General features: G+C 39.1%; 1 protein-coding gene across 1 annotated transcript; it reads right to left on the bottom strand.

Moving 5' to 3' along the window:
* Positions 1–21815: 21815 nt before the first annotated feature.
* TRUB1 (TruB pseudouridine synthase family member 1) lies at positions 21816–59993 on the bottom strand. Its single transcript, XM_047073491.1, has 8 exons — positions 59711–59993; positions 56451–56549; positions 49052–49107; positions 40336–40417; positions 28817–28889; positions 27314–27453; positions 25185–25241; positions 21816–24425 (listed from the first exon to the last, which is right to left on the bottom strand). The coding sequence occupies exons 1-8, from the start codon at positions 59991–59993 to the stop codon at positions 24166–24168; spliced, it is 1050 nt and encodes a 349-aa protein (XP_046929447.1). The 3' UTR covers positions 21816–24165.
* Between the last annotated feature and the right edge of the window lie 12096 nt (positions 59994–72089).

The raw sequence follows: 72089 nt of genomic DNA, 5'->3' as shown, positions 1-72089 counted from the left end.
TACAACTTGAGTCCTTTCTTCATCCTATGCCCAAAACAGAAGAGGAAACCAGATCTGGTTGTTCCGACATCACATTCTGCTATAATTTTTGTTTTCATATTTGATCTTCTCTCCCTGCATGTAGTATTCTCCGCTTAATCTACTGAATTAATTTGTACTCAAAAACAAAAAAATACTGCCTGCCTCAGAGGTTGCTATGAGGGGTAAAAGAGGTAATATATGTAAAGTGCTTAGGACAGGTACTTGGTAAGAGCTCAGCAAATGTTAACCATTAACTTGTGATATTTTGTGGATTAGTCTTATGCTTTGCTTTATGTGTTTCCCAGCCCTCATTTTGCCTGTGCCCCAATGTCCCCATTTATTTACTCTTCATTCCCTTTATTCTATCCTTTTGTATATATTTCACTAGGCCTCTTTGAGTCTTTAACCATGTTAATCTTCCCTCAGTTAATTGATCATCGATTGTGGAACTATTGATACTTTGCTCATTAGTGATTTTTACCCAGTATTTTCATTCAGGTAAAATAGACATGACATAAAATGTGCTTAATCACTTTCATCTGTACAGCTCAGTGGTCATGAGTCCATTCATACTGCTGTGCAATCAATGCCATTTCTAGAAGGCATTCAGCCGTAAAGCTGCAACTCATACCTGATAAATAACACCCTATTCTCCTCTCCCCTTGGCCCCTAGCAACCACCATTCTACTTTCTGTCTCTGATTTTGACTATTCTAAGTTCCTCAAGTAAGTAGAATCCCACAGTATTTGTCTTTTGTGACTGGCTGATTTCACTGGCTCACGCCATCAAGTTTCGGTCATGTCAAATGTCAGAATGGTCTTATTTTTGAAGGCTGAATAGTATTCCATTTAAAGTATAACCACATTTCCTTCATCTCTTCATCTGTCAGTGGGCCCTTGGATTGCTTTCACGTTTTAGCTACTGTGAATAATGGTGCTACAAATGTGGGTATGCAGATGCGTATAATAGTTCTATTTTCAGTTTTGGGGGCAAATACTGTACTGTTTTCCATAGCAGCTCTACCATTTTACATTCCCATCGATAGTGAAGAGCTCGGATTCCTTTTTTCTTCACTTTTTTAATTTAATTTTTCAAATATAAATTTTTGTCAAACTGGCTAACATACAGTGTGCTCTTGGTTTTGGGGGTAAATTCCTGTGATTCATTGCTTCCATACAACACCCAGTCCTCATCCCAACAAGTGTCCTCCTCCATGCCCATCACCCATTTGCCCTCCTTCCCCCCTCTCCCCCCCACCGGAAGTTTGTTCTCTGCACTTCAGAGTCTCCTATGGTTTGCCTCCCTCCCTCTCTGTTTGTAACTTTTCTCCTTCCCCTCCCCCATGGTCTTCTGTTAAGTTTCTCAAGTTCCACATATGAGTGAGGACATGAAATCTGTCTTTCTCCGACAAGAGAACCAATTTCTGCATGTCCTCACCCACACTTATTTTCTGCTTTTGCTTTTTCTTATAGTATACATCCTAATGTACGTGATTAGTATCTCATTGCAGTTATGATTCGCTTTTCCCGGATGAGGAGTCCTGGTGAGCATCACGTCATATGCATACTGACCATTTGTATGCCTTCTTTGGAGAAATGTCTGGTCCTTCCTTTACTCATTTTTGAATTGGGTTACTTGGTTTTTTGTTGTTGACTTTTAGGAGTTCTCTATATATTCTAGATGTTAATCCCTTATTAAACACCTGATTTGCAAACATTTTCTCTCATTCTGTGGGCTGACTTCTTAATCTGTTGATAGTCTTTTGAGGCACAAAACTTTTAAATTCTCATGAAGTCCAGTTTTTCTCTTGTTGCCTGTGCCTGTGTTGTCATGTCTAAGAAATCATTATCAAATTACTGGTAGTAATTTTTTTGAGGTTTTATTTTTAAGTAATCTCTACACCCAACGTGGGGCTCAAACTCACAACCCTGAGATCCAGAGTTGCACATGTCACCGACTGAGCCAGCCAGGTGCCTCTAAATAGCAATTTTTGAAACCCAAAAGTACAACTGTTACATATATGACTGGTGTTAGGATATAGTCTTGTGCCTTGACATTTAGGACTGAATTCTAATATAACTTGAAAATGTGTATGTACATGTTTTTTTCTAAGAAACTAACATCAGTCTGTTGAATAAAATAGTTGACTTCAATCAAAATTCCCAGTATAAACCACATCTGTTGGTTCAATAAATAAGTTTATTCACAAAAGTCTCCAAGAAGGTGTACTTCTACTAACTTTACTCTGTGCTCATGAGGCCAGAGTTGGCTCAACTTTAACTGTGACTGCTATGCAAAGAACTACCAATCTCTTGATGCTTTAGGTGTAAGGTTTAGTTTTCATGGACCAAAAGGACAGGTCCGCTTACTTTTTTTTGAAATCTGAAGGGCTCCTACATTGAATGGAAGGGTTGAGTTAATCATTTGATAAGCCAGGTCCCAAAGCAATGCTTCAGGGAGTCCATGCAGAATGTATTAAAAATAAAATTACTTAAAAAATATGCTGTGGAAAAGTGGGTCTGTTTGACAGTTCTGCATCTTATTTTTTAAGTTTATTTTGAGAGAAAGAGCGTGCATGCAAGGGAGGGGGGAAGGGGGGTGTGGAGAGAGAATCCCAAGCAGGCTTCATGTAGTCAGTGCAGAGCCCGAGTCGGGATTCAAACCCATGAACCGTGAGACCATAACCTGAGCCAAAATTAAGAGTCAAATGCTTAACCAAATGAACCACCCAAGCATCTTGACAGTTTTGCATCTTTATTTGGTTAGTGGCATGGTTGATTCCAGCAAATATTCTAAAAAATTGTTTTCAATATATTTAGTAAAATCAGAAATCTTTTATCCATCTCTACTTAGTATAAGAACTGAGGCAGGGAATAAGCTTATTTCCCAGTGACCAGCCAATTATCTCAATACCAATTAGTGCATGATCAATTTTCCCCCACTGGGTTTGCCATGTTACCTTTATTTTACATTAAATTACTTTATGCATATGAGTCTGTTCCTGGACTTGATGTCTGCCTCACTGGTCTGTTGGCATACTTCACCAGTTTTGATTTAATTACTGTTGCTTCATAATATGCTTTAATATTTTGTATTTTCCATGACAGAAATTTGATTTAATGTTTCTTAGGATTTGGGTCCTTTGGTGTATAACACTGGGAAGGATTTAGAAGGGTGGAGAAGGTTCAGGAATACATTTTAAACTTATTATTTTTTTAATTTTTAATGTTTATTTTCGAGAGACACAGGATGTGAGCAGGAGAGGGGCAGAGAGACAGAGGGAGACACAGGATCTGAAGCAGGCTTCAGGCTCTGAGTTGTCAACCCAGAGCCCAACGTGGGGCTCCAACTCACAAACCAAGAGATCGTGACCTGAGTTGGTCAGACACTTAACCAAATGAGCCCCCCAGATGCCCCCATTTTAAACTTCTTATAGCACAAAGCATCTCTTTAATAGTGGCTTTATTCTTTTTTTTTTTTTTAATAAGACCGTGTGATTTTGGAGAATAAGTGGTAAGAAATCCTGAGTGTTCTACCAGTGAACTGCCTGCTTGCTCTTTTTCTATTTCTGTCTTCATAGTGTCTTGATTATATTAAAGTTGAACCTAAAACTCTTAATACTTTGGAGGAGATGGGCAGCCACTCCAGGTGGGTTCAGCACCTGCCCTGGTTTTATGTATCTTTGAATCTCCCCTTAACTGTATTCACAGCTCTGATTAGTCAGAAAGGATCAGAGAAGATCTCTCTGTAAATTTTATTCCATATAAATATACATGAATACAAACAATACCTATTTTCTCTGATGCTGCTTTTCAAAAAATGTCATCTACATATTGTTTCCTTCTTTCCTCTTTTCCCCCCTTTATTCTCCCTGTCCGTTTTTAATTAAGAACTAGGTATCTTGGGGCACCTGGGTGGCTCAGTCGGTTAAGCGTCCAACTCTTGCTTTCAGCTCAGGTCATGATCTCATGGTTTGTGAGATCGAACCCTGTGTTGGGCTCTGTGCTGACCACGTACAGCCTGCTTGAGATTCTCTCACCCCCCTCCCCTCTTTCTCTGTCCTTCCCCACTCATGCTTGTGTGTGCGCGGCTCTCTCTCTCTCTCTCTCTCTCTCTCTCGCTCTCTCTCTCAAAATAAACTTAAAAAAAAAAAGAACCTAGGTATCTTTTCATTGCTGTTAGTATCTACCTAATTTCATTAATTTTTATGATCAATTTTTAGCTTTTACTTCATACAGTAAAAGGTAAGTGGTTTCCATGACTTTCCTTTTCTGACAGAGAAGAGGGAGAGTCAGAAATCCTAGCATAATCAAGATAGGCTCTGAAGGTACAGACCCCAAAAAGAGGGGAGGGAGAGAGGGAGGGAAGGAAGGAATGAAAGAAGGAAAGTATGTACTTATGCCTTTCCTGTTAAGCTGGTTGCCAGGAGAGGTGTCAAATCGTTTCAGGTGTCAGAGTCTATCTGCTGCAGAAAGAAGACGAATTTTCCATCTGCTGTCTCCCTTTTGCTAGGAAAGATCTTTGTCTTAAGGATGACTTTCCAGTATACTTCGTGCTCCAAACTGTGATTGTAAGAAAGAGAAGGAGAAAAGCAGGCTGGCAAAGATGGAAATATCCATGGGCCCCTGGAGTCAGAAGGCCTTCTCAAGAAAACTGTCCTGTTGTAGCCCATGGGTCCTTCCAATGATCCAGTCTCTGAGTAGGTGATGGTGACAGTCCTTTCCTAGGAGCCCAGTTCCATGTTGGTGTAACTGCTCTGCAGAGAAGATCTGACAACTGTAGGTCACTAAAGGGGGTGAGGCTGCAATGTCAATGAGCGGATGGGGAAGAGCTGCTTAGAGAACCAGAGGATCTCACCTAGGGTTTTTCCATCAGCTGGTAGCTCAAAGACCGCTTTCTACAGGAAGGTTCCTCCATCCCCATGTGCATCAAGCTTCAGCAGGCACGTCTTCTCCATCTGTCCTGTGTTTCATGGGCACGGCTATGTCTGTTTCACCTCAGGACCTTTTGGAACCTGGATCCAGTGACTTTCTGATTCCGTTTCTCAGGTCCACTGGGGCCCCTTTCCCATCCAAGTACTAACCACACCTGACCCTGCTTAGCTTCCAAGATCAGACGAAGTCTGGCATGCTCAGGGTGGTGTGGCCAGAGACCGGGGCCTCTCTAATTTTTGCTGGTTGGGTACATGCTATCTTACTGCACCGTATACAGTGCATTGCCTTCAGCAAGAGAGGAGTAGTCAGCCTGCAGTGTAAAGTATTATAAAAGATCAAAACAGTTAACAGTTCGTTACTGGCATGCAGCCAAAAGAGAAGACCTATTAGAAAAAGAATCCGTTAGAAGCGCTTTATTAGACCAGCCAATTAGACCTACAAGGTGAGAAGAGACCAGAAGCTTGATGACAAGAAGTGAAGACTAGTCGATACGAATTAAACATTCTAAATCCTGAGTTAGAAAAGTGAATAATTTGAAAGAAACACAATACCGGCTGTACTGAATGTTTTTTGCAGAAATAAAGGAACCAGAGAATGTTCCAAAGATAGGCCATTGTTGAAAATCTTACTTAACTGTACTACTTGGAAAATGAATAAATAGAAATGGAGGCTTGAGACACAAAATTAGAAGATCTGAGAAATCCTATTCCAATGCTTCTCTAAAGGAAATGTCAACACCGAAGCAAAACAAAAACAAAAAACTCTCCTTGTAATGGGTCTTGGAACGTGTTCATGGAGTATGATTTAGGAGTTTCACTGGCTACAGTACTATGAGTGCAACTGTTGACAAAAAAAAATTCTAAAAGGAACAAGAGCAGATTTACTCTACCAGATTCCTGCAGGCATAGAGACACACAGGCCAGCCTGTATCCACACAGGATAGAAAAGGAATCAACGTTTGCATATTTGTGACCCATTGAGCTCCCAGCCTCTCTGGTTTGGTTAGGCAGCGCTCGCTGACACAGCCCAGCGTCTCTCCATCCCCCCTGGGCCACTGAAGATGTGGCTTCTGCCCTGAAACTCAGTTTCTCTAAATTCCTGTTGGAACCAGGAAGCTGGGGCCTGGGCGGAGCACACAATGTTCAAGAGGCACCAAAGCCACACTTGGTCTTCCAGAAAATTTCGCTTCCAAGAGAAGGGACCTAGATGCCCACTGCCGTGGAACTCCCTGGTCTTTGGGTACTAGCTGATTGCAAAGAATCATTTGCTCTTTGACCCAAAGGAGCATGACTGAACAAAGACAAAGATCTATAACCGCACTATTATGTAGATAATACAAGTTTACACAATTCATAAGACTACGTGGAAATAAATAAATACACAAGTGTTGGACCAGTTACCTGGCGGGGGACAAAGTGGCAAGGGGAACAGACAGTGGGAGGACAGGAATGAGGAATAAACGCATGAAACCAGACCAGGGACTGGAAAACCTAACGATGTAAAACGTGCCATGAACCGAGGAGTGCAATTAACTTCCTGCATCTGAGGTTAAAAATAAAAAGATAATAATAGTTATTAATACTCCTAGATCTTCCACATCCTTTCAACTGTGAAATATTGGAATACCCTTCAGATGGCACCCTTCTTGAACTTGCTCAGGCAGGGGAGCATTTCCCTCTGGCTTTCTGGGCGATTTAACACATCGGGGAACGAGTAGATCAAAAGGCACGGTGCTCTCCTGTGTAGCCATTCTGGACTTCAGAGCTAAATTGCGAAGTCGGTTCTGCACATGTGATTTCATCTATGAAATTAGGGCAAGGTGGGAAACTGACACAGAAAAATGATTTATTATATTGTTACTATCCCTCATGAGTAGAGGGTCACGTGCCTCTTTTTTTTGCCTATTACAATCAACTTAACATGGCTATTATCACATCCCTTCAAAAGCCCCCCCTCTGGTCCAGGGTCTGTGGGAGCCGCGCACCTCGCCCACCTGCAGGGACGGCGTGAGCGACCGTGGCATCTTGACGCTGCAAACTTTTGCAGTTAGCTAGCTCCGTGCTGACACAGCAGAAGGCCATGGATCGAGAAATGTTTGGATTTCAAAGGTAACGGAAAGAGGCTGGAAAACAACTACTGGCCAAGCCTGAGAGGTTTGGTGGAGGCGGGTGCTGAGCTCCACTTTTCTGCTGCCAGCTGAAAATGAGCCTGCCTTCAGGGCAGCGTTCTCTCTTCCTTCCTCAAGGTTACCTGCATGTCTAACGATGGGCTCTCTCGGGAAAGCAAGAAAATGGATACGGGGGTTTAGGTGCGTTGTTGTTCCATCATGCGTTGTGGGACTGAAAATGTATCCCGCCGCCACCACCACCACCACCAAGTTTTCTGGTTGTAAGTTTTCCTGGCACTGCGCCAGACCCTCTGGTACTGGTAGGGAGCTGAACAGGCACTTGGCAGCTCCCGGAGGGATCCTGTTCTGCTGCATCTGACACGAGGGCCGCGCTCTCCTTGGACCAGACCTCTCCCCTCCAGCGCTTTGCCTACAAAGCCCTGTCCCCATTTGTCTCTCTCCGTCTCTGCCAGCCGCTGCCTTTAACAGCTCATTCTGTTCAGCTTTCTCCTCCTATTGGCCGCATCACAGATACTCGTGTGTGTGTGTGTGTGTGTGTGTGTGTGTGGTCAGTCTGTGTATACAGACATGTCAGAATCTGAGAGAGGGCGTACAATTTGAAACCAAAGCAGCGCTTTGTCCCATGGCCTTGATTTCAGTCACAATATTTAATGACTTAGATTAGAAAGAACATTCAAGGGAGGATATAAAGTCTTGTGCTCATCAAAGGGGATGCAAATTTTTAAGAAAGTCTAAGAAACCTGTGTCTAATCTGTATATAATAATTGTAAGGGTTTAGCCCCCCACCAGGAATAAGCTCCCCGCCTCTGCTATTGGTGTTTCTCCGTGTCTCCTGCACTCTTCCTTTCTGATTTCACCTGCTCGGACTGCTTTCATTTTTACTTCCATGTGAACACATCCTAATTCTCTGGTCCAGACGTGTGCACACGCTCTCTGCTGGCGGATGCCATGGTCTTCTGTGAGCATTGGTCTCCTAATTAAGAGCATGGGCTCTGGAGTCACGCGGTGTGGGGTTTGAATCGTAGCTCTGCACTAGTCAGCTGGTGTAACCTTAGGCAAACGGCTCCATTTCTGGGCCTCAGTGTCCTCATCTGTAAGATGGGGACGATGGTACTGAACTTACAGGGTTTCTCTGAAACTTAAATGGGAGTAACACTGTGCCAGACATGTAGGAACTGCCCACTAAGGATTTGTTGGTTTTCTCTTTTTTTTTTTTTTAACTTAATGTTTTATTTGAGAGCGTGTCTGTGTGCACAAGTGGGGGAGGGGGGCCGAGAAAATCTCAAGCAGCCTCCATGCTTACCATGGAGCTGGACACAGGGCTCGATCCCACAACTCTAGGATCACGACCTGAGCCCAAAATCAAGAGTTGGATGCTCAACTGACTGAGCCACCCAGGTGCCCCAGATTTGTTGGTTTTCTGGTCTCTTTTGTGCACACCCAACAAATATTGCAAATAACTTTGGGGGTTTTCAAGATTACTAACAAACTCCAGCTCTCCAGGACGAAGGACTGCCTCTCTGCTGGTCTTACTCATTCCCTCAGCAGCACTGACCGGTCCCTCCTTGAAGTACTTTACCCCTCAATCCTTGAGATCCCATGGTCGCTGGGCTTTCCTCCTACTACATTGGACTGACGTGGAATGACTAAGGACTCCAAAGCTGTCTAGCTTCTCCATCTATGCATGGAGATGACCTAGATGCTGACCTGATCCCATCCCTTGGTTGTAAACACCTGTCATACACAAGAATCTCAGCGCTTCCACCCCCATATCTCTCTTGACAGGAGTCAGAAGAGTCTGACTATCAAGTCGTGAATATCTAATGCTTCACTTCTCAAGCAAGCATATGCACAACAGTGTCTCACTCTCCTCTGCACTTTCACGCCTGTTTCTCCCCCAGTCCCTCCTCTGCCAGTTGTGCAGAGAACAGACTTGTGCGAGAGAGAGAAGGGAACCCACGGCACGCGTGCAGTCAAGACAGGTGTGGAGCTTGGACTGAGTTGTGCCATGGAAAGATGACCAACAGGAATGTCCCCAGATCGTCCCAGCAGGTGACGGAGCCAGCAGGAAGGTCGCCCTGGAGCCAGGTGCCAAAACTCAATGCCCGTGACACAGGCAAGGGTAAGAGAGAAAGGCAGAGCACATGAAAGACTGTTAAGACAAAATAGGGAAGGTCCTGGGCATCCAAAAGAACATGTGTTTGGCTGCCTACCGTTGAATAGGTGTGTGAGAAAGCAGTCTCTTTTCATAAGGAGATTTTAGAGAAGCCACGTTACAGTGAAAGTGAATAGAATATAGCAGGAAAAGTCGTCCTCACAGATCCTTACAGCCAGATGTGATTTCCCACATCTCTAAACTCCATGGTACCCCATACATACAGATCCCTCTTAAGATGTTTCTTTTTTTTCTTTCATTTCTTTCCTTGTAGTAATCTCTATACCCAACATGGGGCTTGAACTCAAGAGATTGACTCACATTCTCTTCCAAATGAGTCAAGCAGGTGTCCGCAAAATGTCTTGAAATTAAAAGATATTTCAAACATGCAGAAAGTTATTGTAGACTAATGTTATAAATATGTTTATTCCTACACCCGCCTTTAATGTATGTCCTTTGTTAATGGTACGTTCTACGTCCTAATCGTGTTTTTCTTTATTCACCTTATTTCCTTGTATTCTAGAAAAAATACTGTGAGGGAAGGGGTCACTCTCCCCTTTGTATCTTAGAAGCATCTTACATCGTGACTTACAGTAGGTCCCCTTAATATTTGCTGAACTGAAAGATTCCATGTGTTCTGGCAAGATCTCAGAAACCTTCAGGAAAAAGGAACGTGTGGCAAGCAGCATATCCCATTCTTACGGATTTGAGGAGCTGCAGCTATTTTAAGGTATATTAATTCAGAAGGAATTACTGTAAGTGAAAACGGGACAGGAGCTGTGTCTCGTGGCAAAGAACAGTGAAAACCTACTTCATTTGCGGACATCCTTGGCTAATGTTTCTGACTCTGGAATCAAGGCCATAGGCAACCCAAATCCCAGCTCTCCCAGTGGGCAGTCAATTTCTGTGCCCTCGTACATACTAAGTGCATTTTATTTATTAAGAAAGATGTTTAGCCGATAACCATAATCTACCATCAGCTGGAGCAGGTTTCTCAGACAATGTTTACACCCTCTATTAAGTCCCAGTTGCTTTGTCTTCTGTCCTAACGTGCCTCTTACCTGCCACAAATCCAGAAAGCATAGCATTTGCCTGATGTATTAGAATTCCCACCAGATCAGAGGCTCCTGGGTCGTTCAGTCCGTTAAGCATCTGACTTTAGCTCAGGTCATGATCTCACAGCTTGTGAGTTCAAGCCCCACGTCAGGCTCTGTGCTGACGGCTCAGAGCCTGGAGCCTGCTTGGGATTCTGTGTCTCCGTCTCTCTCTCTGCCTCTCTCTCTCTCTCTCTCTCTCTCTCTCTCTCTCTCTCTCTCTCAAAAATAAACGTGAAGAAATTTTTAACTAAAAAATATATAAAAATAAAGAATTCCTACCATATCAGTCTTTGAAACAGAGCTACATCAATGACTTACCAGAACTTAGGATTCCCAAAAGAATTTGCTATAGATTATGGTAAATGAGACTTTTAATGGTAGTGGTGAACTTCCCAGTTAGGGTGACAATGGCATCCAGTTTGTCCTGGATGGTCCCAGTTTATGCCTGTTGTAGATCAAGTAACATCTCCTAATTATCTAGCGTTCCCCTCTCAATCTCTGGGTTTAGATGATAAGGTATACGGTCACCCTATTAATCTCCCCACCTAAATTTTTCACATCACCTGACTGCCCCATGTGGATGGACTTCCTTTTTTTTTTTTTTCATTTATCCAATGTCCTGACGAATGGATTAAATAAAATCCTTTGCTTTGTTATAGAGAGCCACACTAGACCTCACAAACAAGTCTCTGTTTTTGACAAGCTTTCTGAACATAACACGAACTAAAATAAATCCATTCACCCAGCTGTTACCATCCCAAATTGTGCTGATAACACAGCTGCCTTTCCATGGGGAGAGAGTAAACCGTCAAAAACAATAGGAACTAAAACTTAAATTACATAGTAAAAATGTTCAACATTTAAAGTCAAGGACTCTGCTTACTGCATTTAAGTCAAAACCAGCTTAAATTTTAAAAACAACAAAAATCCAGGATGGCTTTTTATTAGACACAAGCTCTCTCCCTCTTATTTTATTGGCATCAGTTCCGAAAAAGGAAAAAGGATGATACAACATTAGAATAACACGTAGTTATAACTATATCTTCAGCCCAGCGATTTCAGTCCAATTTCCAGCAGTAATGTTCATTAGAATCAAACATTTCCTAGATGGTTTAAAAACACAATGAATATCTGGCACTTTGGGAGCTTATGTGAATACAGCTTTAACTTACTTTCAAAGAAAAATGAGATTTAACATTAAGAAAAAAAAAAAAATAAAGCAATGTCCCCAAAGCTTCTTTAAAAAAAAAAAATAAAAGGAAACTCAACTTGCTGTACACATTAAATAATTCAAATCAATGATCCTTTTAAGCCCTTAGCAATGCATGAACCAATGGGGGCAAGCAATCTAATACTTCATGCATTTAGGGGATTGCATTAGAAAGACTTTTAGTCTGTCTCTGCTTTTATAAATGCAAATGTATGCAGAGCAGACAGACGGGGATCTGTACAATTTAGCAATGATCAAAACTTGTAATTTTTGAAAATGGGACAGATGTCCAGACTAGTTTTATTAAGATGCTTCTTATTGAAGAAGAAACCAAACAAACAATCCAATTCCGCCGCCTCCTTAAAAAGGAGACAAACAAACGATGCTACCACAAATTAGAATAAGTTACATATCATCTTGTTTCTTTCATACTACAGACAGGAAAGCAGCCTGCATAAGAAGTAAACAGTCAGTATATATGTGCTGAATAAATAAATGCCTCTTTATTCACTCAAACTTGTTGAGTGCCCACCATCTTCTCCTATGTGGAACATACTAGCTCCCAAGGTTTATCTGATGATAATGAGCACCTAGACTGTATCAGGCACTGGAGAAATAGAGATGAAAACATAGCATGTGCTCTCAAAAGGCCCACTTGGGGCTGGGGGGACAGGAAAATGTATGATTAAAATGGGGTGCTAAGTATAGTAATGAACGTATATAGAAGGTGCCATGGGAACCGAGATGCGGATCGGTTAATTCGGACTGGATGGTCAAAAAAGACTTCATTACGATAAACTCTAACTTGAGTCTTAAAAAATTGCTGGGTGGACAAGGGAAATAGCCATGTTCTGGGCAGAATTTAAGTACAAAGACACGGAGAGGCGACTGGGAGAGGGGGAGGCGTTGAGGCTGCCGGCATTTAATCAGCTCTTCATCGAAGAATGTCTACAGGCCAGGCAAGGTATGCAGTACCTGGGAAATAGTAAAAAAATAAAATAAAATAAGATACAGTCCTTGTCCTGCTTTATTCTGTGAGTGCTAAGAGTTTAAACAGAGGAATAACCCAATCAGCTGTGTTTCAGAATCACCACTCTGGGGGGAAGGTGGAGGATAAAGGCATAAGAGACTGGAGCTGAGGAAACCCAATGATAGCTACTTCAATAGCTCCAGGAAGAAATGATAAGGGCCCCGGCCAAGATAATGACCCTGGGATGCAGAAAGGACGTCTGGTCATGGGATAGACTCTACCAAATACGTCTGCCATTCAGCCTCTGCTTCATTTTCAGACAGCCCCAGTGGTTACAGGGTCCCTGTTCACACCGAGCTGGAATCAGCCTCACTCCAACTGCCATTTGTTGGCCTACTTGTGCACTCTGGAAAAATTCAGACATGACAGGTCCTCAAATACTGGGTCTGTGTTCATGCTTGATTGCCACCAGTGAAATTCAGATAAAATATTTATATTCCTCGACAAACAAAAGAGCAGAGTGAGGGCACACATTCCAAAAGCATCCTAAATCTCTGGCCCTAAACATTCATATCTGCCTAGAGAAGCCACAGGAGAGAAGATGGTTTTTTTAAATCTTTTTTTTTTTTTATTTCCATTTCATAGATGATTGGTTTTGAAATCTTTCACTTTACCTTATGAATTACCCCTTTTTGTTTTTCAAATTCAACAAACGAAAGGCAAAGTGTTTCTTCATTCAAGAGGATAAGATTTGGTCATCCCAAGGCATGTAGACCTCTACTCAATAGCCACTATTCTCTGTGAACAAGAGACAGAAGAGGTCGGTTGCTAATGGTTCAACAATCCAGCTCTCTGTTCTTGCATCTTAGAAATTCTACCTCCTGAAGCTACAACCAGAGGCCTACAATTCTAATAATTTTCTTGGATTTACTATCTACAGTTTTAGAGTCCTTCAGTCCACACAGTCCACAATGCCAGAGCAAGATGGTGGACACACTTACCCCTACGTTGCAGGCCTTGGTCAACCAGAAGTCTGCCTGCCTGTGTGGCAGGAAGGCCTTTCTATTAAAGGAGGCCAGGGGTTCATACACTACCAAGTTTTGTTCAGAAAAACAGAATTAAAAATTTTTATTATGAAAGTTTTCAAACATCTGTAAAAGCAAAGAAAAAAGTAAAATGAACTCACACATTGCCTTCCTTCAGATTCAACATTATCGGCACTTTGACATACTTGCTTCATCGACTCTTTTCCTTTCCTCCCTCCCTCTCTTCCTTTTCTTTCTTCCTCCCTCTTTTCCTTGATGTTTTTAAGCAAATCTCTCCCATGACATTATTCTCCTATATTTCAGAATAACTCTAAAAAATGCCATTTTCTTCTATTACTACTATTGCTGTGGTTATACAATAGTACTACACCTGACTAAATGAACAACGATCCTCTGACGTCATGTAATAGCTAGAAGAAGTCCTAAGACTTGAGATTTCTATTGCTTCTCTATGGAAAGGCTATGCCACAGATAGTCTTCATCGATTATCAAACAATTTTCCTTTATACTTTGCTTAAATCTTCATCCTATTGCATATCATACTCATGTATCACGCTAAATAATCTTCCTTTTTAATGTTTACACACTTCAGATATTTGTATACATTTAGCTTGTTTTGCCTTCGTCTTTGCTTGGCTGAGCTATACATATCTAATGCTTTTAGTCTTTCCTTATTAATCAATGCCATCAGCCTCTTAATCATTTCGGAGCTTGGCTTTGAACTTCGTCCAGCTGGTTTCCATAAGCCTAGTAATGAGTAGCCCAGAACCAGATGCAGCGTTCCAAGGGCAGTGTCACCCAAATCAAACCACTCCCCATTTCTTCTCTGAATGCTCAGTCCCAAACCACAAGGGCCTTATTTTCTGTCATATTAGAACAGAAACAAATGTCTTATTTTCTGCTTTTGTGCCCAGTTATTTTTTGGCATTACTGCATGTGTTTCATTCCTCCCACTAAACATCTGTGCTTCAGATCACTTTTCTCCAGATGTAATAGAAACAGTATTTTGGAATCAGAAGAGTACAGAGACCCAGCTCTGCCACGCTGGCGATGTGACCCTTGGCAAGTCACCTAGTATTCAACGCGACTCCAAGTTCTTCACCTAAATGACAAGTAAAGACTGAGCCTTCCTACTTCACAGGACTGTTGGAGGGTCAAATATGACGACAGAAATGCAAAAGATTTATTGACTTTAATGGCATGTATGTTTGTGTGTGTGTGTGTGTATGTGTGTGTAGATATATCTACACATATTTAGTATGCTTTAGTACACTTAGTATACAAGAGGTAAACATCTACATTCTCTAACAACTTTTTCTACTTGCACCAATGGCCTACTGCACCATTTAATAATCTGTGTTGCCAGGAGTTCTTTGTTTCAACTCTGCTCTTCCTATCAAAACAATATCTTATAAAGCATGGTTGAAATGTATACTTTGAACCATATGCCATGAGAATTTCAGCTTTATCCTTCTCTTACGTATCAATCAGGTATATGGCATTTGCTTCTGTTTTCTATTTACTAAGTTCTAAGAGTCATACTAAACACTTAACCTGAATGACCCAATTGAGACTTCACAAGTCTACGAAGCAGACACTATTAATATCCCCACTTTACCAATGAGGCAACGGGAGCTCAGAGAAGTTAATTAACTTGCCTAAGGTTAATAGTTGGTGAAAAGCAGTAGAGCTTGGAAGAGCTACAACATCAGAGCCCATGTTCCCTACCATGAGCATGACTTAATATTTCAAATAATAATTGGGAATCTTTAACCATAGGTTAAATTCAACAAACCTACTATGTGCCAGACACTGGAGAGAAGTGAGGAGGCGTGGTTCTTTCTAGGAGGCTCTTTGGTTAGGGGAGAACTATTAGTGGTTTCAAAAGGAACAAAGCACAATAGCTGTTGTTAGCATAGACGCCTCTACCGATTACCCGGCACCCAAGAAAATGCTACTCTTCTACAAAAATTCAGATTCGTTCCCTTTAGATACAGTATTTGATGGCTATTGCTAATCATCTTGTCCTCCAATTCCCTAGCCCTCAACTACCTAATAAGTCACTGAATAAGGTCAATTTTCCTTTAAACTGTCCTTTTGAACATAGATTAGCTGATGATACTCTAGTTTGGAGTTTTTTGTCTCAGTCCTGAATCCATGCACCCAATTCCATTCAAACTGGGCTGTCTGCTTCCTCTTTCAACCTCTTCAGCTCTTGCCACACATCACTACCAGAGTAATCTCCTTAAAATAAAGCACCCATGTAAACCAGTCCCTCCTCTGGAGCTTTACTCATTTCTGGCTTCCAAGGTTCCAAATGACCTAATGCCAGTCTGCCTTTCCGACCACATCTTAATGCAACTGCTCTTCTCCACCTGGAGCTTCTCTTTCCTGACTGAATAGGCCTGGTACACTGCCCTCTTGGCTGGAACTACTCCCCCCTCCTTTCTTAATGCTTTGAATATTATCTACTGTTCAAGGCCCTCCTCCTCGATGCACCTATCGTCATCGCTAGATAGGTGATCTCCCTCCTCTGTTCTCATTTGGAGATCAACAGATGTTTGCAAAACTAATCATTGCTCCACGAAACATCATTAGCACTTTTTGGCAAATACCAATACTCATGGGTATCAGTATTGGACCATACTCCTCTTTTTATATGTAGGAAGTAAGTGAACTGAGTGAAAATCTCTTAAAGGCTTGGACTATATCTTCAAGACTTCTTTTGTATGCTGTATATGGTTTTCCCATGCAAAAGTAGTCATGAATATTTGACAATTGACATACTTAAATTGTATAAAATAAAATCACCTATTCGTCACCTTTAGGTTCATATGGTCAATTCTGTGAACCAAAAGATTATTAATGACTTAAGATACCTGGTCTCTAAGTTCTGTTCTGACTAATGCATTAATTTGGAGTTGAGAAAAGTTACTTTTCTATGCCCTAATTTTCTCACCTATACTGGAAGAATCAAAAGTCATATGATTTCAAAGCACCTTAAACACATGAATGCTAATTTATGACATGTTCTGCCATGAGTCAATGGATCAACATATTTTCTAAGGATATAAAATTAACTACAACATTAGAGTTTTGCAACTCAGGTAAGCTCATCAAAGCAGGTAAGAGGAAAACAGCTGAAATTGTAATAAATTCTTGAGGGCCAAGAATGACAATTTAGGAATTTGGAGAGTTCCAGACAGAAAGGAAGTCTCTTTCTAGTTCTTTTCCATGGGTCTCCACTTGGTGCATGTAAGAAAGATTGAGGGCAGGGCAGGAGTCCTGAGAGAGAGACCCTGTGGGTAGCACACAGGCACGAAACCCACCCACTACAGGAACCCTTCCCTTATAAGAAGAAAAACCATAAACTTTGAGGGGAGAAAAAAGAGGCCCAAGCAAAGACCCATTGCCTTTGGTAGAAGGGCAGAAGCAAAAGCTGCCTGACACTGCAGGAAGGGTAAAAAAATGAGCTTGGCCCAGGATCATGCACTGATACAAAGTGGAGATCTGTTACTACTGGGAAAGGGCAGAATTGCTAAACAACAACAACACACACACAAACAAAAACAAAAACCAAGAAACAAAACCCCCAAAAAACCCACTCCTGAAGTCCAAGAGCACGAGACTGAGGCTGGAGTGAGAGAACCAAGAAATCCCTCCTTGAAGCCCACCGAGTAACCAGCAACAGCAGTTCACCCCTGGGAGAGGTGAAAAAGCATAGGTCACACTCCTTCTGTGGCATAGGTATGAAGGACTTGTTGAAATGTGAGCATGCAGGGAAACACTGAGAAAAATCATCCCACAGTTCATGACTCCACTAAACACAGTGGCAGCAGCTTACTCACTTCTATAGCAATTAGAAGTCTGGTACATTAATGGTAAGAATAACAACAAACCCAAACCTATTTCAACCATTGATTAGACTGCCCTAATGTCACACGCTAATGGCTGGATAGAGGATGTGTGCCCATTTCCAGATGTAAATACTATTTACCTCAGTCCACTTTATGCACAGTATTTGGCATTGAATCAAGAACTATGAAACACACACACAAGAAAAGAAAAAGACTTTGACGAAACAATCAGCAGAACTAGACTAAGGTATGACCCAGATGGTAGCACTATCAGGCAAAGACTTTAAAATAACTGTAATATGTTAATGGACTCAGTGGAAAAGGTAGACAACGTGTATGAACAGAAAGGGAATTTCGGTAGAGAGATAAAAACCAGAAAAAAAGGAACTGAATCAAAATATTAGAATTAAAAACACGCTATCAGAGATGAATTTAATAGGTGTATCTATACACTGGACTGAGGAAAGAATCAGTGAACTTCAAGACAGGTCACTAGAAGTTACCCAAACTGAAATCTAAATAAAAAACAAAAAAAACAAAAAAAAACAGAGCATCCAACAGCAGCATGCCAATCTTACTTAAATAGTTGAATATAATAATAGTTTGAGTCCCAGGAGAAAAAAGAGAGCATGGAGTAGAATAAATATCTGAAAAGAAAATGGCTGAGAATTTTCCAAAACTGACGAAAGAAAACAAACTAAAATGCAAGAAATTCAGAAGCCCCCAAAAGGGCAAATACAAAGAAAAATACACCTAGATACATCAGGGTCAAACTGCTAAAAATAAAAAATAAAACCTTGTAGACAACAGAGAAACTATACAATTCAAAAGATCATTAAATGACACCATTTAAGTGCTGAATGAAAAAAATGTTAACCAACCCAGATTTATATACCCAGCAAAAATCTTTCAAAAATGAAGATGAAATAAACATTTTTCAGACAAAAGCTGAGAGAATTCATTGCTCTTAGACCTGTGCTAAAAATATATTAAAGGAATTTACTCAGAAGGAAGGAGTATGATAGCAGAAAGAAATTTGGTCCTGCATAAGAAAAATGAAGAACACCAGGACATAGATAAATATACTTTTTTTTTTTTTTTACAATTTTTAATCTTAAAGATAACTGTCAGACTAAGCAGTGGTCAGCAAGCTACAGTATGAGGGTAAATATATTTTATTGGAACATAATTCATTTATGTGTATTGTCTGTGGCTGCTTTCGCGCTAGTGGCAAAGGTGAATAGCTGCAAGAGAGAGAAACCATATGCCTGCAAACTCTAAAATATTTACAATTGACTTTTACAGAAAAGGTTTGCTGAACCATGGTCTAAAGAGATAAAGTAAAAACAAAGAACAAAAGCCCAACATATTATAGGGTTTATATGTTAAAGTAAGATATATGAAAACAGCACAAAAGACTGGAGATAAGAAATGGAAATATACTATTATAAGGTGTCTACATGATAGATGAGGTGGTACAATGAAGGGAATTTGTGATAAGTTGAAGACGTGTATCATAAATCCTACGTCAAACACTAAGACATCTTTTAAAAGAGGCAGAAGTAGCAAGCCAAAATTGAGATAGAATGAGTAAGATAATGGAATACTAAAAAAAAAATACCCAAAGCTGAAAGCTAATAAAGTGCCCATCATTCAGTACAATGAATAAAGGATGGTATATTCACACAATGGAATACTAAACAATAAGGAGAATAAATAGCCTACAACCATAGGCAACCAGATGGCAGAATCTCACAAATGTAATTTTGAGCAAAAGAAGCCAGACATCAGGTGAGAATGCAAACTGGTGCAGCCACTCTGGAAAATAGTGTGGAGGGTCCTCAAAAAATTAAAAATAGAACTACCCTACAACCCACCAATTGCACTACTAGGTATTTATCCAAAGGATACAGGTGTACTGTTTTGAAGGGGCACAAGCACCCCAATGTTTATAGCAGTGCTATCAGCAATAGCCAAAGTATGGAAAGAGCCCAAATGTCCATCAATGGATGAATGGATAAAGAAGATGTGGTATCTATATACAATGGAGTATTACTTGGCAAGCAAAAAGAATGAAATCTTGCCATTTGCAACAACATGGATGGAACTAGAGTGTATTATGCTAAGCAAAATAAGTCAGAGAAAGACAAATACATGACTTCACTCATATGAGGAATTTAAGATACAAAACAGATGAACGTAAGGGAAGGGAAGCAAAAATAATACAAAAACGGAGGGGGACAAAACAGAAGAGACTCTTAAATATAGAGAACAAACAGAGGGTTGCTGGAGGGGTTGTGGGAGGGGGGATGGGCTAAAATGGGTAAGGGGCATTACGGAATCTACTCCTGAAATCGTTGCACAATATGCTAACTTGGAAGTAAATTAAAAAATACATATAAAAAGCCAGACATCAGAGTATATATTGCATGCTTCTGTATATATAAAGCACAAAAGAAAATTAATAATTTATAATGTTAGAAGTGATTACCCTTGGTGGTAGGGTGGGGGTCAGTGGCTAGTGACTGGAAGAGAACTTCAGGCGGCTTCTGGTGGGCTAGTAATGTTCAGTTTCTTGATTTGGTCACTGGTTACACGTGTGTTTGCCTTGTGAAAATTCATCAGGCTATACATTTATGATATGTGCAATTTTCTGTATAGATATTTTCAGCAAAAAAAAAATACCTATTTAAGCTGTACTTAAATATATATATTTAAACTAAAATCTGATGAAAGAACAAGACGGCACACAAGAGGGATTTTGAAAAAAAAGATATTCTAGAAATTTTCTAAAAATACAATAATCCTTAAAATGAATATATTGTTAAGCAGTAAACTGAAATAGCAGAAGGGATTCATTACGTGCAAAAGATTCAAGAAAATTCCCCATGCTACAGCACAGAGGGCAGAGAGAGAAAATATGAAAGAGTAATTAGACACATAAAACAAAATGAGAAGATGGGACGTAAATCTAATACAACTGGATGGAAGAGATGCACTATTCAAAGTGACAAAGGAAGAGAATTTAATGAACAACACAAATTCAGGTTATGAGTTTCTGAACAGAAGAAATACACATTTATTTTGTACTCAGAAGCCTACTATTTTAGAGATGGAAAAGTTCTTAGAGATGGATTCGTCCACCCCCTTTGTTTCAAAGATAAGAAAACTGGGGCCCTGAAAGATTGATTTGCCTGGATCAAAAAGCTGATTAATAGTGGAGACAGAAACTATCTTAATGTTATATTTTAAGAGTCATGGGTAAGAAGAACAAAATAGTAAATTCTGACTTCAACTTTCCTGCTGGTATCACCATTTATAACAGCAATCTGAAATATTCCTGTTCATCAAGAGAATTGAACTCAAGTTGAAAATATGAGGCATTATTGATTCAAATGCCATGTAGTAAGTGTTTAACAAATGATACTTAATGATTAGGCCAGGCTAGGGCTGCCCACACATACTGTAAGGAAATAGTGTCGGGACAAGTCTTCTAAAGATTTGACTACAAGGCCATCATAATGATTTCAATACATAAGCTATCTATTATATTCCTCTCTTTAAATTCTTTTCAACATTTTAGAGTGCCTCTTCAATGACATTTTCTCTATTATATACATAATGACAGAAGGTAAATTACTTTCTTCCTTTGAAATAGAACTCACGATCTAAATGAACCTCTAAGTGCCCATTTTAAGTCTGACACAAATTTCAAACTGGTCAGAGAAGTATAAAATGCACTGAAGACCTGATATATAAAGCACTATTTTTTTTTTTTTTACAAAATTAATCATTTCTGATGACGGATCAGTAGCTTGTATTAATTCAAGTATTTAAGAGGAAAAGATCTAGTCAGCATAAGAAAATGTGAGCTTAGCCCTTATTCAAATTTTATGATTTTGAATTAGAAAATCTGTATTTTTAATGCTCATAAATTTCAAAATCATACATAAAATAATCCTATGACCACCTGTGATGACTTTTAAGATGAAAATATTTTTCAGAAATACAAAAAAATCTAAAGTGTAGACAGTAATTTGGTATGTTCCAGGTTGAAACATTTTCAGGAAGAAGTTCTTACAAGTAAAACAACTTTACCATGTCAGTAAATTTAGGCCTAGAACTACATAATGAAAAAAAAACAAAACAATCAGTACTTAAATTCATTTTCTCCTGAGAGTCTAGTATTTATCGATGAGTTTGGAACTTTTCAGAGCATTTTGATCAGTTTCAGCTGTGTATGAGTTAAGACTACTTTAAAGTTAAAATAATTTTAACTATTCATATATTCATATATTCATAAATCTGACCACTATAAGAGGGGAACAGTTATTAACATTCGTAAATCTAGTTAGCAAAAATGAAATGAAAATTAAAAAGACAACAGGCCACGAAAATACTTGCTACCAAGTGTTTACTGCAGAAATAATTCATACAAATGTATAAAGAAACCATTAAGACATTTACTTATATAAATGAACAAAGTATACAAAAAAGTCACACAAAAGCAAATTAAGAGCAGTTTTGAACTCTTATACTTACTACCTTAGCAACAACATATAAAACATCCACCCAAAGCTGTAAACTTTTAATGAACGGAGATACTTAAATGGTGCCAGTGTAAAATGTTATAACTCTTTGGGAAGCAATAAGGCAAACATACGAAGAGCCATAAAAGTGTTCTTATTCTGCCAATAATCCCACTCCCAGGAATTGATCCTAGTAAAACTGAAAATAACTTCAGAGTTCAAGGATTACGATAATGGTTTAAGTAAACTGAATATGAAGTGATATGATTAAAATAATAATTATCAAAAGTAAATACAAAGAATCTCAGAACATGAAATAAAAAATAGTCGATTAGAAAATATAGGTGTCTTAAGACTGTAATTATGTAAACCAAAAAAGGGTAAATGGTAATACAAAATTAAAGTTCTGAAGTCCCTGCGTCAGGATGGTGAGGATTGTGGGTAATTTTTTCTATTTGGCAAAATTTTCTTCAATGTTTTCAATATTAAGAAAAAGATATATAATCTCTACTCTTCTCCACCAGTAAATTTATACATGGCAATTTTTAAGTTGAGAAATAGAGCAGAAATGCCCCAACTGTTTCCTAAAACCTAAATTTTCCTCTATTTGGACCTTAACTGGCAATGCCTGACGACCTATCACCTGGGCCACCCCAGCAGAGGCGGACTCCACTTCTGAGTGGGACAAACTGCGGGGCACAAGATAAGTAAAGTTGTAAACTTACAAATTTGTGTGTTTGGTATTTTATGTTAATGCATTGAGATAGCAAACTCTTTTCCTTACAGTTTTGTGTGTCAGAATTACTTTTAATATCTTCATTTAAGATACCTTGCCAATGTGATAAAACGCTCCATATATAAAAAGCTATATATGCTTTATAAATTTTCGTACTGAATTTATATTCAGTTAACTACAAATAAAATCCCATGACTTTACAGATTTGAAATTTTTGGAGATTGCAAACAGGCAACTGCTTTTAAAAGAGAGGCAATCCATAAAAATCTAGAAACAACTGATTTATGAAATTTTAAACTATTCTTCCTTTAGAAACTATATTTATCTGAATAAACAAAGCAGAATTTGGACATTTCTAAAGACTGGCCACATAATATATTGCTTTCCCATAATAAAAATATGAAGGACTCGTTATATGTGAAACGTACCATTTTGTGACTACATTTTCAAAATTATGTTAAAAATGGTTAGGGAACTTTCAGTAAGCTATTTGAATGAAAATGTTGGAGAATAACTTTTAAAATATTTAGAGCAGAAGGGATTAGCTAGACATATACGGCAGCTATCTCGACGTCTATAAATATAATTTGAAAGAGCAAACTAAAGAAAAAAAAAAACAGTATCACAGGGATTAATGCCCTGTAGAGGTATAAATAAATACTAAAAAATAGACAAAAGAAATTTTAAACTGAAGACACATTCCTTGGCTTACTTTTTAAAAAATTATGCTATTTAGTAACTTGGTACAGGGCGGTTGATTGTATGGATGAAATCATCAGGAAAAGATCACGTAGCTGCCAAATATAAGCCACGGGGCCCTCCTTTGCACTCATGGTAGACGTGAATTTAACTAAATATTTAGTCTTCTTACATTCTGTTAGTGGTAGCAGCAACAATTTGGTTTATTTACAAATATTTATTATAAAAGTTTATTCGTTTCCAAGAGCTAAACAAACATAGCTATTACCAGGTTAAGTACAAGTCTTGTCAAATAAATGTTAATAACTGTAAACTCCAAAATGTAAGTTAAATAATGGTCTTTCCAAACATAAGAACTTCAATATAATAGAGCCACTAGGAAGCCAAAATAAAGTCAAAGTCAAAGTTACATTCAGTCTTGTGACACCAAAGAAACATAGAGGTTGTATTTCTTTTTCTTTGATTAGAAAAAGACTCTGAAGAAAGATCAAAATCAGAAGGTTGATTTTCCTGAATCCAACTGAACAACATAATAACATCCTAAAACAACATTTCACAGTGAGGCAAAGAACCGAATAAGTCACTGCAAAGCTATTTATAATGTAGAGCAGATAAATTGTATACCACGGGAACTGTCAATGATGGACATTTTTCTTCATGCGAAAAAAAAAATCATGCGGGAAGAAAAAAAAGAAACAGTTGTTCATCTCTTGCATGTAGCTTGCCATTCCGTACACAGGACTCAAATGTCAACCAAGAAATGACGACAACCCCAAGCCAATCTTAAGAGGCCTTAATTATATCCTCTTCTCCCTTTGTCTCATTTAGGGTTATATATTCACAGCTCAAAACTTGTTCATTAGACTCCTCAGGTTTTGACTTTTTAAGGGCCAGCTCTGCCGGGAGAAGAGACGAGCAATGTTCCAGAGACTGGGCGATGTCATCAATTGTCCACTTGTCTTCAGGAAGGGCATGCTCTTCTAGTGTAAATGGCCCCTGCTTGGTTCGGGTCAGCTCTAGGACGTTGGCACAGGAAGACAGTTCTACGGCAACAAAAGGCGAAAAGAAAATCCACAGGGTCAACGATTCAGTAGTCCACAGTCATCGTAATTTTTCAAATGACAGAACACCTCGGATTCCAACCTCTCAAAACCACCCCAAATGTAAAACTGTAATAAGCTAATCTAAGAAACAAGAGCCTTGACAAATGACGAAGTAGCAAAATGGTATTTAGTAACTCACCTTATAAACTGCTTCAAAGGCCACAAGGAACTTACACAGACTTTTCTTACTTAACCGTGAAGCAAGCCCAGGAGGGAACTATTAATCTCATCTGCAGATGAGGTAACCTGACCTGTCCGGTGCCACAACCGCCAGGAAATGGCAGGGCCAGGACTGCAACTTTCTAGCTGTTTGTAGGACTATGCCTTCCAGTTTCTAAAAAAAAATGTTACTTGCATCAATGAAAGTAACTTTTAGACGGATCCATCTTTTTATCTTATCCCATTTGAGTTAAAATCTTTCATACTTGCAATGATGTTGGCTCTTGCCTTCATTATTCCCATCTTCATTTTCTGCTCCTCTCTCTCTCTTTGTCTCCTGTTGTTACAAGCATCTCACTGCAGCTGCTGATGCTGATAATTGTATGCCATAAACCTACAATGCTTTTGAAGCTGAAGGCAGCAAGGGTACAGTTCCCTAAGGCCGGCACTCAGAGATATGAAAAATAGAAAATTCCCTCTTCCCATCAAAAGCGAGTATTACTCTCTAAATGATAATTCATAATTCATCTTTATGCTTACCTTTGCCAATGTCACTGACCAAGCTTCTGATATAAAAACCTCCTCCACATTCAACATCTGGAATGTTAACAGTGACATGGTAAATTGCTAACCTCCCATGAAATCCACTTTACATAGAAATGATGCCCCTAAACAAATGTAAAAATGCACTATGCAAACAATCGAGTGATAAAATATTTATGTGGTAAAACATAAATTATTCATCCAATAGCATATGTGTTTGTGAGATTGAAAAGTCAGAGTGTGGAGAGAGCAAACAGCAGAAACTCATGAACACATTTTTTAAAAACTGGCAAGTCACACCACGTAATTCTTTTAGCCTTGTTCCTTTAATAGGTTTTAAATAGTGAGGAGTCTCAGCTTTGATATTATGAGCTGGACGTTTAAAAAAACATTTTCAGATTTTTACACCTTTTCCATTTAGTCGGTTTTAAATAGGTGGGACATCTCAGCTTCGCTATCAGAAACCGTAGATTTTTAAGATATTGTCAGATGGGTACACTCAAAAAATACAACAAAAACCCCGTATCAGGGATAGTAATTATGTTTGGGAAAATATACTACATGGAGAGCTCAGTCTATGTAAATGTTCTCTTGGAAATATTCCTGAAGAAGTCATAAAATAACTAAAATTACACAATGTTCCAGAGTGACTGCATATGTAAACATCTTCACAGTAGATTATGTGCTTATTGGTTAAGAGCAGGGCTCCGGATTATTTTCATTCGTCCACAAGACATCCTGAATTTCCACACAAAGAACTACATTCCTGGTGCTTATAGTCTTATCCTACAAAGAAAGCCACTTGAGGGAATTAATCAAAACTCACTACCTGGGGATTTTCTTTTTTCTTCCCCCTCGGCTCAAGGTTGGGGACCACAGCTGAGATTAAAAAACGAGCACGAGGATCAAAGTAGGTATATAATCACTCTTGCACTATATTTGACGTTGGTGAAAAGACAACTCTTTTGGCCTATTACAAAATAAGTGAACATAATAACTATTTACAACTAAAATGCAATCAGAAAAATTCAAGCTTCTCCTCCTTTCATAGATAATATCTACCGTGCCGACCCAGTTGCTTTGTTTTCATGGAATGAGGTATTTTTTAGTATGTTTTTCTCATTATTTGTCAAATATTTTAGAATCAGGAAACTAAAGAAGTGACTTCATTTTTTTAACTGTACAAAAACCACATTCTATAGGAACTTAATACACCTTAAATAGTATGTCAAAGCAATAGAATATAGGGAAAAAAAGGTTTTGGGAAATTATTTCTCAAGGGAATCCTAGTTAGTAGTCACTGTGAAATTAAGAAAGAGCAGGTTCAGTTTAAGGAAGCCTGAGAATTCAGAAGAACCACAGCTTTCAATTCTTCACAGCTCATAGATGTTCGTGGCTTCAGCTACTACTTTCTGCAACTAAGAGATCATCAAATTCCCAAACAATAGAGACAAACGTTTTGGTTTTTAAATTTATTTCAAATATAAATTGTAGATACATTCAAATTGATAACCTGAATTAAAATGTACCCCATGTGTAAGCAAACACTTGTACCTTACCCATTGTCTCCATATTGTCAAGATCTTTAGCAGTAACTTGCAGGTAACAAAGAAGGGGGAGAAATAATGACTCTACCCTTAGAATTTCTTGTCCAAAAACTAAAAATGCTTTGTTTTAAAAGGACAAATTAAATTTTAAAGCTGAATGTAAACTACCAGGTACTAGCCAAAATGGCGGAACAACCATCCATAAGAGAGTAAAAACACAAGATATAAAATTTTGAAAGTGTATATCCCTTACCTACTCTTTGCCATTAGAGATCGAAGGTATGTTACTTCCAACTTTATAATATAATAGGTATATTACAATGTAGAGATATTTATATTATTATATATAAGATAATAAGAAAAGCATTTAGAAAAGCATTTCTGAACTTCCATGTAGCTATCAGTATGTTTGTCAAATGTGTTTTCGAAAAGGTATTAACAAATCCTAACCTTACCTAAATTCAAGTTTAAAAAAATCTCCAATATCCTAGGGATCCATTAAACTACACGAAAGCAGCCGAATGCAAGATAAAAGTACATGTAACTAACTACACATGATTTCAAGTCTTTCCACCTTACCTAATGTGAAAAATGGTGGCTGGAATTTCTGAAGGGAGAGACTGTACACCGTAACTGGCCTGGCAGGTTTTGCTTCTACTATTTCACCTCTCTTCATCAAGGTTGAAAGTCTCTGTCCGTCTTTCTTTAATGCAGAATAGCTTGCAAGATGAGGGAGAGAGACAGAGAGGGCGTGAAGGAGAGAGAAAAGGTTAAGAAAGAATGAGAGAGCATAACTCCAGATTACAGCATGGAAAGAAAGGATGACGAGCGGCACTTAAATGGAAAATCTCTCTAACAGGCGGACTCCTTTTTTCCTTCCAATCTGTTCCGTGATGGTGCCAGGGATGGAATTCCTAAATATCTTTGAAGCGAAAGCTTAATCTGGTACCCAATGAGCAATATTGTCAATTTTACCCTTCCACCTTCTCTGTGGAGGTGGTCTATACAAATGTTTGTTCATTGGTCCGGGTTCTGGGTCAAGGACACCATGACAAGGCCTCTGGTCACAATGGTCTCAACTATGTTTCCTTGAAACAATTTCCATTACAATAATATTCATTTTCACATACGAGTTGTCAAAACATTTCAAAATGCAAAGAAGCAGATAATCTACTTAACAGATCTTAGCTTTGTGTGATAAAATTTTATTAGACTACGAAATCCTTGGAACAGTCCCGGGAAGAAATTTCTAAAACTGCTCTTAAAATAAATTAAACATGCTTATATTTTATTTATAACAATAATGATCAAAAATAACATTTATCCATATCCTACAAAATTTTTAAAACTTTCATTTGAAGCAAAATTATGAAGACCCATTTCCCTGTTAGATATTTCAGCATTCTTGAAAAAAATCAAGATTTTAAAATAAAAAGTACTAAATGCTAAAAAAACTGTCAGTAACTTTGCCTGACACATAACGATACAGCCATTTTTTAAAATAAAAAGCAATTTGCTTGAAATGGTAATGTGCACAAAAAATATGGTTAAGTGGTAAATCAATATTCTTATACTTTTAATAAATTATAACTTTCATCTGTCTCATTTGTTGCTGAGAATTGTGAAGCATAAGATTCTGGGCCCACAGGAAATGATCCCGATGCCTGAACAAAAGTAGCCACTGGACTACGAGTCACAGCTCTGACAGCAGCACTGGACAGGACCGGGCCCCTCGCAGCAGTTCGGGGAAAACTGACCTCTCTGCGCTCCAGACCTGCCCTGAGGCGTGTGGGTGCAAATCACAGAAGCCCATCAGCACTGGACCGGCACGGATGTCAGGCCGTGGCAGCGTCCAGGGCCAGAGGAGACGGCATCGCGCCGCCCCAGAGAGTGCCAGAAGCTCTGCAAGCTGCCTAAGTCAGGCCCACCTCTACTGGAGCAGACGCTGTGTCGGATCAAAACGTGCTTCACCATACACAGAAGGAAGCCGTTTTGTTTGTTTGTTTGTTTTCTCATTAAAGTGATGTTAAACACTGAAAAATAAAAATTAAACATTTCTTCAAATTCAGTAAGTGAACTTACAGGGGAGGTACCTGCATTATATTCCCAGTAAATTTCTGCAGAATGCCTTCAATATCTTCTTGTGTTATTTTATCTGCCAAAAAATGAAAAAGGTAACAAACAACTACAGAATATGTGCTATTTTCACAGCATTGAACGCTCTGAAATTTCAATTAATTTTTTTTTAAATTTTTTTAATGTTTATTTTTGAGAGAGAGACAGAGCACGAGCAGGGAAGGGGCAGAGAGAGGGGGAGACACAGAATCCGAAGCAGCCTCCAGGCTCTGAGCTGTCAGCACAGAGCCCGACGCAGCTCAAACCCACAAGCTGTGAGCTTATAAGCTGAGCCGAAGTCAGGTGCTTAACTGAGCCACTCAGGAGCCCCTCAATTAAAAATTTTCTATCAACACATATTTGTAGGCCAAATTCTACCTTGTTGAGATGAATAAAATACACATTAATGAGATAAGAGGGGGAGAAAGTCTTATAGTGTCTAATATTAAGACTAAATTTCCTTTGCTTCAATTTTTTCTCCAGTAAATGACTCCATCATCTTATATGCATTTAACTGGTGCTTACTACAGCCTTTAGAAAAGCTGAGAAAGGGGCGCCTGGGTGGCGCAGTCGGTTAAGCGTCCGACTTCAGCCAGGTCACGATCTCGCGGTCCGGGAGTTCGAGCCCCGCGTCAGGCTCTGGGCTGATGGCTCAGAGCCTGGAGCCTGTTTCTGATTCTGTGTCTCCCTCTCTCTCTCTGCCCCTCCCCCGTTCGTGCTCTGTCTCTCTCTGTCCCAAAAATAAAAATAAACGTTGAGAAAAAAAAAAATTAAAAAAAAAAAAGAAAAGCTGAGAAAAATGGCGCATTAGCTATAGAAAAGGTACCGCAGCATTAAAAAATGAGGGGATCAGAAAACAAGTAGAAAAATTCATATAAGTTTTTTTTTAAATAACAAGTATAATTGGCATACGATGCTAATATTAGCTTCAGGTGTGCAATGCAGCGATATGACATATACATTACACAGTGCTCACCACGGCAAGTGGTAATGAGCAAAATAGGTGAAGGGTATTAAGAAATACAAGCTTCCAGTTATGAAATAAGTAAATTTCGTATCATGGTAACTTCGTATCATGACAGATGGTAAGCATTGTTGTGCACCTGAAACTAATGTAACACTGAATGTCAACTAAAAAATCAATTTGAAAGTTTAATTTAAAAGATTAAAAAAATATATGCTTAAGTTATCTAAGTTTCTCCAGGCATCACATACTATAAATAATGTACACAGTATTGAAGATTATTTTTTTCAAGATTTAAAAAAAATTTTTTTTTTAATGTTTATTTTTGAGAGAGAGAGAGAGAGAGACAGAGACAGCATGAGTGGGGGAGGGGCAGAGAGAGAGAGGGAGAACACAGAATCGGAAACAGGCTTCAGGCTCTGCGCTGTCAGCACAGAGCCCGAAGCGGGGCTCGAACCCAAGAACTGCAAGATCATGACCTGAGCTGAAGTCGGATGCTTAACGGACTGAGTCACCCAGGTGCCCCCAGCATTGAAGATTATTAAGTAGCAACCACATCAAAAACTTTACCTGCTAGTTCTACGGTGGCATAAAACTGACACACTTACATTCAGTTCTGTCCCCAAGAAAACTTGTATTTGTCTCCTTCCCTCCTTTCACTGTTTTTGGAATTTCTCTGTTCTTTTTCATCAAACACTCTTAGGAGTCTGATTTTTGCCTCAAGATAAGCCAGTGCGAAAAGACAATATACACAGCAAGGATACCATGATTATTAAGCATTTTTTAACAATGATTTTAGAAAATTTGAATGAAGACATACAAGTTTTCGGTGTGTTACTTAATCATGTTTCCAGCCTTTAATACTCTTTCACACAAAATATCAACTGTCTTAACTATAAAATATTATTACTATATTAAAGTATAGTTCTATAATTTTAACAAATGAAAACTATAACACATTGAAACTCAGTATTTGGGATTTTCATATTTATAGATGACTATGTATATTTCATATTCAATAATTATAGAAATAGTCTATAACTTGTTTAGGTCATAGTCAATGGAAAGAAATTACAGCACTTCTTTTTCACTTTGTAGGACGTTTATTTCAACTTTTTATTCTAATACATAGTTACATTTGATTTTACGAAATAACATTAAGCAAAACCTAATTAATGTGCCTTGAATTATCACTGTATCACCGGAAAAAAAATTAAACAACAGCATGGAATACTGTGTCCAGGTTTCAATATCAACACAGCGAGACAGTCTTAACCTCGGTGTGACCTTGAGTCTCAAGTTAAACAAAAGACCAGAATCTACTAGACTCACACAGAGAAGAGCCACAGAACTCAAAAGAATTTCTCCAACACCTAACAGTCCAAAAAGACAGTTCTCAGATGGGTATTCTGTTCATACTGTTTTTCAAACAGATGTAGCTCATGATAGGATAAGGATTTTTCCATGAGAAATTTTTGCTCTACCGCAACATTAAAACAATTACTGGTGCCACCTTAGTGATGCAACGCTTTCAAATCTAGGCGGCCAATGCTACCACCAAGCACGGCTGCTGAAGAAAGGTCACTGCTGATACCACTGCAGAGCAATTGCAACGTACTGTTAAGTTCATGGCTTAGCCACACATCTTCAAAATAAGACTAAATGAAACTGAAACGGCTCTCTACTTCTGCTAGGCTGGCCTCTTTCCTAACATTCCTCTGAATGTATACTCCTTTTCCTGCTTCAGTTGTTGTCTTTTACTCATACTCCCCAACATAAGATGACAAGACGTGTTCTTTGTCATTACTTCTGCCAGGGTCTCTTTCTCTGACTTAACATCTCAGGCATTTTAGGTTTGTGCTGTTCATTCTGCAATTAACCATACACAATTTGTAAATGTTACCTACTATACATAGGCAGGTATTATGTCACCAATTAAATTCCAAGGCCCTTAAAGGCAAAGGCAGCTTTTCTTCTTATATAAGGTACACAATTACAGTGGCACTCAAGACATTCTTGCTGAATCAGCTGAGGAATAATAGAATCTCCAGGTCAAAAGGACATTTAAAAGTCACCCAGGCCAATGATTCTTCTGAAGTTTGAATCACCAGACAGAAGGTCTATGCAGCAAGTTGTTTTACAATAAAGGTGAATATACTATTTTAGAATAAAATGAGTATTTTTTTATCATATGATTATTATGTTCACTACGTATGTAGTGAAGCATGCTGGCTATCTCTAAATCTTGCCATTAGTCCAATCCAAATAATAATTATTAAGAATAAAGACTCTACCTCCAAAGGATTTAAAAAGAAATGGAGAATAAAATCTCTAAAGCAATTATATCCAATAACTATCCAAGAAATACATTTGGTAAAAGAAGATGGGTATGATAAAAGTGTCATAGGACTTGGGTAATTATTCTTTGTTTAGAATCATCAATGTGCCAGCAGTATTCATTTGAAATTAATATATTTTTTTAATGTTTATTTTTGAGAGAGATACAGAGCATGAGCAGGAGAGGGGCAGAGAGAGAGAGGGAGACACTGAATCCGAAGCAGGCACCAGGCTCTGAGCTGTCAGCACAGAGCCTGAAGCAGGGCTCAAACTCACAAACTGTGAGATCATGACTTGAGCTGATGTCCGACACTTAATCAACTGAGCCACTTACGTACCCCTGAAATTAATATTTTTAATTTTTTTTTTGAGAGAGAGAGAGTGAGCAAGTGGGGGAGGGGCAGAGAGAGAATCCCAAGCAGGCTCCACGCTGGGCATGAAGCCCCATGTGGGGCGTGATCCCACCATTGTGAGATCATGATCATGAGCCAATATCAAGAGTCAGACACTTAAACAACCTAGCCACCCAGGTGCCCCTGAAATTAATTTCAAAAAGTCATTCTCGGGGCGCCTGGGTGGCGCAGTCGGTTAAGCGTCCGACTTCAGCCAGGTCACGATCTCGCGGTCCGTGGGTTCGAGCCCCGCGTCGGGCTCTGGTCTGATGGCTCAGAGCCTGGAGCCTGTTTCCGATGCTGTGTCTCCCTCTCTCTCTGCCCCTCCCCCGTTCATGCTGTGTCTCTCTCTGTCCCAAAAATAAATAAACGTTGAAAAAAAAAATTTTAAAAAGTCATTCTCAGAAAATTAATATATGTGAGTTCATATCACATATTATTTGCTTAAAATCTGTTGACTCTACCCGTGAACTTACAACATAATAGTCGATACTTAACTGAACTATGGATTTAAAAACAATATTCAACCATGACAGAGTAACTGTTACTGGATAAGTCCTACCACTATAAACTGTTTAATTGGGAAAATACATAATACACAATTGTTTTCAAACCTTAGACAACAGACAGCTGGGACTATCATCCCTGAGAGAAGAGAAAGAAACAGGCAGGGCCTTTCTGAGGATCACTTGTTTTGCTTGGAGGTACTTTCTGAACTGTGATGTAAGGAAGGGAATCCCAAAAGAGCACTGTAATCTTGCTACTGGAGGCAGCTAGACAGACCTGAGCAGGAGGGGAGAAAGGAGGATGGCAGGTAGGAAACTGCCAGGGACTACCCAGTCTCCGCCCAGACACCGCATCATCTCGCGTAGACCAAGCTCTTTTGCTACCTTTCTGGAGTGTACTCTCCCTTTGCTAAATAAAACCTTTGTTTTCTCTACGGAGTCTCTCGACTGAATTCTTTCCTTCAAGAAGACAAGAACCAAGGAATTTTACAATCCACCAGCCAGTAACAATCTCACTGAATAAAAATCAGAATTTGGGGAAGCAGCAGCAGCTGGAATTTGGGAGAACCAAACAGAGAAGGAGATGTCTACAGGGGTCCACTTGAGCCCAGCTCAATTCCAAGCTGCACATAAGACAGACGCCAGAAAATTAACCAAAGAACTGCCACCAAAGCTCTTGCAAGCTCTTACAAGGTTGGATGAATTCCAACCATCCAGAAGGAAGAAACTTGGCTGAACACACAGGGAATGTGACAGGGACCCCAGAGAAGCCGTGTCTGAGGAGTAGAACTAATGGAGACCTGGAAAAATGTACTTTAGATCCACACTAACAAGGAATCTATACAAAAGTGACTCAAATTAGTGAGGTTAGCAAGGGCAAACGACATAAGACCAATATTTAAAAATTAACTCCATTTCTCTATACTAAGAATGAACTATCAGGGGCACCTGGGTGGCTCAGTCGGTTGGGCGGCCGACTTCGGCTCAGGTCATGATCTCGCGGTCCGTGAGTTCGAGCCCCGCGTCAGGCTCTGTGCTGACAGCTCAGAGCCTGGAGCCTGTTTCAGATTCTGTGTCTCCCTCTCGCTGACCCTCCCCTGTTCATCCTCTGTCTCTCTCTGTCTCAAAAATAAATAAAACGTTAAATAAAAATTTAAAAAAAAATGAACTATCACAAACTGAAATTTTTAAAATTCAACTTATAATAGCATTCAAAAATATGGAGTATTTAGGGATTTGATATACAAAAGAAGTGAAAGATCTACATACTAAAAACTACGAAAATATGTCTGATATCATTTCAAAATAAAAAGTTCGTAAAGGAATGTTATAAACAACTCTATACCAATAAGTTTGAAAATTTAGGTGAAATGGACAAATTCCTAGGGAAAACATTATCTAGAATGACACAAGAAATAAAAAAATACTAAATTTTATATTTAGAAAAGAAATCCAATCCATGATTAAAACCTTCCTAACAAAGAAAACCCCAGATGTCTACCAATAAAATCTACTAAACGCTTGAAAAAGAAATGATGCCAACCTTACACAAATTCTAGAGAATAAGAGAATACCACCCCCCCCAACCTATTTTATGAAGTCAGCATAACTGATATTAAAACCAGTCAAGGACATTAACAGGAAGGAAAAACAGAAGGTAATCTCATTCATAGACAAAAATGCAAAAATCCTAAACTAAATATTAGCAAACTAAATCCAACAATTTATATAAAGGATAACAGATCATGATCAATTTGGGCTTACTCTAGAAATGTAAAGTTAGTTTAATATTTGAGTAAGGAGAAAAATCAACAGCTAAAGAAAAAGTATTTGATAAAATTCAATGTGTGCTCATGATATAAAAAATAAATAAATAAAACAGTTGGGGTGCCTAACTGGCTCAGTCAGCAGAGCATGTGACTCTTGATCTCAGGATTGTTGAGTTCAGGCCTCACACTGGACATAGAGCTTATTTAAAACAAACAGAAGCACCTGGGTGGCTCAGTCGGATAAGCATCCGACTTCGGCTCAGGTCATAATCTCATGATTGGTGGGTTCGATCCCCGCGTCCAGCTCTGTGCTGAGAGAGCCTAGAGCCTGCTCGGAGCCTAGAGCCTGCTTTGGATTCTGTGTCTCCCTCTCTCTCTGCCCTTCCCCCTCTGGAGCTCTAGCTCTCTCTCTCAAAAATAAATAAAACCTTAAAAGAACTGTTTAAATAAAAAAATAAACAAAAAACAGTAAGTTGGGTACAGAAAGCAACTTTCTTACTTTGAGAAGAAAGCTATAAAAAACCTATAGGGCAAATCTATAAAAAATCAGATAGACTTGCTCTTTCAGATATCAAGATCTAGTCTAAAACCATAGTAATTAAGATAGTTCAGTGTTAGCACAAGAATAGACAGACCCGTGTGACAAAATGGATTCCAAATAAACCCATTATCTATAAAGTGCGTGACGGTGACCAAAGAGGCAATGCAGTAGGGAAAAGTGCTGGGCCATACAGGAATATGCATACAAGAGGGGGGAAAAAAGGTGGATTATAGATGTAATGTGAAAGGCGAAACAATAAAGCTTCTGGAATACAGAAAAATATCTTCATGCTTTTGGGGGAGGATTTTTTGGTTTTTTTAAAGTGGGTACCAAAAGGACTGGACTAATCACAAAGGGAAAGACTTAATAAAGTAAACTAAACTTAAGCTAAAAACTTCTGTTTTCCATGACACAATCAAGAGAGGTAGAAAATATGCCACACGGTAGGAAAAACACACGTAACAAAAGAAGAACACATACCCAGCGTATACAAAGATCTCATACAAATTACAATTTTTAAAAAGGCAACTCAATACAGAAAGAAAAAAAAAAAAACCCAAAAAGCAAATGGGCAAGAGACCTGAACAATACACAAAAGAATATGGCTAAGAAGCCAAAACACATGATAAAGTGCTGAATCCCATTAGTAATCAAATTAATACCACAATGAAATAAAACTACACACTCATCAGAATGGCCAACATTAAAAACACTGTTAATGCCATGTGTTGCCCAGGATGTAGAGCAAGTGAAACTCCATTTATTGGTGGTAAAAATCCAAAGTTACACAATTACTTTGAAAATTGTTGATAATTTCCAGTACAGGAGGATTGCCCTATGACCCAGCAATTCCACTTGGGTATATTTCCAAGAGAAATGAGTACGAGTCCACCAACAAACAGGTACAAAATACACATAGCAGCTTTATTCATAAAGTCCAAATGTCAACAGAAAAATGTTATATATGGAATGCGGCTCGAAAGGAGTTTCTAGGAATCTTCTATTTCTTGACTGGTAGCTGCATTGAGGTTTGCTTCGTGATAGTTCACTGAGCTGTAAATTTAAGTTTCGCTCACTTTTCTTTATTTGTGTAATATTTTGTAATAAAAAGGTTTAAATACAAACAAAAGGCACCACAAGATGACTGATACCTATCTACACAGCGGCCGTACTAGAGCATGTGCCCTAGTTGTTTAAATTGCAATCTGAGATCCAATTCAAGTCCTCAGCTTCCTCCAGGAAGTGTGGGCAGCAAACCACAGTCCGAGAGGAGCCACTCCCATGAGATACATTAGCTACACCCACTAGAAAAGACCTTGTAACATCCTATCTTGGGACCTAGGGGTTGCAGTGTTTAGAACAGAGGATTAGCATGAGATACCACTTTCCTTTCACTTTTCTTGCCTCCCAATAGAAAAGCCACAAGAGAGAGAAACCTATTCTTCTCACAGGAGCAGTCAGGCCTTCCCAGAAGCTTGGCTCACATCTAAGATAGCCTGGGAAGCCATGGTCCTCACGTCCTGAGCTCACTGAAGAGCAGATCAACACGATGAAGCCAAGTGTCCTCAGGCCAGCAATTGTGCCCAAGACTCAATACCTGGATGGGGATAAGAAAAGAGCAGCACAAGGCAGGAGGATGCTCTGCCTTTTGTGCGACTCGGCTGCCGTCTTGCCGTCCTCTATTGCCTGCCTTATTTATCCGTACACTGTGCTTTATTCTATATGCCACACGTTGTCCTAGACACCGAGAATATAGTGAGGACCAAAAGAGATAGGTCTCAGCCCCACAGTTTCGGGATTTACACGCAAATGTGTATTTACAAACAGTCAAAAGCTATCTAGGGATAAAGGAAGGTGCGTGAAAGAACAGAAGGGCCCTATTATTAATATGGTTTGAGCTTTGAGTCTACTGAGCCACACTTGTTTTCTTATTCTTCGGAGCGAACTTTCAGGTATCTGAAACAACAGCTAAAAATAGCATTTGTCTAGATAGAACAAAAATGACTTAAGAGCATTCATTTGCCATTTACTGCATACTGCCTTAGTTACCTGACCTATATGTCAGCTGTTCTCAAAAGTCAATTAAAAACTGCATTTTTATTGTTACAGGGATGCGGGAGGGTGGCAACATCAGCAGCATTTAATATTCGAGGACCAGGGATGCTGGATGTCTCACAACATGCAGGACAGGTAGCACGATGAATTGTTCTGTGTACTACATAACTTCTGGACGTCTGCCAGATAGTCATGTGGGTGAAAACCTGTTTAGAATCGCCTGAGGCTAGAATCTAAGACCATTTTCCATTTAAACACAAAAGTTCTCCATAGGACACAAGTTCCTAAAGGACACAGGCTAGGTCTCCTTTACCTTCCCCTTGGTACCTGTTTAAGTTTAAGAAGATGACAAACATTTGCTAATTTATTTAAATCACAAAGAAAACCCATGTCAATAAGCAGACCCGATGAGCTGTCATTTTTTCTGGGACTACAAATACTATTCAATAAACTACAGGGAGGTCTCCCTTTCAGGGCCTGAAGAAAGTTACTTAGTTTTTCCATGACTTAGTTCAACATATAATCAGATGATTTTAACAAACTAAGTTTTCTTTAAAGTAAGTAAGGTTACAGGGGCGCCTGGGTGGCGCAGTCGGTTAAGCGTCCGACTTCAGCCAGGTCACGATCTCGCGGTCCGTGAGTTCGAGCCCCGCGTCGGGCTCTGGGCTGATGGCTCAGAGCCTGGAGCCTGTTTCCCATTCTGTGTCTCCCTCTCTCTCTGGCCCTCCCCCGTTCATGCTCTGTCTCTCTCTCTGTCCCAAAAATAAATAAATGTTGAAAAAAAAAATTAAAAAAAAAAAAAAAAAGTAAGTAAGGTTACAAACTGCACAAAACAAAGAAGAGGTTTTTTAACTCCAAAATGCTTAAGGGCAGGAAGAAAGGGTATGTTTAAGTACAGCTAACTCTTGAACAACACAGGGGTTATGGAACCTGCATGAAGTAAAAAACCTATGTATAACTTCTGACTCCCCCAAAACTTAGCTACTAACAGCCTGTTGACTGAAAGCCTTGCCAATAACATAAACAAATGATTAACATACATTTTGTATATTATATATTATATTATATATAGCTTATAGTAAGCTAGAATGTTTCTAAGGAAATCATAATGAAAACATGTACAGTACTGTATTGTATTTATTTTAAAAAATCATTTATGGGGCGCCTGGGTGCCTCAGCTGTTTGAACATCCAACTCTTGATTTCAGCTCAGGTCATGATCCCGAAGGATTGTGGGATTGAGCCCCACATCAGACTCTGTGCTGAGTGTGGAGCTTGCTTAAGATTCTCTCTCCCTCTATCCCGCTCTTACACTTTCTCTCTCTCTCTCTCTGTCTCTCAAATACATAAATATATATCTAGGTATGAGTGGACCCACACAAGACAAACCTGTGCTATTCAAGGGTCAACTGTATTTTCATCACCTTGGTCCTATTCTAGTATCCCCTACTCAATGAACTGCTCCATCACATGACCAGCTTTAAAACCTAGAAACCTAGGTCATGGTTGACAACGTCCTCCCCTTCACTATCCCATCCCATCAAGAAGTCTTATCAATTTTACCTTCTCACCATTTTTATGATTATATAGGTACTTTATATACTCTGGAAATCTCTGACATCATCCTATTGCCCTGTGCTTTTTTAAAAGCTTTCTGGTTGAAAATTATGGTTGGGTTTCCATGAAGTGAGGGTCTGCTATTTCCTAATAATTTCAAGGAGAATTCAACATCTGTTTCTTTAAAAAATCAACATAAATCAGTGATTTGTCTTTTGATTATGTTGCTTGATTTATCAAGTAGGATCCTAAGTTATATACAAATCTTATCAGGACAAGTGAAGCTACTATGACCAAGGAGAAGGTTGGCCTAAGTACTGGGACAATACATGATATATAGTAAGTGCATTCGACACAAAACACAGGACAGCCAATGGCTAAATTAAGAAGGGGTAACATTAAACACAAGCAGAAAACAAAACAAAAAAACCCAACACAGCAGAAAGCCTACAAATAATTCACGACTGATGACATTATAATGTAGGTGAATGGACTGTACAAAACGTCAAGGGCTGCATTACGAATAGCGATGCACTCTGAGAGTTGCTAGGAAACCTCACTTATCTATCCTTACTTAAAGGAGGAAAAGAAGGAATGGTAGAAAAATTAAGGTGGGCCCCAGTGAGTTGTGTTTTACTTCCAGAGAAATAGCCTTCCCTCTGTCATATTGTCTTATATGCTGCAAAAGCACAGGAACATAATTAGTTGTAAAGCACTAAACTTGGTGCATTTCAAAAGCTAAGAAATAACTGCAAAATAAATAAATAAGCCATGGGAAGGCACAGGTAAAATCTAACAAGATAGTCTCTCCGCTTTTTCGTTTACTAGGGAAAATGTCCTAATTCCTAGCTATAAATCGTTTTTTGGCAAGAGAATTATTTGGAAGAATTCTGAACACTAAAAGAAACTGATTATAGGAAAAGAGGCAATTATGACAAATGATAAATCTTTAGAAACAAACCCATACCAAATAAGCAACAATGTGATCAAAACTGTCAATTTTATTAACCCAAAGAAATGTACTAAAAGCTATCATAATCACTGGTAATATCAGGTAAGAGATTTATTTTTAAAACTCTGAATTGACAGGGGCACCTGGGTGGCTCAGTCAGTTAAGTGTCTGACTTCGGCTCAGGTCATGATCTCATGCTTTGTGAGTTCAAGCCCCACATCAGGCTCTGTGCTGACAGCTCAGAGCCTGGAGCCTGCTTTGGATTCTGTGTCTCTCTCTCTCTGCCCCTCCCCTGCTCACACACTGTATCTCTCTCTCTTAAAAATAAACATTAAAAAAAAAAAATTCTGGATTCACAGAAACTTTGTCTAAACGTGAACGAACAAAGAGGACTACGTTAGACGAACATCATACCGTAAGGCTTTTCTTCTGTTACTTTGCCAGTGGAATCTAGCGTGTCAGTAGCTTTCCCCAGCTCCCCAATGGCGGTGTACCTCTAGAGGAAAAGAAGAAGCAAGGGAGAAAAATAGGTCATCAGGTAAAGAAAAACTTACGCATGTCTTAAAGCTTTACACAGAATTTTACTAATCCTACCAACTTGAGACAAAATAAAGCCAAAAATAAGCGACTGCAGCTGTTTTGTTAATTTGTGACATGTGGGAAGCACTTATGTAAACTGAGGAGTGCTCACGAACTTCCCACACCAGCCCACACGACACAGAAGAGCCGGATTTTACTGACAATTATGGCTCATAAACATACGCTTGTTACAAACCAATTTCTAAGACCAGTTCTGGGAACTGGGAAGTTTTGATTCTGGAAGAAAAATTTCAGATATACCTATGAGTAGAGAGAACGGTACAATGCCGTGGCCAATGGTATGTGGCCATCAGAAGACTCAACAATTTTACCACACATACAATTAAAATTAATTTTTAAATATATCCATTTACTACTTCTTACAGGAAATACTAAGACTAATTTTAGTAACTTGGTTAGATGTTTAAACAAAAGCTAAATATGCAGAAAGTGAGCCAAACTACTACAGCAGAGCTGGTGTCCTTAATATTACATGCGTTTTCTTAATAAAGAGAAATAGCTACTTCTCAAGCTCTCTGAAAGGAAAAAAGTCACATCTAAGAACTGATCATTCACAGTTAACTGAGGACTATTTTCCTTCTCACCTCAGGGCACATTTGTATTATACACTGTTTATACTACTTTCTTTTGGTCAAATTCAAGTTTTATTTGGAACAGCTCATGAAGCAGTGAGAAAAATGCCAGGAATATAATTCCCACTGAAAAGATTCTGTAGTTATGTGGACGACTGTTTAAAGAGGAAGCTCAAAGTACTTTGTAGAAATATAAGTTTATTAATGACAAGTTTATTATGTTAGCAAAGGAACCAGAGACAAAAATGAGAAAAATATTAGAACTTCAAATTCCCACGAACAAGCATTTTATACCAGTCCAAGCTGCCAGTGGATGAAATCGCCTTCTATTACATAGCTCAAAATAATTTTTTCAAACAATGTAATATAGGGGGAATGTTCTAATGCATTTGAATTAACTTTTTAAAAATTTCAAAGAAAGACAAATACCCTGTGATTTCACTCATATGTGAAAACAAAACAAATAAACACAGGGGGAAAAAAAGAGACAAACTAAAAAACAGACTCTTAAATACAGAGAACAAACTGGTGGTTACCAGAGGGAAGGTGGGGGCGGGTATGGGAGAAACAGATAAAGGGCATCAAGAGTACATTTATCATGATGAGCAGAGAGATGTACAGAATTGTTGAATCACTGTGTTGTATACCTGAAACTAATATAACACTGGATGCTAACCACACTAGAATTAAAATAAAATTTTAAAAGTTCAAAAAAAATTTTTCATTAGTATCGACAAAAATTAGTTTCTTGTAACTAAACAAACAGTCTCATCACCCGAGATGCTCCACTCCTGCTTCCATATTTTGCAACAGTAAACCTGGATTAAGCAAACCATGGAGAGAAGTATATACAGCAGGGTGAATGGGAAGAGTGTGGACTCAAAGGGTTGAATCCTGATGCCATCACAAAAAGTAGATTAAGTGAGCCTTTCATGCTGGAGCCTTGTTTTCCTGATCTTAGAATGGAGATGATAACAGTACCTCAGGAGGGCCGAGTTTAGAACAGTACCTGGCCACAGTAAGCAACAGAAAACAATACTATTATCATCATTATTATTTAAAAAAGAAAAAGAGCGAGAGATACAAAATGATTCACAGTAACAGTGGTTTGAGTGACTCATCTGGTTACAGTGAGTTCCCATAAGAAACAGGAAAGCAAGAAAATGCTCTGATTTTTGCCTTAATCATCTGGTTGCATAATAAAAACAGTGCAATCTATATACATCACTAGAAATCATCGCTGTTTTCTGGTTTTCCTTGAACCTTGAAACTTTTTGCATTATTCTATGTAACAAGTTTTAACCAGGCACCTTTTAATTCTGGAACATGCTTTCCAAGCATGCAATGCTCATTCTAGTCTCTGAGCTCCAGGGGTGCTTGGCACATGCAATTTCCCTAGCCTTGAGCTTCCTCTCTTCTCCAGCAATCAAACCCTAAACCCTGTTATCTTTCAAAGCCACTCTATTAATTTATCTCAACTTCCAATCGCTCACCTGGCAGCAGAGCTAAGAGTAGGTGTTCAATACATAAGAATGGAGGCCTATATCAAGCCCACATTGTGTATTCATTCATTCACTAGTGTATTCATTCATTCAATCATGTTTAAGGATTGTGAATGTACCAAATATTCTCCTAAGTGCCTGTGAGAGATACAAAGATATATGTTGATCCTTATCTTCCCCAATTACAAACTGTTAGCTTGGATTTTGCAATGCTGTTCTATTGTGTTTCTCACTAGATGGAAACATGGTAGCAGCTTAATAAAAAAGTTGTTGATAGAATTATATACATGCTGGAGAAGTTCTTATCTGTGCAATTCACATTTCACCACAGTTTTGCACATCCACATGGTACCTGCCAAGTTTCAAACCCTTTCAGGTTCTGCAGTTACACTGAATCTGGCTACATGTTGGATTCTTCTAAAGGGAAATATTACTTAAACCAGTAATTCTCAAACACTGTGGTTTTAGAACCCTTATAAACACTTGGAAGTTACTGAGAAACCCTGGTGCAAGTGTTTTTTTTCATATGAGTTCTATCTGTTGATACTGACTGTATTAGAAATTAAAGCTCAACAATGTTTAAAACACTAAAATACATGCACACATTCCATTAACTATCAGACCCATGCTACCATCAGGTAACCTCTGAAAAACCACAATATACCTGTGTGATGGCAAAGCTATGAGAACGGTTTTGACCTCAACAGACCACCCCCCTCAGAAGTCCCCGGAACACAGTTGGTGAACTGCTCATCTAAATCATAGGTGTTTTCTAGTTTTCCCTTGTCTTGGCATCTAGTGATAATTATCTTTTAATTCTAGTCAATGGTCCACAAGCTACTTAGTAAAATCCACCCGGACAGTTAAGCCTCCTAGTGAAACAAAACCTTACCACCAAGAAGATATGGGTTAAAAGAAAAAAAAAAAAAAAAAAAAAAAAAAAAAACATGGCAAGGTAGATCTATAATGCTACCATTTTATCCTGTGGGATCTAAAGTATTTCTATTCACTGGCCTAAATTCGACACAGACACAGAATGCATACCTGGGAATTCTGAAATCTATTAATGGATACGTTACAACATAATTTGACTACACAAAAATGGAGGTCCTGTGGAATTTTTAAAGAGGTTTCCACTGAACTGTGTACTCTTTGAGATTCATGGTTTCTCACTGATACTAGCACTACTCTCCTCTCTCCTTCACCCCTCTTCAAGCTCCCTGAACCCCCCAGCAAGACACTAGCTAGACAGCTTAAGAGCTAACCGGCTTCTGTACTCTTCAGAAGAAAGGAAACTGTTTTTGTATTACAGAAAGATAATCATTTCCATCTCAACTAGGCAACTGCTTTTTTTGAGGCTTATTTTGAAAGCTTGTGATTCGAAGTTTCATGAACAAACAAGGGAATATTATTTACGATGAGGAAGAACATTTTTTTTTAAATCTACCAAACCAACAACATGTGACTTTGAATGTCTTCATTAAAAAGGAGTAGCTCTTCATAGATCCTAAGTGGAAGCCCTTCAAATTTTCAATATAGTACTTATGGAATATATGAATATTAATAGACTGTAAAGACAAGGTACAAATTGGACCATGCTCTGGAGAAAATGAGGGAAATGCACAAGTCCTGGAAAGTTGGCTTATGTTTCATAGGAGCAATAGTGACATCACAGTTCAGAGTTGTCATTGATTGGTTAACCTAAAAATGCCACTGTATACTTGGGGAAAGTTACTATCCTTTGAACACATCCAGGGTGGAAAAGTTTGGATACCCCAATAATAATACTTGTTTAATTGTTGGAGGGATACAAAGCTGCTTTCTGAGGAAACACTGGCTTTGCCTACAGGTACCACTTCAGTTTATCACCACAGTGATAGGAAAATAGTCTTACCTCTGGATAATGCCAGTTAGTCTTTAAATGGCACCAGTGATTTCAAAATAGGACAGCAACCTTCCACCTGCTCATGTGGTTTCTAAAGCACATATATAAGTAACTGACTTTAATTAGCAATGCAGGATGCTAATAAAGGTAATACTGCAAAACCTCATCAAAGTCCGTTACTTCAAAGTACATCTGCTACCCAGCTTCTGCTCAATGATTGGCTCAAAGAAAGTATAATTTAGGGAAGCTAGCAGAGGAACATGCACGCGGCCTTCTAGGCACTTAGATCAAGTGAGGCCAAAAGGACACAGGAGTCTAACCTCTCTCAGAATCATTTTACCTAAGTTACATTTTATATAGATCCACTTCTACATCTGTTGTAAAGCTATATTTGAGAACCACGGTCCATCATGCGATATCCCTCACAGTAAGAAATTTCTTTCTCACTTTAATGCCCAGAGCTGGAAGCTGATGCTGTGTCTTTCTGATGAGTGCCACGCTTTGCCTAGGCTACCAGAAATCAAAGATAAGGAAAAGGAATGAAATTAACTGTACTCAAGGTCTCCAACAGAACTTGCTCAGATAAAATAAATGTCAGTGTCTATGGGACATATAGTTAGAAATCCAACAGGCCTGGAACTCAGGAGAGAGATTTGGGGATTCGTGAAATACTTGGGAATAGTAATATTAATGACCCTTGAATAACAAGGGTTTGAACTGCATGGGTCCACTTACATGCAATTTTTCACAATACAGTTCTATAATGTATTTTCTCTCCCTTATGGTTTTCTCAATACCATTTTCTTTTCTCTAGCTTACTTTGTATATGTATTTTATACTGTATTATTAAAGTATGTATTAATCAACTGTTTATGACATCACTCAAAGTTATATGGTGATTTCTGACTGTGTACGGGACCAGTGCCCCTAACCCCCACATTTTTCAAGGGCCAACTATAATAGGATTTATTGATCAACTTCTGTATGCAATGCATTATTTGGAAAACCTACAGGCTCTGTATACACACTAAACATGTAATCCAAAAGAGCATGCAGTGAAAACAAAAAAGGACTCAAGAGAAACATGATCATTGGCAAAGCAAAGAGCACCATAAGATAGGAGAGGAAGCAGTGAAGAACACAGAGAGGGACCCTTAAATCTTACACTGATCTGAACTGGAAGGAATGCAAGAAAGAAACTGGGTGGTCTGAATGGTCTCTGGTCTTCAAAGAATGGGAGCAAAATAATCTGACGGCATAGAGATTTTATTTAAAAGGTCAGCACTCCACCCATTAAATGAGAGTAGCTGTATGAAGTGGCACTATGTTGAAATGGATTCGAAGGACGTGCCTCGGTTCAGCAGGGAAGAGTGTTAGGCCACGTTCACTTAACAGTATCTCTGATCATGACTGGATGGCGAGGGAAGGATGTACTGTGATACGGCTGTCATGTGAACATCGAGTATCTGCCATCCAAGAACCAAGTAATTCTACTCTTGAGGTAACTCCACCCTACCCCTACCAGAAGTCTAATTTTTCTAGTAGCATTGTGATGTGAATAGGAAGTGGAGAAAGAGAAAGCATTGGGTCAATCTGTAGGTCCGTGCCTAGCTAGACACAATCTGCAGGCACCAATTATTTTTAATGAAGTAGAAGGACAAATATCAAGAGGACATCATACATAGAGTTACGGCTGTTGGATGAAACTCTTGTTTTTTATACATGTATGTGTATAGAGGGCCACAATGTAGAATGAATTTCTTACTATGGGTCTTGGGAAAAAAAGTTTAAAAGCCATCTCTGGAATTGCTTCCAGTGATACAGACAAAATCTATTTTTAAAAAACTTATTCATGGAGCACCTGGGTGCCTCAGCCGGTTGGGCTTCCGACTTCGGCTCAGGTCATGAGCTCACAGCTTGTGAGTTCAAGCCCCGCGTCAGGCTCTCTGCTGACAGCTCAGAGTCTGGAGCCTGCTTTGGATTCTATGTCTCCCTCTCTCTTTGCCCCTATCCCGCTTGTGCTCGCTCTCTCTCTCTCTCTCTCTCTCGAAAATAAACATTAAAAAAATTTTTAATTTATTAACAATTTTTAACTACTTTTGATAAAAAATGTAATATTCCACATAATTAAATTTAAATGACTTATCTTTTAACAGATACATAACCTAAAATTAAAAGTATAAAAAAACAAATAGCTAATAAGATAATAATGCCTACTTTTGAAATGTGAGGCACCCAAGAGCTAGGTTTCTGTAATAAGATGCACCTGGGATTTTCTATTTGGGATACAGTCATCTGAGGATCAGCGATTTCACTGTATGACATTCTGCTTTCTAAGCTGAATACCAAAATGCTTTGTGATAAATAAAGCTTAAACCAGAGCCAATGATGTATTTATATTTCCGGTCATATTTCTAGAAATATGCCTGGAATTTATATGTAAAACCTTTCAATACTGTGTTGTATTTGTAGTTTCCAGAGGAGGGGAGAGGTGAATAATGAATATTCGAAAAAGAACAAATCCTTAATGCAAACATATCTTTTTTGTTATTATAAAAGTGACTTCTTCATTGTAAAGATTTGGGAAAATACTAAATAAAGTGAAAAAAGAAAAGAAAAATCATCCATAATCCTGTATCAAAGTAACCACTTAGATATTGAAGAAATAAATATTAAGCAAACGGCAAAACCCTGTATCAGAAACAAATTCTAGACTTCATATGGAGGTATTTAAGCACAAAGGTACAAATTTAGCAAAACAGTCAAACTCTGCCATTGCAACACAATTTTGGTATTCTGTGATTTTTCAACACCAACATTTTAAAGGTTACACAGCAAGCCACATTGTAATGTTTACACTTATCTAAGGTATTAAGACCCTTTCCAACTGAAAGATACAGGTTTCTATTCCAGTTGATAACTAAAAAGGGGCTACCAAAGACCGTGTGTTATCCAGGGCTTTTATTTTAAGAAAAGCTTACTTAGGCCGCTGCCACTCAAAGTGTGTCTACGATGAGGTGAGTTCAGAAAACGAGGCTGCTGAGAAACGTACTTAGCAATCTGACGTTGCTATAACATTTAAATTATATTTTACAAAAGTCATCAATTAGTCTGCAACAAACTGAAAGCTTTTTTTTAAAACAGTCTTTGACCATTATAGATATTTTAAGAAGCAATTGTGACAAATTCACCTTACCAACTATTAAATAAAAAGTTAGTCTAGGGACTTGCCGAAATTCTTCTCCACCTAGCAGCTTATTAATCTTCCCTCCAAAGGCATTTTCACTGGTCCTTAGCCCCAATTATTATAACCAGCACCTCACTGCTAATTAGGACACAGATACTATTGTCTCTTTTAGAGCTGGAAGAGACATGTAGAGGGGATCAAATCATTCTTCCTAATGAAAAACTGAGAGGCTCTGAGAGGTTAATCCCTTTGACACGTTGACTCCTGTTTCAATGCTCCTTCTGCCCTGAGGTTTTGGGTTTTGCATGAGGATTCTCACTGAATGCCTGAAGCGACACACAGATTTACAGCTTTTCCTGCCTCTGCATAACGCTTCCTCTCTCTCCCATCAAATGCCTCAAAATGTGCTTTTGGATTTAGTCAAGGTAACTCTCACAGATGAATGATGTAACTTATCATCCTAAAGAAGCCTCACTTTTCTTTAGTAAACATTTTCTAACCATTAAACAAAGCAAGTCTTTTGTTGAAAAGTGCATGGGAGGGGCGCCTGGGTGGCTCAGTCGGTTAAGCATCCGACTTCGGCTCAGGTCATGATCTCACAGTCCATGAGTTCGAGCCCCGCATTGGGCTCTGTGCTGACAGCTCAGAGCCTGGAGCCCGCTTCGGATTCCGTGTCTCCCTTTCTCTCTGCCCCTCCCCTGCTCATGCTCTGTCTCTCTCTGTCTCAAAAATAAATAAAAACATTAAAAAAAAATTAAAAAAAAAGAAAAAAAGTGCATGGGTTACAAAGTGGTATTGTTTCTATAAAAATTCCAAGGTTAAAAAAAAACCCTACCAATAGAAGTTAGGATCTGTAAGTTCTCTTGCATCTAAGAAACAGATTTATATAAAAGGTATAATTTTTAAAATTTATAGGCACTGCAGAATTTTGGCTTCTATAAATCAATTTGCTTTTCAATTAAGAACTTCCAATTTATAGGGGTGCCTGGGTGGCTCAGTTGGTTAGGCATCCAACTTCAGCTCAAGTCATGATCTCATAGTTTGTGAGTTCGAGCCCCACATTGGGCTCTGTGCTGACAGCTCGGAGCCTAGAGCCTGCTTTGGATTCTGTGTCTCCCTCTCTCTCTGCCGACTCTGCTCCCACCCCACCCCTGCCTCGCTCGCACTCTGTCTCTCTCTCAAAAAATATACAAACATTGAAAAAAAAAATTTCCAATTTATAGTCTCAACATTTCGAATCTCAGATATCACGACATGTAATTAATGTTCAGGAATGACACCTATAAATGCACACAGTTTATTTTTTAATTGACCAAAATCCAAAACATAGGTCATTAAAAACATTCAAGAAAAAAGAAAAACAAAAGTTTTCCAGTATTCTTACCTTGGACCCTGACAACATACTGGTCAACATTTTTGTTCCCCTTCCGATTCCAACCACTATAAACCAAAGAAAGAAATATTATGACACTCTATTCTGAAAACTAGGTTTTTAAAATATCTATATATTTTGGTCACAATTTCTTGGCACGTATAATAAAAAGTTGGAGGGAACATCTATTTAGCATAATTAGAGGGCTCCTCTCACTCCAATCAGTTTAACCTGTCATGCAACTTAGACATTCTGAAGACACTATGGGAGACACACGTTTTTCCTCTCAAAGTGTTAAATGTGAGAGAAGACTCAACCTAGACAATTAGATAATGAAGTTTTAGAAGAATCTCCAAAGACTCACTGGAATTTTATATGGGCATCAGTGAAAAATACATGGCACAATTTAACCACGGTATATAAAAGCCTTTTGACAGAGTTCATTACCAAGCAAACCAAAAGCCATCATCATAGCTAATGAACCATTTAGAGATGATTCGTGTCCAGTAGTATACAATCAAGAAAACAGAAACATAACAGATCAATCAAACACAAAAAAGAATACAGGGTAAAATGAGAGCTTGCAGAACGTATACTCATATAGACCATCTATTAAGTACAATGGCCCACCAATCTCTTCAATTTCAAACATTATTTATCCTTATGACAACACATTTCACCAGGTGAGAATGGGAGTTTACGATGATTTCTGCACTTAAGAGCAAGAAGCTTTTGTAAGAATTGAAGTATTTCTCATTAATGGATGTGATTTTGTAAAAGAACACAATATAAACACCACAATTCAGAATTACAAGAAAAAACAAGGAGAAATGCCTGGCAAGCTGAAAGAATTATTATGAATATTTACAGTGGATATCATTCATTGAGTTTACCATGTATCAAATTCCACTCTAAACGCTTCCATTTGTTAGCTCATTTAATCCTTATAACAATGCTAAAAAATAATACAATTATCCCTATTTTATAGATGAGGAAACTGAGAGAGAGACTCTAAGAACGTTGCCTAGAATCTCACAACTAGTAAATAGTAGGGTTAAAATTCGGATCAGACTCTCTAATAGCGGACCCCCTTCCTTTTCATCCTTCTGCTACCTGACTCATCTAGACTTTCTTCCCACTGTCATGAGCCTGAATTAGCCTAAACCAATACCAGTCTGTTCTACATTCTATCCCTTTCTCTTCCAATTCATACCATTTCGTAACCACTTCTGATAACCTGTACTGCACACTACAAAGCCCCCCCAAAAATACTCAGTTGGGTCCCAACGTCTACGGTACCAACACTTTTTTATTCAAAATTCATCCTTCGAAACCTAGCTCAAATCTCAACCCCTATACAAAATCATCCCAAACCCTCTCTAAGCTTCTACGGTAGAATCATACTAGTTCAAAGACTAAGATTAAAAAACTGTATGCCTTTAGTATCTTCTGTTGAGCACAGTGCTCTCCAGATGACAGCTGCTGCCGTCCAGGCACAAACTTTGTAAAATAACAACAAAGATCCAGCGCACCGGGGTGGCTCAGTTGGTTAAGCATCCAACTTCGGCTCAGGTCATGATCTCAGGGCTCTTGAGTACGAGCCCCACAACGGGCTTTCTGCTGTCGACAGAGCCCACTTCTGATCCTCAGTCCCCCTCTCTCTACCCCTCCCCCACTCACTCTCTCTCAAAAATAAATAAACATTAATAATAGTAACAACAAAGATTCAATCCAATTTTGTTCCACTCAAGAATCCCCAATCAATATTTCTGGGGCAGCTACTATGTACTATGTACACAGTCCCAAGAACAACACTTTGATGAAACAGAACATTTCCTGACTTTGAAAGAGTTTATAACCTTATGGGGAAAATAAAATACAGATAAGAGAAATTGCCAAGTGCTCAAAAAAATGGTGCATAATGAGTGAATAACACTAAACAGCAGTATGATAATATATGATTAAGAGTCAAAATGAACGCAGCATAACTGCTGTAGAAGGTCAAGGAAGGGAATACTCTGAACTGCTGAAGAGGCCAGATAATGCTTCTTTCAAGCATTTCAAACAGAGTTTCAGTTGCCTTAAAGGATGTTTAGAATTTGAACATACAGAGAAGAGAGAAGTACATTCTAAAAAAGGAACAAACTGCACACATTCTCAGACACAAGGATGAGCACAGTGGCTTTATCAACCACAGTGCAGGTGTCTCAGCGTAGGCTGACATGTTTGACTTTACCATGGTTGAAACGCTGATGTCTCTGCTAGTTCAGTGATCCAGAATGATAGAATTTGAAACAAGAAGGCATCTTAGAGTTATCCAGTTTAACCTTCTTCTCATTTTATACCCAAGAAAACCAAGGTCCACAAGACCTTTGTGATTACACTGGGTCCACCTGGATATTCCAAGATAATCTCTTTACCTTAAAGTTAGCTCATTAGCAACATTAATTCCATCTGCAATTTTCATGCCCCCTTGTAATAGAACCTAACATATTCATAGATTCTGAAGATTATGACATGGGCATATTTAGGGAGTCATTATTCTATTTACCACAGGATTTTTGAGAATCTTGCAAGCCTTCTTTATAGAATTATGTGTCATATATACCATATATAACATAGGTTAACAGAATTATAAACCTAAATTTCAGGTTATATCTTAAATTGTCAGCTAAATTCTTAAATCTGTACCATTAATATTACAAAGGAAAAAAAAACAGCAAAAAACAGTCTATATGTTGAAAGTAAAAGTACATTTTTTCACACAGGTTCAGTTTTGTTTAAAAAACCTTTTATAAAGCACTTTACAGAGTACAGCATATATCATTATATTATGAATATTTTGTATGATATTTCCATAAATCTGCTGAGAGTTATGGTAGATGTTACCCCTTTCAAGAGATAAACAAATGGCGATTCAGAGAGATTATAGGTTTTCCCGGGGTATGTGTACTTAGTAAATAAAGCAGCTAGTTCACAGACTCATGATTAGAACCCAGTATTTAATCTACCATATAACAAAAATCACCTTCTAACAGTCTCCAGAACTACTAGTTTAGACAATGAATATCCTTTATTCTGTGACTAAATACCTGCATTTTTTAAACTTTATTCCTCATTGGGAACTACAGGCATTAGAAGAAAAATTAATAAATTTGACACATGTACAGATTATATCATCATATAAATCCCTGGATGATCAAATATAAATTAAGCCTCCAGACAGGAAATTAATTCCAATGCAACTTCTTCCACTCACACAAATCTCAGCCAAATACCTGTCCTTCATACTACTAAAATGGAAATTTCAACAAGATCCCTTAGCTTAGGATAAAAACTAAACTTATTTATTCACTGCCTTGAATGTCATCATCTTCTGCATACCAATGAGTAAAAACCACCAGAAACTAATACAATTGGTCCATTTGTAAATACACAGCAGACCCTATCCTGTCTCTTCTTATATTTTGGTGCTGTGCCTTGGAAAACAATAGAACAGAATGGTTACAGCAAATAGGCTTCAACTCATGGAGTGCTGAACTGATCAAGAACGGAGAAGCCAGTTGTAGGACCAATCGCTAAGAATGCGGTGACTGATCAGTAATCCTGCACAGGATGGGAGAAGGAGGGCCAGCCAGGTATCTGCCATGCCGGGTTAGGGCAGAAGCTTTGGAGCTGAGCACATCTGAGTCGAAATCCTGACTCTGCCAAAAACTATGACCATGCATGACTTCTCTGTGTTTTCATTTCTTCGTCTGTAAAATGACAAATAATAACATCTACCTTATAGGACTACAATAGGATTAAAGTATATAATTTATGAATGTCCTAAGCTGAAGACTTTACACATAGTAAGTTGTTCAATAAATGCTTATCATTAGCTATGGCAAGAAACAATAACTGTCAGAATTTGCCTATTCAAGTTCTCTAATTCAGGAAAATGGATTTCCTATGTTTTAAAAATCTATTTAAACCTTCAGTAAAGATATTTTTGCCAATGTGAATGAAATAAAAACTGTAAGTTTTGAAAGTGCAAACTCCTACATTGTTTCTAACTTTCTTGAAAAATAGAATTTTCTTCACCAATTTTATTCTTTTCTCCTAAATAAGCATTCATTTCCTTTGGATAGCTTAGATTGGGTTTATTGTTTGTATCTACTCTTTTAGCTCTAATAAAACGGATTGGACACTGTAGCACAGTATTTTATAAACCAGTAGGCACAACCCATTAGTGTATTGTGAAATCAATGTAGTGGATTACCAACATTTTAAAAAATGAAACAATATGGCACAAAAACAGATACTCAGATCAATGGAACAGAGTAGAGAACCCAGAAATGGACCCACAAACGTATGGCCAACTAATCTGTGACAAAGCAGGAAAGAATATCCAGTGGAATAAAGACAGTCTCTTCAGCAAGAGGTGCTGGGAAAACTGGACAGCGACATGCAGAAGAATGAACCTGGACCACTTTCTTACACCGCACACAAAAATAAACTCAAAATGGATGACAGACCTAAATGTAAGACAGGAAGGCATCAAATCCTCAAGGAGAAAGCAGGCAAAAACCTCTTTGATCTTGGCTGCAGCACATCTGAGTCGACTTACTCAACACGTCTCCAGAGGCAAGGGAAACAAAAGCAAAAATGAACTATCTGGACCTCATCAAAATAAAAAGCTCTGCACAGCAAAGGAAACAATCAGCAAAACTAAAAGGCAACCGACAGAATGGGAGAAGATATCTGCAAACGACATATCAGATAAAGGGTTAGTATCCAAAATCTGTAAAGAACTTATCAAACTCAACACCCAAAAAACAAATAATCCAGGGAAGAAATGGGCAAAAGACATGGATAGGCACTTTTCCAAAGAAGACATCCAGATGGCCAACCAACACGTGAAAAAAATGTTCAACATCACTCATCATCAGGGAAATACAAATCAAAACCACAATGAGATACCACCTTACCCCTGTCAGAATGGCTAACATCAACAACTCAGGCAACAACAGATGTTGGCAAGAATGTGGAGAAAGGGGAACTCTTTTGCATTGCTGGTGGGAATGCAAGCTGGTGCAGCCACTCTGGAAAACAGTATGGAGGTTCCTCAAAAAATTAAAACTAGAACTACCCTACGACCCAGCAATTGGACTGCTAGGTATTTACCCAAGGGATGCAGGTGTGCCGTTTCGAAGGGACACACGCATCCCAATGTTTATAGCAGCACTATCAACAATAGCCAAAGTATGGAAAGGGCCCAAATGTCCATTGATGGATGAATGGATAAAGAAGATGTGGTATGTGCGTGTGTGTGTACACACACACACACACACACACACACACACACACAATGGAGTATTATTCGGCAAGCAAAAAGAATGAAATCTTGCCATTTGCAACTACGTGGATGAAACTAGAAGTTATTATGCTAAGTGCAATTAGTCAGAGAAAGACAAACATCATATGACTTCACTCACATGAGGTCTTTAAGACACAGAACAGATGAACATAAGGGAAGGGAAGCAAAAATAATACAAAAACAGGGAGGGGGACAAAACATAAGCAACTCTTAAATATGGAGAACAAACAGAGGGTTACTGGAGGGGTTGTGGGAGGGGGAATGGGCTAAATGGGTAAGGGGCATTAAGGAATCTACTCCTGAAATCATTATTGCACTATATGCTAATTTTGATGTAAATTTAAAACATAAAATTAAAATAAATAGAGATTCAACAACAACAACAAAAAGAAACAATAAAATACAAAACACGAGACCACATAAAAAGTAAGTACTGTCCTATTGAAGTTTTTTTGTAGGATGTAGGGATAGGAATCCTAACTTATATATTTTTGTGACTATGGACATAGTTATACAAAAAGTTTGTACCACATAAACTATGTGGATACACACTTTAGCAGTCCGTGAAGGTAAACTTTTTTTTTTTTTTAATTTTTTTTTCAACGTTTATTTATTTTTGGGACAGAGAGAGACAGAGCATGAACGGGGGAGGGGCAGAGAGAGAGGGAGACACAGAATCGGAAACAGGCTCCAGGCTCTGAGCCATCAGCCCAGAGCCCGACGCGGGGCTCGAACTCCCGGACCGCGAGATCGTGACCTGGCTGAAGTCGGACGCTTAACCGACTGCGCCACCCAGGCGCCCCTGTGAAGGTAAACTTTAGAACCTCTACCAGAGGCATAATAAATAAATAAATAAATAAATAGGGATAAATTATTTTTCTCCCGTCAATCAATTCTACCAATCTGCCTCAACAAACAATAAAATGCTCACTATATCTCCAAAAGAAAGTGTGACTTCCTCTCAGGAACCATAAGGCTCACTTTCTCAAGACAGCTGTACTCTGAGATTAAATGTGATATAGGCAGAAAAAAGAGCCAAATGTCTTATCAGGAATCCCCATGACCACACCCCATGTTGGAAGATCCATACATGGCTAAGACTTACAATGTAACATAGTAACGTTACACGGCAGGATCAAATGGGAAAAGGACACCAGAGAAATTCATGCATCGGTTTCCTTATTCTCTCTTCCTCCTATGAGCGGGACACTTGAGCATGCTCCTTCCTCCAAAATGTAAACAGCAGTAACATGTGTGCGATGTTCCCACTCAGGGAAGCCTGCTGGAAACTCAGCACCCAAAGTTCTTATTGGAGGGGATGAGAGGGATGGTTACTCAGGCACATTTGCCTGAGTGGAAGGACAAAATTCCAGACTCCTAAAAGGAAAGCAGGTGTTCAACATAAACCACACTGTTCACACCAATAGCCAAGGGACAGCAAGCACCCTTATCAGATAGAGAAGGGAAGGAACACTCTCAAAATCCAAGTTCCCAGATGCCTTCCAAGGGCAAGCCTTGTGAGCAGGCCTTTCTAAACACAGCGATTTCAGACCTGCTATGTTACATGTTAGCTCTTCTTCACAGATACAACACCCTTTTTCAAAGTCCCATCCACACACAAAAGTGGCTATTTCTAAAAGTTTCTAACAGTTTGTACCAGTTCAGAGCTTCTTTAGAAGACGGCATTATAAATCCATTAGATCTAAAATACTCCAAAGCAGACTGGAAATGGCACAGCTTTAGTCAATCTTATCTGTTCTCAACCAATATTTCCTTCTTTTTTCTTTATTTATTAGAGAGAGAGAGAGAGAGAGAGAGAGAGAAAGCACATGTGTATACGAGAAGGGGCCGAGAGGGAGAGAAAGAATCACAAGCAGGTCCCATACTGTCAGCGCAGAGCCCACACGGAGGCTTGGTCTCATGAACCATGAGATTATAACCTGAGCTGAAAATCGAGAGTTGGATGCTTAACTGATGGAGGCATCCAGGCACTCCAATATTTCTTTCTATAATAAGTGATAGTTACATCAAACTTCCATTCACATCTCTTACCCAGAACTCCTCGGGCAGCACTGTCTAGTGTCCCTCCATGTCCAATTTTCAAAGTCTGCTTTTTCCTTTTGGCCCATTCTGGAGAAGGCATTCCAGCTTCTATGAAAGTAATTGAGATGAGAAATAGCAATTAGCAAGAAAAATGAAATAGAATCTCTATAATAAGGGGTGAGGGTAAATGGAATACTCAAAACAAAAGTACTACAGAAACTTAACAGATTAAGATGATAACATCACTAGCAAAGAACATACTTAAAAATGTACAGACACTCCCTAAATTACAAAGAAATAGTATCCCAAAATTAGTTGTTTAGAATCTAGAATTCATTTTCAAAGGGAAAAAAATGTTTTTAAACATGAGCAAAGATCCAGGCTAACGCTGAAACACCTAGTAAATTCCTAGTAATAGTGAGCTGTTAGAGAATGATGAAAAGAAGTTAGTTTTTACATAGGCAGCTAGTTTTACAAGTCCTCAATTTCATTTCTAATTCTCTCTTGTTTCCTGGTATTCTTTGCTGGTGCCCCCAGTTACCTAATGTCGGGAGTACCCCTGACATGGCTACTTCTAAGAATGCTAAGTTCCCAAAGTATCTTCATTGCCCTTTGCTCCAAATCAAAATCCTCACTATTCCTTCAAGAAGCTAATCTCAACAGGAGGTTATGTGGGAAGTGGGTAACAGTTAGGTTGCCTCTCAACCTCTGAAGCATTGAGACTTAAGAAAATGCCAACCCGGCCCCTCTCATCCTCCTAGTGTAAAGATACATTGAAATCATATTATCTGACAGTGCTTTGGAAACCACAAGACACTCTGACAATAAATTATTATTATTATCAGCAGTATTATTGTTATATATATCAACATATTGACAGAATATTGGCTATTAAAGTTCAAATGAGAAAGGGCAGGAGCAGAACAGCTCGATTGATCTCCATCTCCCAAACTCACCAAACTTCCCTTATAACCACTGACACCAAGAAGATAAAAAAGAGAGCCAAAGAAAATGGAAAGAGGGAACAGACAAAGGAAAAGGAGGGAAGCTGAACAATAATGGAGAAGCCAGATTAGATGGCCAAAAGATGTGCTGGGCTGCTCAGCCTAACCACGGAATTACAGAACACAATGTGTTAGAACACAGTCCTAAGGCCCCTCTCTGATTATATCACCATGTTTGGAAAGGCACGGCTGCTGCTGTAACACAAACCCATAAGCCTAGGTCCAGGTTTCGAACCCTTCACCTTTCACTCGTAATGCATTATGGATTTCTCATCTGTAAGTTTATAGAAAACTTTTTGAGAACTCTTTGGATTTTTCAACTTGACACTCCTTCGAGTAAGAAGGCCCCCAAGTTTGCTTCTTCCCTTTGTGTCCAAATTTGCCTCTTTCAAGTTCAAAAACACACCACCTCTATTGGAATTTTGTTCACCTTATTGGTAACATTTATGGAAGAATATTTGTTAAGGTCTTTCCCAATGTTTTGGGCCTTGAAGGATTCAGATAGACAAAGAAGAGGAAGGACTTTAGTATACTATGAATCACTATAGGGAAAGGCCAGAAATGTTAATAGAGGCTATTTCCATTAACGGTGGTCTAAATGAGCGGGTGTCAAACCTGGCTAGCATCAGAATGTGGTGCCTTGGAATCTGTGTCTTTTAGAATCTTACCAGGTAATTCTGACAGCCAGTTACAATGGCATTTGGGAAAGCCTGGTCTAGCTAACATAAATACAGAACAGACCAATCAAAGCAATATAGAAATGGAGTAATGAGAATATCTGCACCCGAGTGACAGGCTTCTGGAAGATAGCCTAGCCACAGTCTTGAAACAATGTTTTAACCAAGTTTCAACAAGAAACTTCAGTGGCTTGGAGGCAGATTCACCAGAAGGCAGGGGTATGGCTTTGATCATATGAAAATCTGTCTGAGTCACAGTGTAGCTAACAAATCAGGCCAAATGAAAGCAATTCTATGAGGGAAACAACCCTATGATGACACCACAAAGCTTGCTCTGGATGCATTTCCTTCCTTCAACATTCCCTGTTGAAGGACCCTTCCTACAACATTCCCTGTTGTAAGACCCATTCTTACAGGTAACAAAGTGCAAGGAAAGTGGAACAAAAGAACGAGTAGATAGAACACGGCAATTAAACATCCACAAGAGTGTACCTACTGCCATTAAACATCTGAATCTGGAATGTGTCCATTTTAATTAACAAATTCCTAGAAGAATAATGTTTTTGCATCAAAAAAAAAAAAAAAAGTATAATAAACTTTGCCAAGGGACTCCAAACAATGTTAAGAAGAAAGTTTCCCGTGTGGAAAGACAGGCCAGAGCCAAATTCAGGACAGCCTTGAATTTGCCAAATAGTTTTATCACCAAAGGCTGCAGGAATGTCTATGCTTTGAGCACAGCTAAGAGAAAAGACCGTATCTTTCACCTTCACTTCTCTATAGGCTAGCATAGATCTGGCTTAATGTAGGTGTCCAGTAAATCTAAGGTTCCTGGATGCCACTGTCTGAAACAATCTACTGGGCTGATGAACTGAGAGATCCTGCAGGCTTTTCTGATATTCCCTCAGTGCGCGTGAAGAAACAAAAAGAATGCTCTTAAGTTATGGTGTTCCTCAAAACGTGTCCGCACACTACCTACAACAGAATCACCTGGAACAACATTTTAAAAATGGTTTCCTAAAAATACCCCAGAACCTCAAAATCACAACCTCTGGGTTTCAGGAATCTGCATTTGTACAAGGGACTCCAAATAATTCCTATGCCCGCTGTGTGAAAACCACTGCATTAAAGCCTTGGTTAATTAAGTGATATATGCATATCCAAACTATTTTTAAGGATGCAACTTTGGCAACTTTGGGGGTAGAGAGCCAGTTCTGCCTTCAGGAGAGGTTCATCAACGTGAACCAAAGAAAAGGCTCCTGGGCGATCAGATTACAGAATATTGGCCGGCCTGCCCAAGGGAAGAGATGTGTTTGTGTAAGTGTGGGGTTTTTGTGTTTTGTTTTTTGTTCTTCCCTTGAGAACGACAACTGCCAACCAGGCTACAGGAGTTCACGTCAGGGCAAGTCCAAGCTCGAGATGCCCCAGATGTTTGTCCGGGGCTAATTCAGTGGTCATCCTACCCTTTACCCTCCTTTTATTTCTTGAGGCACAAACGCGCAAAAAAAAAAAAAAAAAAGCCCATTGGCTCTCTACGGCTTCCGCTCTCGCAAAGACCGACTCAGCCTGGTCCCCACCCGGGCTGCGGTACCTGCTAGCAGCTTCTCCTTCAGCCGATTCAGCAGCTCGGCTGAAGTGGGCCCTTTGGGCTTGTGCACGGCGAACACGCCGCTCAGGGACAGCAGCTTAGTAGCCAAAGCGGCCTTGGAGGCCGTGGCTTCGGATCCGGTCCTGGCGGCGGCCGCAACCGCCGCGGCTGCAGCCGTCGCTGATGAGGTGGCAGCCGTTGCTGCGGCTGTTCCTGCAGTTTCAGGGACCCGGGCCGTGTCTGTTTCCAAAGATGACGATACCACCGCCGCCTCAGCAGCTGCCATACTTTTTCAACCCAGACCAGTTTTGTAGCTGGAGTCGCACGCTAATGACGCAACAGGAGTGCGCCCGACGTCCCTCCATCTTTCCCATACTTCGAAGCTGTGCTGACGGGAGGGGCAGTCGCAAGGGCATGTGGGAATTGTAGTCCATGGCCTTTTGCTGCAGGCTGGGGGTAGCTGCGCCTTCCCGGGGCTCTCATGGAGTATTTTTTCTCCTGTACTCCTATGTGTCTCTTAGGTCGGGTTAGTTCAGAGCTGCAGGTGTGATTTGGAGTTCCAGTCCCAAACTGCTGAGCCCAAACACAAAGTCTGTGTATATATTCGACGGGCAATCTCTTTGCATCCCACCTGCCCAGAACTAGTAAGAGGACCCAGCTTCCAAGAATAGAAATCTTAAAATACTGTTTTTGCTGCAGTTTGTGAAGAATCATGGCTCCTTGGGATCACTGCCTCATTCGATGTATGGTGCTCTTGGATTCACGATTCAGAATTAAAATACACCTAAATGTAAGCTGTATTAAAGAAAGGAAACTATTCACCTGTTCACTCTTGTATCCCCAGTGCCTCACACAGAGTAGGCACTTAACTAAATATTCGTGAATGAATAAATGGATACGAATTCTTCAAATTCCCAAAAGAAACTTCTAGGCCAAGCCAGTGCTAAATCACTTGGGCTTATTTTGGTGCCCTCTTGTCCACCTTGCCCCTTATCACCCCCACTGTAATTCGTAATAATTTTAAGATTTTTAATACTAACTCTTCTGTGGATTGCATCCCTGAGTAATACACTGCTTAGATATCAAAAGGCATTATGGCAATTCATAAAATTAAACTTTACTTTTGATTTGAGACTTTCTCTCTGGAAGTTATTTACATATCCATCAAAATGCAGGAACGTTGTTCTGATCCTGGCACAAGGCAGAGTGGAGAAAAATTCTTCATTCTACTTCTGCTTCAGATACATTAAATGGTATTATGAGTATTCTGAAACAGATAAAATTTGGCTCTGTTGTTTCCCCAAGTTTCACATTAATTTTCTTTAGTTTCTCCAAGTTTCTTTACAGCCACCCTTTCTCCTCATCATCCTCTTATACCATAAAACCTAGTATACTGGGTCACATGGGTGGCTCAGTCGGTTAAGCATCTGACTTTGGCTCAGGTCATCATCTCACGGTTTGAGAGTTTGAGCCCTGTGTCAGGCTCTGTGCTGACAGCTCAGAGCCTGGAGCCTGCTTTGGATTCTGTGTCTCCCTCTCTCTCTGCCCCTCCCCCGTTCATGTTCTCCACCACCCCACCCCACCCGGACCTCTCTTAAAAATAAATAAGAACCTACTATACTAATAATGCCGCGTTGCTACTGAAAGTTAGCAATTATGGAACTTGCCCCATTCACTCAACAAGTAATGAAAGAACAATGTTTCGAATAAAGCATTTATTTCTATTGTCATCCTTCCCCATTTCAATCACCAGAATCTCTTAAATCTTTGGGGTACACAACAATGCAAATGTACTTAATGCCACAGAAATGTACACTCACAAATGGTTAAAGTGGGAAAGTTTCTGTTATGTATGTTATGCCACAAATGGAAAGGCCAAAAAGATCTTTGGGGAGTTTTTGCAAGGTGGAAAGCTGAATTGGAAGTGGGCGTCACTCTTATGGTCTATTCAAAAGCCTAAACTGCATGAAAACATGCCTGGGGGTGCCTTGGAGACCTGAAGAGAATAGAGAGAAACTGAATGCTTTACAGGTCCCGTGATTACCCGACTGGATACTTGAGCCTGCTTCAAGAGTTTTCCTTTTCCAGAAAGATACCACAACTTCAGAAGGGTTAACTACACCCAGGGAGCAAAGCTTCCTTTAACCTCAGCACAGATTTCTGTACTCTCCTCTTGGCAAGAAGCAGAGAGTCAGGGACTTTAAGAGAAAGTATAAAGCAGAATTGAACAATAACAACTTGGAGATTACAGAGCCTTTCCCCAGTGGTCTAGACATGAGTAAGCTTCCCTAATTCTTTTGTGCCTCCAGGGTGGAGAGAGTGGAGGGAGGACAGAAATAGAGGTGAAAAATAATGCTTCCATTGGAATTTTCCACAATGCCAGTGCAGAATCAGAGTTAATTTGATTAAAGGAAAACAGAAAAGTGGACATTTCTTGCACATTTTATTTCTGGAATGCTAGGGAACAGCACAATTAATTCTATTCTGCTATCAAATTTGTGTCCTTGTCATCAGAAGCATCGAGCTCTAATCTTCTGAGGTAACCAACATCTCCCACATTGGGGAAGCCTTGAATTTACAAGTTATGTTACTTAATATGGGTGTGAGTTAGGATCCTTTAGGTGGGAGAGACAGAAACTGATCCAGTTTAAAATTTATCAAAAGGCTTTTAGAAAAAGGATTTGTAGTATACAGGGACATTATGCAGAACCTGAAAAGTTCTCTCTCGGGTTCTCTCTCTCCACCCACATTCTCTTTTTCTGCCACATTTCTCTCTTGCGTCTTCATGCTTCTTTTTGCTTCTAAGAGGCTTTGGGTTTTTTCTACTCCTCATTCCACAGTCTTAGTTTAAACCATCCTGTTTTTATCTAATTCCAAAAACTTCCTGGATGAAGTCCCTCCTGGCCACCTACAGAACATAGTGCTTCTCTCACTCTGTGCCTTCCTCTTTCCTTGTTCACGTTCCTGCTTAATTTTTCTCATAGCACATTTTATGCGACATACCAAATATTTACTTATTGTGTTTAATGTCTTATTTCCTCCATCAGGACGTAAGCTCCATGAGGAATTTTTTGTATATTTTTTTCATTGCTATGTCTCCAGAGCCTGGAATAGTGTCACATATGGCACTCAGTAAGTAGTTGTTGAATAACTGAATGAATAATCGTGGTAGCTCCAGCAGAAACCATGTAGGTACAGGGGAGTGAGCGCCAGTTTCCAGAAAAGTAGAGTGTTGAACACATAAAATGGCTTACCTCGAGTGTAAAACAAGCGTAGCTTACCTCAATGCTTTTATCTCCATTTTTGCGTGTGTATGGAACTGATGCAAAGAGAGAATACAATCACTTCATGCTATTTCATAAGACCCTAACTTTCTAAACCAGCTTCTATGCAGCCCTCAACCCAGTCACCTCTCCAAGGATTGTTAAACAATGGGACTTAAAAATTGGTAACACTTTCAGGTTCGATTCTAAACCTCCCAAGGGCTCCACCACGGTTGCCTTCTTGGGACACTTCTTTGCTCCTTACCATATGCATGTATGCCTGGGAAGGCTGTTCTTTACAAAGACTTCTCCAATTGTTCACCTGTACAAGTTCCTGTAGATAGCAGAATCCTAGAAAAATAGTGCTTGATGAGAACTTATAGACCATACAGTGCAAGACCCTCATTAAAAAACTGAAACACAGGGGCACCTGGGTGGCTCAGTGGGTTAAGCGTCCGACTTCGGCCCGGGTCACGATCTCATGGTCCGTGAGTTAGAGCCCCACGTCGGGCTCTGTGCTGACGGCTCAGAGCCTGGAGCCTGCTTCAGATTCTGTGTCTCCCTCTCTCTCTCTGCTCCTCCCCTGTTCATGCTCTGTCTCTCTCTGTCTCAAAAATAAATAAACATTTAAAATAAAATAAATAAATAAAATAAATAAATAAAAATTAAATTAAATTAAATTAAAGATCTGAAACACAGGGGCACCTGGGTGGCTCAGTCAGTTGAGCGTCCGACTTCTGCTCAGGTCATGATCTTACAGTTCCTGGGTTTGAGCCCCACGTCAGGCTCTGTGCTGCCGCTTGCTCAGAGCCTGGAGCGTGTTTCAGATTCTGTGTCTCCCTCTCTCTCTGCCCCTCCCCCACTCACACTTTGTCTCACTCTGTTTCTCAAAAATAAGTAAATGTAAAAAAAAAAAAAAATTAAAAACTGAAACACAAAAGGGTGTTCCTGGTAACCAAAAAGAGAAAGCCAGAGATGCTCCAATCCATATCATGGCCTTGAGAAAGGCATATTTTTTTTAAAAGTTCAGGAAACAGATGGGCATGTCTCATAGCATGAGATTTGAGAGACCTGGAAAACTCACCAAACACACACACACACACACACACACACACACACACACACACACAACTTCTGCCATTTCAAATTATCCTACTAGAGAAGAAAATTATCCTAATAAGGAAGGTAATTAAAGAAACCAGTGGTTGATTGGACTCTGCTGTGAACTGAGGTATCTAAAGGAAATATATTTGTGGTTTCTTTAGAGGTAGAATTCTAAAACACAGTTTTATTTTCTAAAATATTTTCATAAATATTTTAATGTTTTAATTTTGATCATAAGTTTCTTTAATAATTAAGGAAAAATAGTAGTAATAATTTGAAATTTTTAATTAAGCAAAGAATTTTTTTAAAGAAGGAGCAGATAATAAAAGACTAATACGAGACAGTATCAAAAACGTGCAGGAAGGAGTAAGGCCAGAAAAGTCCAAATGATTTGGGAAGAGAAGGAAGGAAGGAAGGAAGGAAGGAAGGAAGGAAGGAAGGAAGGAAGGAAGGAAGACTGAAAGAAAACAAGAAGCTTTTAGAGAGGATCAAGAAAGTTGCATGAAAATGGGAGAAGTCAGCAACTGATAAGAGGAGAATGATGTTCCTGAGAGCTGAAGAGTTTGGAAGAAGACATTTCCACACTAGTTGAGGTTAGATCTCCTAGTCCAGAAATTATATCTTGGGGTCAGCTTGCGAAAGAGATTGCTTAAGAGAACTAACTTTTGTTGACTATACTTATGCTATGGGCTGGCACTTTACATTTTCCTGGAATTTCTATAGTAATTCTTAAGGGATGCTTATGGAGAAAATAGAGTACTGATGAGGAAAATAAAACTAAATGAGGTTAAATCATTTGACCAAGGGTATATAGCTAGTATAGCATAAATGAATGTGTGTGTGTGTTGGAGGGGGGGTCCCTAAGACCAACCTCAGAATGGATTCTCTGGAAGGACTCACAGAATTCAGGAAAACTGTAATACTCATGGTCATGGTTTATTACAGTGAAAGGATATAGATCAAAATCAGCAAAAGTGAAAGACACTTAAGATGAAGTCACCAGGAGGGGCGCCTGGGTGGCGCAGTCGGTTAAGCGTCCGACTTCAGCCAGGTCATGATCTCGCGGTCCGTGAGTTCGAGCCCCGCGTCAGGCTCTGGGCTGATGGCTCGGAGCCTGGAGCCTGTTTCCGATTCTGTGTCTCCCTCTCTCTCTGCCCCTCCCCCGTTCACGCTCTGTCTCTCTCTGTCCCAAAAATAAATAAACGTTGAAAAAAAAAAAAAAGATGAAGTCACCAGGAGAAACCAGGCACAAGCTTCTAGTTATCATCTCCTAGTAGGGGCACAAGGACAACACTTAATTCTCCCAGTAATAAAATGTGACAACATGTGTGAAGTGTTGCCCCTCAGGGAAGTTCCTCTGAGCCTTTGTATCCAGGGTTTTAATTGGGGATCTGTCATATAAACATATAGTACCTGCATGACAGACCTCAGCTACACAGTCTCCAAGCCCCCAGAAATCCAACTGATACCATGTGGCCCAGGGCCTCAGGCATACAAGAATAGGCGATCACCCTAAGTTGTCTTGTTAGCATAAACAATCTTGTCCAACTGGTATGGTGTAGTCCAAGACCTCAGGCATACTAAAATATTCTTATCAGGCTGGATATGCCAAGGGTGAGGGGTTATCTCCCTGGAACCAGTCAAGGACTAGTTTTTTCTTTGGAATGTGCAGAATTAGCATAATAATTCACGTAACCCAGATGGAACTCATGTAATGACTCTGAGACGATGAGGTGATTGAGGCTCAAGAGTAAGCAGTTTGCCAAAGTTCCAATAACCAATAAGTGTCAGTTAGAGTTAGTAGAATCCAGGTTTGCCTGACTCCAAAGTTCATAATCTTAACCAGTATGCAGTAACCACTAACCAGTCTATAGAGGCTGGAGAACTAAGCTGAATTTAAATGATTTTTATAGAGGTGAACATTAAATTCTAGATGTTAAAAACTAATTTTCAGGGACAGGTCAGAGAACACATGGCTTTGAATCAACCTGAATGAACAAATTTGGGAAATTTCTGTCCACACTGAGTCTTACATGAGTGCAATATAAACTTTACATGGATATAAAATAGCCATGTAAGACACACAATCTTGGAAGCAATAACAGAATTATTAGGTCTAGAATGACGGAGGTGTCATGGGTCCTGATAAAATGGCCAACTCTGGGCAACACTTCATACTCCAGATCTTTCCCTGTCTCAGAGGTTTCTTGTCCTCTCTCTTCTCGGTTCCATAACAAGGTAATCTGATGAACTGTCCCTAGGAAGGTCTGATGTTGAATCAAATAAAAGTACCACTTGTGTAGGTGAAAACATTTAACTATCAGAAATTTTAATCTAATATTCACACCTGATAATTGTTGATTATTTGCATTTCAGCAAAGGAATCCAAGAGACCACAGTCTAGGTTAGGAAAGGGAGAAACTCACAAACATGAAACATTCTTGATGTTTGCCAATCACACCATACCCAACCTACATTTTCCTGACAGCTCGTTCCATTAAGCTATACCAATACCTCTTTGTAGCATTGTCAACTCATGTCCATTCAAATAAACTAACGTTCCCATCTCAGCTGACTCACTTGGCAGTAAAAGCTAGTTCACCCGCCAGTGCATTAGCTGGCTCATAGGACCTCTCCATCAAGAAAGTATATTTTCACAGGAATAAGCAAAGGAAAACAGCAGGCCCCCTCTCCCCCAGTGTAGCAGTTCAAGTTAAACAATTGTGAAAAAATTTAAGGGCAAAGAGATGAAAAAGAGGGGACATGATACAGAAAGACTCAAGATGATAGGAATATTTTACAATGTTTAAAATAAAAGTACTTGACTTGTGTGTGTGTGTGTGTGTGTGTGTGTGTGTGTGCTTTTTAGGTCCATAAAGAGATCCCTATAATTACTCCTGAACTCTCAGAACATTCACTCAACGGACATAATTGATTCCTACAATGTACACAATGTCATCAAGGTACATTAAGGATATTTAATAAATTCTAAATTAAACCAATATACACAATTATAAATATTGAATTTGTATTAAATGGCATTAAAATATAAATATTTATAGTCTAATGTAAACAAAATATATGTGATTATACATGTTAGGTAAATCACAAACACAATAGAATAGGCTACTCTAGGATCGGCCAAATGCTATCTTTAATGCTGTCAAAGTAACATAGTAGATTTGATCATTTTTATGTTTCTTCACCTTCATGTGTTCATCCATTTGTAAAACAAATGTTTGTTATGCATTTGCTCTGTGATAGGCACGTGAAATAACGTTCATATTGACCACTGGTGCAAATAAAGTCATTTATAAACACATGGAGAAAGTGTGATCGGTATCAGCTTTTAAGTAGGCTCTGAGGATTTGGAATATTTAAAACCATTCTATATTCACATTCGAAAGATAATGTACAAATTGTCTTCATTGATTAATCTGTGCTATCAGAAGCTGGGGAAATGTCATTCTGTAATTTCAGTTTTCTTTAAACATTTAATAATGGTCTCCACTTGAGGACGATTTTAAGGCTGAACTCAGAGGTGATGGATGTTTCCCATTAACAGGTTGAATGAAGAACCGCTTATTTAGCCTGGACTATGCTTAGAAGCTATCAGAGGAAGAAGGATTTATGCCCCCGCCCCCCGTCATTTGTTATCTGAAAACTCCCGAAGGCTTCAACCTTTCCTATTACTACTTAATTGAATTTAGAAAATCATAATCTTCCTTTTAAATATTTTACAGGTTTTTAAATGTATGATTGATTTTTTTTTTTTTTGCCTGAAGAATGTTTGGATATATTCCTCCTAATCTGTGATTAACATCTATTCCACAATTTAAAAAACATCTGAATGTTTTGGCTAAGTTAGAAAATAAAAATATGTTCTCCTTTTGGAGCCAAGGTATATCTGTCTAAGTTTCTTGGTTATGCAGATATGCTTTGGCTCCAGAAATTTCTTGATTCTTGTGGTTAGTCTTAGATAGGGACAAACATTTCAGAAAAAGTAAAACTTCAGTAGGAAATTCTAAAAGTACTTTTACTATTTGACATTGAATTACATATAATATACTAGGCATTCATTACTCCATCAACTTTATCATAGGAAGCTCAAGGGGCGCCTGGGTGGCTCAGTCGGTTAAGTGGCCGACCTCGGCTCAGGTCATGATCTCACGGTCCGTGAGTTCGAGCCCCGCGTCAGGCTCTGTGCTGACAGCTCAGAGCCTGGAGCCTGTTTCAGATTCTGTGTCTCCCTCTCTCTGACCCTCCCCCGTTCATGCTCTGTCTCTCTCTCTCTCAAAAATAAATAAACGTTAAAAAAATTTTTTTTAATAAAAAATAAAAAAATTACAAAAAAGGAACCTCAAGAATAAGTTCTGACCTTCATCTACATCTTATACCAACAATAAATGTTATTTTTTTTCTTATTTTTTTTTCTATTCTACCTCCCTACTTTGAACGAGTACTAATTAACCATGAACACCCTGGTCATTCTCTCCAAAAATAAAATTTACTTCTACTTTTAAACATTTCTGAAAGGAAAGAAGACAATTCTTTCTCAGTTCAGTTAAGGTCATACTCAATGTTGCTGGGCTTTGATCTGTTTCTTAAGCTGTAACGTGGGAACCCAGTTAATACCTGGTTTGTGAATTGACCATGACACCTTGTCAGTGGTTGAATTGACTCAGTTTAGCGTATCCTGCTAAAGGTTATATCCCACCTGTAGGGGAGGAAAAAGTTTTCCTTGATCCTATAGGGTTCCTGGCTGGATCTGAAAATTAAACTGACAGAGTAACAGGAAAAAAGCTTACAAATGGTACTGAATTTTTACATGTACACAGGGATCTTCACCAGAGAAGGAATACCTGAAGAAGTGGTCATAGCAGGAAGCCTTTACACCTTTTAGACAAAGAAACAATAACTTTGTGAAAAATTGACAAGACAAAGGGATTTGGTAGAGGTAGTAAATAATGAAGAAATAACTAGAAAGATAAGGCTTAGTTTAAGAGGGTTTGTTTGTACAGATTTCTCAGCCCCAAATTCTCTGTCTCTAGTGATAAGAATGTCTTCCTTCCTCTTGGTTCAGTGAGGGTACTTTTCACATGGGAGATTTATCTCTGGCTTTCAGGGAAAGAGAATGAGCAGGGGAAGGTCAGAGTGACCTTTCTGCAGCTGCCATTTTCTCAAATTTCTTCAGCTTAAGATATTCAATATGCCAAGGTGCCATATTTTGGGGTAGCATATCCTGAACCCCATCGTAGCCAACAAATTTATCTTTGATAATAAATAACTATTCCAGGGGGAACATCTCCCCCTCCCCCTCCTCCTCCCTATATGTGTGTGTGTGTGTGTGTATCATTTGAAAAAATGAATTGAAATAATGAAATCCTCCTATCTATAGTATACAGTACATATTCCATGTTTCATCAGGAGGCTGGGGTACTTACAGTGTTCGTAAAGTTGCCAGTCTGCGTGATTCATCAAACAGATGACCAAACTCATATATGAAATTGTAGCCTTGCTTCATTTCAGAGTCTAAAACAAGCCAGTTTGTTTTATTAAACGTATGTATCTAATCTTTACATATATCCTAAACGTAAATTCTATTTTCTGAAATTCCCATGAAGGCATACTTAGTAGACACTGTAGCGTATGACAGATGGGGGTGCCAGGTAAGAATTTTTAGATATGGTGTCATTTTATTAAGAGATACTTTCTCTTCTGATAAATGGCGCTGAAAGCTGCTATGAGACTTTTCCTTTCCTCATCTCCCCCACCGCACGGAGCTTGTCAGTGCACCTTTGTAACCTGCCTGAAGAGAATTCTAATCTGCTCTGTGACTTTGCCTGCCATTACTCTTCCTCCCATTTTAGGGGTCTGAAAGGAGAAATCCCTAGAGCCTGTTTTCCCCTGGCCCCTGAGTCATCCCATTAGCTTCCTTAGTCACGGATAAAAGAGCAGTCTTGTGCGCTCACTGCTGGTCTCTGGGGGCAGGGAAGCCACGCAACAACTCCATAGCTCAGATTTTTCCATGAAGGATTCATGCTTGTCGCCGGCCAGCGGAAAATCAACCCTATCAACTTCGGTTAAGGTGTCACTAGACGCAGAAGATGTTTTCATGGCCAGGACACTGCTCTGAAAATAAGGAAGTGACACATGCAATTGAAGTCCTCAATATATTATCATTCGGGGTGTGGGGAGAGATTTCTTTCAAAAGCTTTCATAAAATAACACTTTCTGCCAGCAGCAGCATTTTATCACCAGTTGCAATAACCAAATCCTTAAATGCATGACTTCCCTTCAAAGTCATGAATAAGCCAATTCTGGTTCCTGGGTACATAAATTGTCCAGGATGTCCCTTCCAAGTACCAAATTATAGGTCTATATTCTGCCCACGGAAGAGCCCTGAGATCATCTTACAGCCTTGTATTATTCCCTGAAATACTCCACCGACGTGGGATGAAGAACACAACTGTGAATCCAGCTAGTATGTCAATGGTTCCACTTCAATGCGTCCTCCGTGTCTGTCACTAAGTCCCCTGATCCAAATTGCTGGAAGGTTCACCGATATGTCCACACTTAATTCCTTTTTCCCTAAGAAATAGGAGTTAAAACTCAGAAGAGACTTTTTACCTCATGGGTCACTGGTCACTAATTGTTCCAGTCAACATTCATCAAGCAGCTCCTGAAAACCCCCTTTGTTCGAGGCACCTGCAAGAGGAGTTTGGGGACAGACATGCTCCTGAGTGGCCTGATCCTGCCAGATACCACAACGGCAGGTCCAGTAGTCAGCTAGCGGTTTACAGTGCAGGAAGGAGAAAAGATCTATTCTGGGCTTCCTAGTGGTACGTCTGGGAAATCACACTGATAGGTTATTAATGGCATTTAAATTTTACTTACTTATATTCACAGTGACCTAACCCAGTGCTTCTCAAACTATGTGTGGTGAAGGACCAGTTTTTTTTTTTAATGGCCAATTTATGCAGAATAAGACTTTGTTAAAATACAATAAAAATGCAGTGCTAGAAAAGATAAATGTTTTTTAAAAATCCCAAAATAGAATGCTACATTGTATTATCATCATCCTCATTACTGTATATTACTGTGTCTTATTATATAATTATTAGTAGTACTCTCTCAAGTTGCCATAAAAGTTCCTAAACGCTTACTCCCAATTTCTGTATTTATCTCATCACAGACTGATAATACATAGTTCACCTGCCGGTGCTGGTCTGTAAGTCAGGCTTTTAAGTAGCACTGATCTAAATCATAGCCTTTGTGCTTTAAATATCCTTACACGCTTTCAGTGTATGCCTTTACGAATTGTAATCAAACTGTGATGCACACATTTTCAGAGAAATCTTTCTGCAGAAGAGGGAAGATCACATGCTTGTTAGTGCAGTGGTAAATATCCCCCAACCCCCTCCCTAGGAAGAGAATATTATTGTGCAGTAAACATTGGCCTTGGATCTGAACAGACCCGGTTTGAATCCCAGATCGGTCATGTATTAGCTGTGTGAACTTGGCGGGCTAATTAACCATGCTGAGCTTTTGTTCCTATCTGTAAAATGGGCTTGTCGAATGACTCCCTCTCAAGATGGTGGTGAAGATTGCATGCAGTGATATATAAAACACACCTGGAATGAAGTAAATGTGCCATAGAGGGAGTTATCATTATTACGAATGGTAGCCCACGAAACCGGGAGCTCCTCTAAGCAGGTTGTAGGGGGAAAAGAAAAACACATCTCTTCTTTGTATATGCCTCAGTAGCTATCTCAATACCCGACAATAAATGCTTATGGGCGTAAATAAAAAGGAAGAAGAGGAGGTGAGTATAAAGGAAGGAAGGAAAAGAAGAAAACAGAAAGCAAAAGAATAAGACACCGTCAGCAGTAGCAGATCAAGATTTCTCTCCCTTTAATGAGTTTCAGAAGGTGCTTTATTATAACTTGCAGAAATTGGAATGGATGAGACATAAATTCCTTGGTTTGCAGCCAGTGAGGGTTCAAAGGAGGGTC

Source organism: Lynx rufus, unplaced genomic scaffold (genome assembly GCF_022079265.1).
Source record: "Lynx rufus isolate CCGP_SWC_20201006 ecotype Redwood Valley unplaced genomic scaffold, mLynRuf1.p SCAF_11, whole genome shotgun sequence".
NCBI classification, from domain to species: Eukaryota; Metazoa; Chordata; class Mammalia; order Carnivora; family Felidae; genus Lynx; species Lynx rufus.
This window is presented reverse-complemented; position numbering and strand designations above follow the sequence as displayed.

What these genes read in the sequence shown, in the direction of transcription:
- TRUB1 (XM_047073491.1), bottom strand. Translation starts at nt 59,993, where the DNA reads ATGGCAGCTGCTGAGGCGGCGGTGGTATCGTCATCTTTGGAAACAGAC. An exon ending in TGCTGCCCGAGGAGTTCTGG is followed by an intron (nt 49,108 to 56,450) that starts GTAAGAGATGTG and finishes TTTGGTTTATAG; the next exon opens with TGGTTGGAATCGGAAGGGGA. An exon ending in GCCACCATTTTTCACATTAG is followed by an intron (nt 25,242 to 27,313) that starts GTAAGGTGGAAA and finishes TTAACATTCCAG; the next exon opens with ATGTTGAATGTGGAGGAGGT.